The sequence below is a fragment of the Drosophila navojoa genome, chromosome X (assembly GCF_054131105.1).
Source record: "Drosophila navojoa isolate 15081-1374.11 chromosome X, UAZ_NAV_1.0, whole genome shotgun sequence".
NCBI classification, from domain to species: Eukaryota; Metazoa; Arthropoda; class Insecta; order Diptera; family Drosophilidae; genus Drosophila; species Drosophila navojoa.
In genome coordinates, this window is record NC_142895.1 from 29,892,624 (window position 1) to 29,960,000 (window position 67,377).

Here is a 67,377-nt window from a genome sequence, read left to right on the forward strand (position 1 = left end):
GCCCGATTTACGGACGTGTGCTCGCCAGGGTTGCCTCTAGACATTAATAATGTTTAGAGTCATCCAGGCTAACTGTGCTCGCAGTAGAGCTGCCGTTGTCGACTTGGGAGTACGGATGAGGGATTCAAGAACGATGTTCGCATTGCTGCAGGAGCCATACGTTGACCGTGGAGGAAGGATCACCGGATTGCCGGCAGGCATGCGAGTTTTCTCCGACAGCCGCAACAAAGCTACAATTGTCGTAGATGACCCGGAGGTCATCTGCATGCCTGTCTCCTCGCTCATCACTGAATTTGGCGTATGCGTGAGTGTGTCGGGAAACTTCGGCTCGATTTTCCTCACCTCCGTATACTGCCAATTCAACGCAGAACTGGAACCATACCTGCTGTACATAGATGCGGTGCTGCGTCTTGCCAGCCGCACACCTGTCATCTATGGCCTTGATGCGAACGCAGTACCCCCCTGTGGTTTAGTAATTTACCCGAGCGCTCTCGGGGCTACTTGAACAGGCAGCGGGGTGAGCTGCTGGCTGATTGGGTTCAGGGCAGTCGGGCCGGCGTGCTAAATGTCCGCAGCAGAGTGTACACATTCGACAATCGCAGAGCGAGGAGCGATATTGATGTGACTATCGTCAGTGATTCAGTATGACTGGAGTGTAAGCGAGTGGTATTTAAGCGACCACAATATCATCACTGTTGTGGTGACGCTTGATCCGGCGAGCACAGTTGAGAGCTTTGCTCCTGTGCCCTCGTGGCAACTCCAGAATGCTGACTGGCGGCGTTTCAGTGATGAGTTGAGGACTGCATCGATGGAAATCCCCCTTGAGGACTTTCGCCTGCTATCGCTGGATGCACAAGTGGCTGCATTGGGCTCCCTGGCGCATAAGGTGAGCGACACTTTGTTTGGGCGTCGACAACCTGGAGCTAGACGTCGTGTGGGTTGGTGCAATGCCGCCCTCACAGACGCACGCCGTGCGCTCAGGAGAGCCTGGCGAAGGCTCCAACATGCGCGCCGCACTCACAGTGCTAATGCTAGTGCCCTCGTCTCGTATTTCAGGATCACCCGAAAGGAATACGAGAGGATGATGCTTAAGGCGAAAGAGGAGGATTGGAGACGATATGTCGGCGAGCACCAGGACGACCCATGGGGATCTGTCTACAAGATCTGCCACGGCCGCAAGACGCGCACCGATTTCGGTTGCCTTCGCAACGACCAGCAGTTCGTAACCTGGCAGGAATCCCACCGTCAGATTTGCAGGAGCAAATCTACGGTATTTAAGGCAATACCGTTACCTTGGTATCACGGCTGGCGAGCGGTTGAGTTTTCTCCCGCATATCGCGTCGTTACGCGATCGGCTAGCCGGAGTCGTGGAAGCCCTGACCCGTGTGCTACGCGTTGACTGGGGACTCAGTCCGCGCGCACGGCGAAGGATATATGCCGGGCTCATGGTGCCTTGTGCACTATTTGGTGCTTCGGTGTGGTACACGGTGGTGATGAGACTCGTCGGCGCCAGGAGATCGCTCAAGTCCTGCCATCGCATCATCCTACTTGAATGCTTGCCTACGTGCCGAACAGTAACTACAGATGCTCTCGAAGTTTTATCTGAAGCTCTATCGCTGGACCTTGTTGCGACGCGCAACGCTATGCAGTTCAAGGTGAAGAGGAGCTACCCGATGGTAGAGGGCGATTGGCTCTACGACCAAGACGTTTCGACCCTTGATCGTACTATGAGGAGAGCCTTGCTGGACGAACGCTTATTGCGTGAATGGCAGATCCGATAGGATGACAGCGAACACGGCCGTGTTACGCATAGGTTCATCCCGGATGTCAGCTTCGTTTACAGCCACTCAGACTTCAGGTGCACGATGCTGACCAGTTTCCGCATAACTGGTCATGGCTCGTTGAAAGCCTTTCTGCATGCGCGTGGTCTGAGCGAGACTGCTGGATGCCTATGTGGCCAGTTATCGATTTTTAGTGATAAACTTGATAATCGCGTGATAGACACAGACCTAGGAAAAACATTTTAAGTCTCTATCACTTATATCTTCTGAAATCGACGCTTTCAAACATACGGACAGACAGATAGACGGGCAGGGCTTTATCGACTTAGCTAGTCACCCTGATAAAGAATATATATACTTTATGGGGCTGCCAAGCCTCCTTCTGCCTGTTACATACCTTTTACAAAACTATTATACCCCGATTTCCCATTTTCAATGAGATTTCAATTTTTTTTTTAAATGTCTATAAATAGCACGCGCATATTAGTTTATCACTAAAAATCGATAACGAATCCCGTCATTTTGTTATCAATAAAAAACCTTATCTAAAATCATTAAAAAAATTATATCTCCCACATCTTTAAAACTGGAGTCTCCAAATTAAATTATTTATAACTTAATTTAAATATATATTAAGACGCATTTTATATAATTTCGGATTTTGTTAAAATTAACCCCTACGCCTATATCCGTCCCCTCACCATCATCTTTTTAAATGTCGTATATCAAATACTAGAAATACTTGTGCTTCGGTAACACATACATTTAAACATTATGATTATGTTCTTCTGAAAGTTTCATTTCGATCGTACGTCTATAAATTAAATTATTCAACAAATAAGTTCTCATAATATTGCCAACACTGCAGCGCAGGCCAAGCGCATTCGCCTGTGTATGTGCGTATTTAAAATTATCATTTGCTCGAAGAGTTCTTTCTTACTTGTTTATTTATTTACAGTTTTCAAACATGAACATGTCATATATATAAAAATAGAGACAATACTCGATGACCTGCGCGTTATCCGATACAAAGTACTAAATATGACATCCCTTAGTTGTAGCGACCAATTTAGCGGCCAATATATGTAAATGTAACGTGAGCCTGGGCCCAGCGATCTAAAAAAGGGACACTTAAATAAACATCTGTGCACTTATTTGTATGGGAAAATGCACCCTTCCAGTGACTGGAAGTAGTTTAAGAGTCTCTGTTAGGTATATAAGAGCTAGGATTTTAAGCAATAAAAAGTTCAGTTTCAATCTTGAATTCGGCAAATGTGGAGCTCTTTTTATTTAATACTCTAACACGTTGGTCCTTCGGTGTTCGCTGTGTTTTCCCCACCCGTGGTAAGAGATACAGAAAAAAGAACCAGCGTCTTAATGTTGATAGTTTAGAAAAAAAAAAAAGCTCAGCTTAAGACAAAATATAATATATTGCTCTGTTTTCCCCCACCTGAGGTAAGAGACAGAGTATATATACATATATATACTGAAAAGTGGTGCTCAAATTAAAAAAAAAAAAAAAAAAAAAAAAAAAAAAAAACATTTTGTAGTGCTGTTGGGTCTGCATTCCCAAAAAGTGTATCAGACAGAAGAAAAATAACCGAAGCGTTTCGGTTCTCTCGCGCAAAGTGTGGAGAGACAGAGAAAAAAAAATCAACCGAAGTATTTCTGTGCTCTCTATCAAGAGGGAAAAATACTACCAAAGGGTTTCTGTTCTCTATCTCAAAAGAGAGACAGAGTAAAACTACAACAAACAGCAAACTACGACGAAAGAGAGCGACTCATCAAAACCGTCAGAGGCCAACGGGAAGACGAATCCCACCAAAATCTTCAGGCGCCCCCTTCAGAGAAGACTGGATCAACAGGAGGACAGCGCGGAAAATTCATGAGTCAATACATGTAATTAAAAGTAAGGCTTAACTTGCAGAAGCTGATCAAATTTTTGCACATATAATACTAAGGAAATTTAGTAAAAAGGTACTTCAACTATACGAAAGCCAAATAAAAAAGATAAAGGAGGTTCTATTACTGACTGACGTTAAAATTTTTTAATTTGACAAAAATTTGGCCAATTTCAGGGTGATTTGCGCAAGTACAACAAGAGTACGGCGACTTTAGTGTTTAGTGTTTTGTTTTTATATTTTTTAATATTAACGATGTGAATTAATTTAGCTTGACGACGGAATGGTTTCCCATGCCAAGAATATGCAACGTAAGTGTTGAATTTAGATATTTACGTTAATATATATATACACATAGTTTTTGCTGCCACCGCTGTTGCGGCTCCATCTATTGCAGTGACAGACTCTGAACCACCATAAAAGGCTCTACCGCGTCAGCGTGTAAGTTTTTGTTTTTGTATCAATACGCCAGCAATTGATTCTCTCGTCCACTCAAAAATCAGTCGGAACTGGTGGATAAAATTGAAGACAATGCCAGTAACACGAAAGTCATAGCAAAAGTATTGCGACCTTGTATGAAGCAACACAAGAAGATTGTCGCCACTGTCAATAATGGGTTTGAACATGGTTTCAAGCCATATTATATCTTAACCGCATTTCGTCAGGAATGTTTGCTGTGAAGTTCAAGAAACGTAAACTGCCAGAACTGATAACTGCGCAGGAATTGAAGCAGCGTGCCCCAAAACTATTTATTCAATATTACGCAGACATAATCTACATAATACATAATCTACATAATATTGTGAAAATTGGCTTTTCTTATTGACTGAAAAAGCGACGGCTAACAAGTTCATCGACTTCCTCTAACAGCCACCTCAGAGCTTGAGGGTGGACTATCTTCATGAACTTTTAGATAATGATAATATAGATTTGTATGTAGTACTTGAAATACGCCTTTTACAAAATTGTGGTTGAGGAGATGTGTGTGGGGGTGGGGGTGAAATTTTTACAAAATTCCATAAAATTCGAATATACATTTCAAATTTGGCGACTAGCTTTAAGATGTAGCAGATATAAATATATTATAGATTTTCGATGTTTTTAGTCGATAACAAAATAATGGGAAAAGTTATCAATTTTTAAAGCGGGTGTTGTAGAAGTCTCTAGTACGCAGGAGTTCTGTTAACCGCGCAGTAAGCAGCGATTGCGCTTAGGAGTCGCTTGGACTGCGCTACAGTGTGGGCAATATACAAAAAATTTAAACGGTTGTTTTCCAAGCGCCGACTAGCTCGGCGGGCGATCGTTTCAATTGGTTATTGCAAACTATGTTAGCTCGGCATTAAACAATCTAATAGTACGCTTGTTTGCTGACTTTTATCTTGATATAGATTTAAATGTATTGTAAAAATCATCAGTCTTACCATAATTGGTAAGTCTTTTTATACCTTTAGCCCATTAAAAAAGGGAAATCAGGCTATAATGATTTTGATGCAATGTATGTAACAGGCAGAAGGAAGCGTGGAAGACCCCACAGAGTATATATATTCTTGATTAGGGCGACGGGCTGAGTCGATTTGGACCTGTCCGTCAGTCTGTCCGAATGTATTAACGCGTCAATCTCAGAAGATATAAAAGCTAGAGACTTCAATTTTTTTTTATATATATGTCCGTATATACAGCACGCTCATCGAGTTTATCACTAAAAACTCTTAACTCAGTCCGATATTCTTATCAATAAAAAGCCTTATATTGAAGATCTGTTAAAAAATTATATCTCCCAGATCTTTAAAACTAGAAGGCTTTGAATAGCAAAGAACAACGAGCGCAGAGCGAGATCAAGAGCGAAAGCGTTGCCTAAACCAATGCAACGCTCTCTCTCGGCGCATAGATGCAGCGACGCCGCCGCCGACAGAAGCGAAAGCTCTAAGCAGCAAGGCTTAGCGCTAATTGCCGAAAATTAATGTGATCACTTATCTTTGGACTCTTGGAGCTGGCAGACGTACACGGACAAAACCAAAAAAAAAAAACATATTTAGATCATGGACAGTGACGCGGACAGGGCTCGCCGGTAAGCCGACGGGAATTACAATTTTGTGTGTTATTTTTTTTTTATGTGTGCGCTACTCTTTTTGTATTTCATAATGTTATAAAGTGCCTTATAGCGAGGAACAATAGCGAAATTAGAGTTAAGTTTGTTAATGAAAGGAAAAAATGAAATAAATCGCGAAATCGACAGAAAAAAATAGACAAATTCGTAATTACTTGAAGTGATTAATTAGTGGACTTTGTGAAACGAATCGTCGCGTTTGAGAGACCGTGGCCGACGGCGGCTGCAAGAAGGACTTTGAGCGTTATACGCCAAGGACTGGAATGCGAGCCGCCGGCTTACTGCCTTCCCTGACGCGGTGACTCGTGCCTCACCGCAGCCTGCCGGGACGGCACAGTCTGGTTACGGCTGCACCCAGTGATCTCCACGTAGTCTGGCGAGAGTTGTAGCAACCGGCTCTGAACGTTATACGCCAGGGCCGGGTTGCGGCAATAGCCAGCCGGATTATTCGAAAGGTAGCCTTTATTGTGAGAAGCCGCGTGCACCCAAATCTCACCGTAGCCTGGCGAGAGTTGCACAGTCCGGCTCTGGGCGTCATACGCCAGAGCCCGACGTGCGAAACCACTGGCTTCCAGGTACCGTACCGCAGCCCAGTGGGGGATGGCACCGCTCGGCCCGGAGTGTTATACACCCAAGCTGAGTTGCGGCCACCGCTGACTTGGCTGCGCGTCGGGAGGCAGGTGAACAGGGTGGCTGGCCAACTCCGGGAGTCCGGGCGCAGCGGGCACACATGAAAGATCCTGGGCGTTATACGCCAGAATCTGGATTGGGGAAGCCACTAGCGTCCTGCCCTCTGGAGTTGGCCACACGTGTTTCGCCGCCACTCACGGCATTGGGCACACGACTCCACGCCGAGTGTCGTACACCGGCGCGGGATCGTGGAGAGATTCCGTGTGACTGGAGGCGAGGCAAGCTGGAGTTGCGAGGACGGGCCATGGATCCACGGGAGTGCCCTGCGCGGCACACCGGCACAGAGCGGGTGCAAGGTGACGCGGCGCGGAGCGTTATACGCGCGCGCGCCACGTCGAGGTGGCGATCCGCGCAGGCATTCCCGCGGCTGGGCCACCGCCCTCTAGGCACACGATCGCGGCATGCGCCGGGCATCGCACGTTTCTCCCAGCACTGGGTGTTATACACCAGGGCTGGGTCGTAGTGGTGGTCGGCGTGACCGCGAGAGGGCATGTGTGCCATAGTCACCCCGCTTCTGAGAGTTATACGCTAGAGCGAGACTGTATTCGCCCCCGTTCTCAGTTTTACGTGATCAAGTTGTCGAGTTCTTTTCTTTTCGCTAACCAATTTCAAATTTTCTCGCGCCGCCAATCGCGGATAGTTCAGCCATGGTGGCCCACTATCCATCCTCAACTCTCCAGTCTCGGCAGATTACAAATATTCTTGTAAATGACTCTGGGGAAGACTGAGAGTTGTACCCCGGCCGTAGAAATAACTTCTTTACAGTCTTCAAATTATAAATATATATTAGGACTAGGAGATACCCTGAACCCTCCATTCTGCACTGCTTTTATGCACAAACATACACATACAGTTTGGCAAGAAAGTGTTTTCACACAGGGAAAAAATTTTAAATTTTTGTTTTGAGCGATTTTTCGATAGACAGCGATGACAACTAACATTTTTTGTGTGGTTTCGTTATTAGTTGAAGCATTTACTCCGGTAATAACATTATTTTCACTAAATAAAAATGCCAGGCAAACGTGTATCATTTGATATGGCCCAGTTGGTGTATTATAACCACACATTGGGTAATACTGTCACAGAAATTGCCCAAATGTTTTTGATCTCTCGGAAAACGGTATATAATATACTAAACCGTGCAAAAAACGAGAATAGGCTCGAGTCAAAGCCCGCAACAGGTCGGCCTCGTCTATTAACACCAAGGGCAGAGCGGATTATGTTGAGAAAAATCGACGAGAAACCAACTATTTCGACTAGGAAGCTTGCCAGTGAGCTGCAGGAGGAATGTGGCATAACCATTTCTCGGGAAAGTGTCAGAAGTGCACTAAAACGTAACGATCTATCGTCCCGAGCAGCGCGGAAAAAACCACTGTTGTCGGCAGATCACGTTCAAAGGCGTCTAACATTTGCTAGAATACATGGAAATCAGCCAGATTCATATTGGAATGATGTTATATTTTGCGATGAATCCAAAATTATGTTATACTATAACGATGGTCCAACTAGAGTGTGGCGCAAGTCCCTAAAAGGCCTCGAGAATAAAAATATTATACCGACTATAAATTTTGGAAAACTTTCGATAATGGTCTGGGGGTGCATCTCAAGCAAAGTAGTGGGAGTTTGCGCACACATTTAGTAGCCAGTGCCAACAAATTTGGGTTCTTTGCCAATGGTAAACCAACTTATAGGTTTTATCAGGACAATGATCCCAAACATAAGGCAAATATTGTTAGGTGCTGGCTACTTTATAATTGTAAGAATGTATTGGATACGCCAGCTCAAAGCCCGGATTTAAACCCCATTGAGAATTTGTGGGCTTATTTGAAAAAAAGAACCGCCAAGAGGCATCCAATGAATAAAACAGAGTTGAAAACCATTGTTTTGGAGGAGTGGCAAAATATTCCACTGGAATATGTAAGAAACCTGGTCCACTCAATGAATAGACGCTTGGGATCAGTTATAGATGCTAACGGTGGCCACACAAAATACTAGCTTTATCTACAAAGTAGTTAAAACACTATAATGAATAAATAGTTTTAGTTGTGTAAACACTTTCTTGTCAGCTGATTTTTGTTACTTCTTTTGTTTTTTGTTATTTTCTTTTGTTAATGGAAACATTTTGTTAATTTTTTTTACTTACCAATACAGTATATAGATTAATTTACCCATTTGCATTAAAAATTTTTTGAAAATGAATATTCTTACTGTTTTTATTTCGCTTCAAAACAAAAATTCAAAATTTTTTCCCTGTGTGAAAACACTTTCTTGCCAAACTGTAGATAAGCTCGCGCTCTGCTAACTGCGCAGCAAGCAGCGACTGTTCTTGGTGTGCGCTGCAGTTTTGGCAATATGAGAATTTATTTGTTGAATAATTTAATTTCTAGACGTACAATCGTAACGAAACTTTCAGAACGTAATCATAATGTTCAAATGTATGTACATTCCTAGCACAAGTCTCTAGTACTTAAAATGCGTTTTTTACGAATTGCGTATGGTATACATGAGTATGCATGCCAAATTCAGCTATACTCCTCACATGTGGCAAGGAAGAAGTCGTTTCTGTCTGCTGTAAATAGTGAGAAACGTCTGACCTGCGCAAGACTTCATATTGAGTATACTCCTAACTATTGAAGTAACGCAATCTTTTGCAACGAGACGACGATAATGTTGTTCTATAATGATGGCCCTGGAAAAGTTTGGTGGAAACCAAAAACAGGCCTCCACGCCAAAACCATTGTGCCTACAGTTGAGTTTGGCAAGCTATCAGTAATGGTGTGGGGGGTCTGCCACGCCCCTTTCTGCCTGTTACATACTTTGAACAGAAACCATTATAAAGAGCGCTGAATATAATCCATTTGCCTTGTTAATTCAGAAATTTTGAGAATCCATATCATCAACCTAATAAAAAGACAGAATTCAAAAACTTCATCGTGGCATAGAACGAATATTTTTTCTCCTCAAGCGATTGACCTGTTTGGCTTTCCTGGATATTTTTCAAGGGAGTTCTATAGCCAAAACGAAGTGCGTTTCATTTGTGAATTGCCTCGATTTTTGGCACCCCAATAGCGGTGGCGATCACATCCCATGATTTACGTGTTGCACCACTTCACTGGTTGATTGATAAATTTACAGACTACTTAAAAAATTACAGATTACTTAAATAAATAGAAACAAGTAACTAAGCTCGAAACGGCTAGACTACAAAAACCCTGTTAATTTCTGTTATACGACGTTAATGTTTTTGCTATCTAAAAAGTGGGCTTAATTTTAATTTAGAAACGGTTGCCATTTTATCCTTTAAGTCATAACTAATATAAGCATCATATATATATTATATAAGCGGTATATCGATATTATAAATATTGTTCTCAGAAATTATAGTAAATATCGACACTTTGGGCTGTGAATGAGTCTTGTGCAATCGTTAACCAGCTGGCAAACAGTATACATAGGATTCAGCGACTTGTAGTACTGCTTCAGGATTGTTGACCAAGTCGGCAGCAATCGGAGATAAGGTGGCCTGTTCAGCTATTAAATAAATATTTTCGAAAATAAAGAGGTAAAGAGATACATTCAGGTCTAGGTGATTCGCCAATAAAATATGAATGAAATTTAATCTTATAAATCTGCATAAGTATGTAGCTCCAGAGTCTATGAAACCCACATATAACCATATGTGATATAACAACGTTAGGCGTTCGTGCAGATATCTACATAATTATGCGTGTGGCGATGATATACGACGAGTATGTTAAACATGAAAACTGTCGAAATGCGGAAATTTGGCTCGCGTATCAGCTGCCGCTCTAGCCCACATACATATGTATGTTTGTATGTATAAAGTAATGGGCGAACATAAGAAATAACTTTTTTTTATATTAATTACCATGCCCGAATCGCCAAGAGACTACGACGCTGCTTAATAAAATTCAGCATTTAATAATCTCAAAATCAGGAAGCTTACACATACATATGTAAGAACTCTTTGTAGAATAAAACTGATTTAAAATGTCGAGCAAAAAATTGTTGCGTTACTTGTTAAATCAATAATTAGTAAGAAATGTTCAATATAATTCTCTTCACCATTTGCCTTTCTGATTTATTTTAAGCTAGATTTATCATACTTTAAGATTGAAATTTAGCGTATTTCAAATTTCAGTGTCATAAAACTACTTTTGAAAAATCCGGGTATAATGGTTTTGTGAAAAGTCTCTGACAGGCAGATGGAATCATCGCAGACCCCATAAAGTATATATATTCTTGATCAGGACGAGGAGATAGGTCGATCGATAGGTCCATCTGTCTGTATGAACGCTCAGATTACAGATGATATATAGCTGAAATTTTGTATGCATACTCATGTATACCATACGGAATACAAGATTATATATATTATTTTTTCGATAAATCATCCGATAAATTTTTGATTGAGAAGAATCGAAAAATTGATTTTGTTCTTTCAGCCTCATTTGAACACTTTTCAAATGAGGCTGGAGACTTCAGACTTACTGTGTATATACATGCATGTATGGTGAACATTTTGTTACTCACAGATTTTGGATACAACGTCCCTTCGCTCCGGCACGTATTTCAAAAACTAGAGACTTGTATTTTGGAATGTACATACATCTTAGCAGTTAGCAGAGCGCGGGTTTATGCGTGCATTAAAGAAGTGCGTAAATCGACATCTGATCCATTAATGTCAAGCTACCACATCAAAAGTTTTATTATTAGACATATGCCGCCAAAATCGACAAACCGCCCATTATGCATTGGGAAAAATATGTATTGAATGGAATATCTGCAATAAGACGGTATGCATTGTAACAGATAATGTCAGCTTCATGCTTAAGTGAACAATCTGCCATGCTTTGCACATTCGATCAATCCCGTGGTACAAGATGTTTTAAATTTACTAAGTGCAAATCAATAGTTCAATTTTTTAAGCAATGCAGCGAATGAAAAATTAAAACTAGCTCAAGAAGGTTAAGCGTATACTTCATTGCAGGAAACACCCACCAGATGGAATAGTTTCTACTTCATGATTGAACGTATTTTAAAAACGAACGATGCCGTTTCATTATTATTAACTACAAATACACCGCATCTGCTGCTGAGGAAATACTTGCGCTAAGAGATATGGAAAAAAAAATTGGCTTTCTTTTGACAAGAAAAAAATTTCTAGCGGGAAATACGTTACCATATCGCTAAATACACCCATGGCATATGGACTTTTACGCAAGATCGAAAGTGGTCCACCTCTGCTACAAACTTTGCAAGGAGAAACTATTAAGAAGATATTAATGGAATAATAAACAAGCACATTTATATATATAAGCGAAAGAATGTATAAAGAGCATTTAACAAGATGGCCCAAGTTATTCCAGAGAGGCGAAACGACCCAACGACCTTAACTATTGGATAAAATTAACCCCATTCTTTTTATATTAGATTGAAAGAAATGTATTTGTCGTGCACTGTCAAAATAAACAATATCTATGACGTCTATTATCCATAATTCTCCACCTATAATTCCTATTCTTTAAATAGGTACAAAGAGAAGTATGAAACTAAAAGAGCTTTACTTAAATTTCCACCTATTTGAACTACCTTTTTATATACATTGAAAATGGGAAATCTGGGTGTAATGGTTTAGTGAAAGGTATGAAACTGGAAAACTAAGCTTTTTTGTAGGCCTTTAGGTTTAACTATGTATTTGGCATTATATACCATGGTAAACACCATTAGTTAGTACCAAAATACAAATACTGCTAAATTTTGGTCAGAACAAATCTTTCCATGAAATTGCATTTATTGCAATAGAAATTTTATTACTTCTGTGGTCAAGTTGACATTTTAGTCATTAATTGTAATTTTGCATATATGATTTTTTTAATTGCTTGATGTGCATAAACAATCTTCCGTCATGGCAAATATTGCCATAATTACGAGCTTGTCAGAAAAATATATTAGTCTTATAAGTTCCAACGATAAATATTCAGCAACTTTAGATTGCGAATTAGACAAAATAATTGCACAATTATACATTTAAATTAAAAGAAAATACTGAATAAGGCTTTTAAACCTATTAGAAACGACAAGATTAAATTTAAGAATAGCCAGAAAAAGCCATTTTAGCATATTGAAAGTGGGAAATCAGGGTATAAAATACATACTTATATTGTAGCGATGTAGTCAGCATAAAGTTGAAAAGAACGAAATGCACAAAAGTTATTAACGTTTTAGCGCTACATTTTAATGAGGATCTGATCGCCGAAATTGGTTCAATCAAATTTAGCCCAACAGTGAATGCGTCCAAGGATATGCCAATCACACTGCGAAAATCGTTAAGAAGTGGGTCGACAGTCAAAAATTTTTGAGAATGGAGTGGCCTGCTCAAAGTCCAGATCTAAATCCAGTAGAAAATTTATGGGTTTAAAAAAGGGCTCTCAAAGTATAATACACCCCCGACTGGGATGGATGAACTTAGACGCACAGGGAATTTTAGTATACATTGCACTATGGGTAAAAAGTCGATTTTTTGGCATCAATTGTAAATGAAGAGCTAGGAACTTGAAATTTTAGGAATATATTATTAATATTAAAAAGAAAATTCGGATTTTTTTTTTTTACAATTGGGCGTGGCATTCAAATTTTCCGCCCCTTTTACATATTATATTAAATTAAAAATCATTACATGTGGGCTCAAATTATTTTTAATAACTTTTTTGTACACTTTTAGCAACTTTAAATTATATTTTTATTATATTTCATTCAACTGCAAGCAAATATTAATATTTGAAGAAACTTAGGGATATATAAAATATATGCGATATATTTTTAAACTGAATGGTCTTCATATTCTTCATCTAATTCAAAATTTAACTCTAAATTTTTATCATCTATGTTTTGGTCTTCACTTTCATTGTCTTCATTTTCTTCTTCAACTAAGGTTGGCTCCATTAAGCCTTCAAATGTTGCTGGTAATTGAAAATCGGGATCTTCCAAAAGTTCAATAACTTATTTTGGGAATTTTTTTTTTCTTGTTTTTCTTTTCGCGTTCTTTTAAACTGAGTGAAGAGAGAAGTGGATCAGATGAGTCTAAAGCCCTATTAAATATATCAGTTAAATTCTCTAATCGGCTACATTTCCTGGCGTGAGATTTCCTATCATTTCTATACAGCTTGTTCCGGGATTCAGACGCGTTTTCTCCTAATATGCCAACAGGAATTATGCAAGTGCCCATAATTTGGTATCCTTGCACCAAAATTTTGTGAACATCATTGATATTTCCACTTCCATTAGGCCTGGGTTTATCCACATGAAGACCCATTTCATCCCACAGCCTCCGCTTAATTTCTTGTTTACGCAATGATACCTTTTGTTTGTCGACATCCTTAACACGCCATTTTTTAATTTGGATTCTGTACGATATTTTCAATACAAACTCAAGGAATCGAATCCAAGCATGCAGAGGGCTAACTCCATATTGCAAATTCGTAGAAGTTCTAAAAATTTCCGAAGTACTTTCCAAAGTACCTTCACAATCAATTATCACCCTGCCTTCAAGCCACCTAGCATGATGCATTTTAAACCTTTCCAAATTCCGGTTGCACTTTGGCAGATGCTTCTTTATACACTCTACAAATTGCTTTACTCTTTTATCAATTAGATTATTAATATTTTCGCTAATATTATTGTTAATTTTTTCAATAATAAAGTTTTTTACCGCGCCTTCTTGGCGGTTGTTGTTGGTCCATACCTCCACAAGCTCTGCACGACAAAGCTCGTTTTTAACTGCAAAAACTAATTTTTTTCCAAAAGGAACAAAAAGGAGCAAACGAGGTTAATAGATTCCGAACCTGGACCATAATACACAACAATTGTTATATAAAACCTCTGTGAAGTGGTGTGCTGCACAAAAGTAATACTCCATGGAACACAAGTATATTTGTTAATTTTTAGCTAAATATACACATAGACAACACACTGGACAATAACACAATTACAATCAAAAAGTAATAGCAATAACTTATTGAACATACCATTAGGTACGTTTTCCATTATACACTTTCTTTGTTTATGTTTACACAAAAGCTTTAATTTAATTGCAAGTTAAACAAAATTCCCCGCGCTTTTTATATATCAAATGCAACTATGCAACAGCTGACTTTGAGGAGTATGTGTAAAATTTTAATGGTAGTCCCTAAATTAAAAAAAAAATACTTTTCAATATAGTTGAAGTATATATATTCAATAAATAAAAGAAAATTTTAAATTGTAAATAAAATTTGTTTTGAATAAAAAAAATCGACTTTTTACCCATAGTGCATTGTTTTGGATTACTTTAGATAATATTGTAAACTAGAGATTTTAGGAACCTTCAATTGTATATATATATATATATATATATGGTCAGGGCTTCGGTGTTTTAATAGACGCTGCCAGGTTTCAGATGTATAAAACCAAAGAGGTGAAGGTTGTAAATAAAACAGGATACGAAGACATTATAAGTTCAAGTAGCCATATTAACGAACATGATAAGATGACACTGATAAATATTTTGAAATTGTATAGTGACTCCTTTATTGACGGAATTCCTAAGACACGGGTTACCACAGGGCAATTGGAGATTAGATTGATTGACCCGCAAAAGACAGTACAACGGCGCCCGTACAGACTAAGTGAAGATGAGAAAGACCGAGTGCGACAAAAAATTGATGAATTACTAAAAGCAAATGTCATACAGCCAAGTTGTTCTCCTTTCGCTAGTCCGATGATGTTGATTAAAAAGAAAAACGGTACTGATCGTCTTTGTGTGGACTATCGTATGCTAAATGATAACACCGTGGCAGACAAATATCCGTTGCCCCTTATTTCAGACCAGATTGCTAGACTTCGTGGTGCAAGATATTTCTCATGTGTTGATATGGCAAGTGGCTTTTATCAAATCCCTGTACATGTGGACTCAATAGAGCGAACAGCCTTTGTAACGCCTGAAGGGCAATATGAATTTTTGACAATGCCTTTCGGTCTTAAAAATGCACCGTCAGTGTTTCAGCGGGCTATAATCAAGGCTTTGGGAACATTAGCAAATACTATTGCTATTGTTTACATTGATGATGTTTTGATTGCAGCCGAAACTAAGGAAGAAGCATTGAGTCGTTTGCAGATCGTGTTGGAAGCTTTAACTAAAGCCGGTTTCTCGTTTAACATAAACAAATGCTCCTTTCTCAGAACAAGTATTGAGTATCTTGGGTTTGAAATTAGTGATGGAAAAATCAGGCCGAATGTGCGTAAAGTCCAAGCTTTGGTAGGGTTACCACCGCCACAATCCGTGACACAGTTAAGACAATTTATTGGGTTATCTTCATATTTCCGACAATTCGTCCCCAAATTCTCAGAAATGTTAAAGCCTTTGTACCAACTCACGTCAAAGAATAATACGGAGTTCATTTGGAAATCAGAACATGAACAAATTCGGTTAAGAGTAATAAATATCCTAACGCAAGAACCAGTATTAATCATATTTGACCCAAAGCATGCACTAGAATTGCATACAGACGCAAGTGCAATAGGCTATGGAGCGATATTGTTACATAAGATAGATAATAACCCTCATGTTGTTGAGTATTACAGTAAATGCACTTCTCCTGCTGAATCTAGATATCATTCGTATGAATTAGAAACTCTAGCAGTAGTTAACGGTATTAAACATTTCCGTCATTATTTGCAGGGACGCAAATTCATCGTTTATACAGACTGTAATTCTCTGAAATCTAGCCGTACTAAGTTGGATTTAACTCCCAGAGTACATAGATGGTGGGCATTTCTGCAATCCTTTGATTTTGATTTAGAGTACAGAAAAGGCGATCGAATGGCGCATGTTGATTGTTTGTCACGGAATCCAGTATCAGAGAAAATTAAAAATGCCATCAAAATACCAGAAATGCAAGTAAATTTGACAGAGGTGACTGATAATTGGTTGTTATCTGAACAACAGCGTGACCCGGAGATATGTGACCTAATAACAAAATATAAAAACAATGAATTGCCAGATAGTCTAGGGAGGACTTATGAATTGCGAAAGGGAATATTGCATAGGAAGATTCATATATATATATATATATATATATATATATATATGTATATATATATATATATATATATATATATATATGTACATATATATATATATATATGTATATATATATGACAAGATTATCTGAACAGTAAAAGGCCAAGTTAGCAGCTCTGAATAATTTATAATACTTATTATTTTAATTTTAAACCCTATTTCATAACTTATCCTATAGTTTGCTGCATATTTCAAATTGCCAGCGAAATCCCAGTCGTTCAGTCTCGAAAGTGCACACTTACCAGTTTTTTACAGTAAAAAACAAGAAGTATAATGCCAAAAACCTTCGATAAACTGTATAATTGGTTTCTCCCAGTCATTCAGTCTCGAAAGTGCACACTTACCAGTTTTTTACAGAAAAAAAACAAGAAGTTTAATGCCAAAAACCTTCGATAAACTGTATAATTGGTTTCTCCCAACGACGGTTCCCCAACCCTGCTGCAGTTGTGTTATGCGCGTTTGTACCACTCAAGCCATGCTTGAACCATTTGAGAATTATATAGTCGCTGCTTCTGTAAATAGCACAAAATCGAGTGAAGTAGCACTTACCTTTTGAGTGGCTGCTAATGTTATGCTTACATATGTATGTACATACATACATGTACATACATATATACAATGACAACCAAAACTGTAACACAAATTCAATGTTGCAACTCAGGGGTCTGTATTTTTGCTTCTACGCTATGGATGTTTAAGATCTTAATATTATTTTGTTAGTACGATATTTGGCTGTCTTATATGAAAATATGAAATCATTCGGTTATCTGGAAAAACTATAAGAACAACATACATATGTAAAGAAAGTCAAATGTTACAGTTTTGCACTCCGGTCATTTTTCGACAAATATACATACATACATATGTATTTATTAATAAGTGTGTATAATGAACACATGGCATATTTGGTTTTTTTGAGACAGCCACTGCGTTTAACAGTTTGCCTTGCTGAGCTGTTACAGTGAACAGACTTTGGGCCTATGCCGGGATTGTCCATATGATTTGAAATGGGTAATACGCTCCGATGAAACAAAATACAAGAATGTGCTGCGGAAAGCAATGTGCAAAGCATATAAATACATACATACATACATACGTGTGAATGTAATGACAAAACAAAAATAATAGATGATATGACGCGCTCTTACTAGTTGCAATCGGGAAGATTATATGTACATGCATATGTACATATGTATGTATGTATGTATGTATGTATGTATTTTGAAATTTATTTCTGATTTGATGAACATGCATATGCTGTACAGTTGCAAATTGAATGAACCAAATTTCGCTTATTATTAAAAATATGCTCTTCTTGGCCCACATGAACTCCATCATTTTAACCATTAGACAACTGATTAAATTATTCACTATTCAATGGCCATAACAATTCCATGAATGCAATATATAAGAAATGAATAAGTAATTTGCATAAGCGTTGCCCATTTTTCAAGCGTTTGATTTAATTACTGGAAAGACATTTCATATCTACCAATTCAGTAAAAATCTTTCACAAATTGACATTACATTTCAATGAATTTGTTCATTTGGCCGCTATCCAAAATTTGCCACTAAAAGTGGCATTAAGTCAATGACTTAAACCGAAAAATCTTCCACTAACAATTACCTCGATCACCTTTAACACAACCACCTCATTGCTTGAAAATACAAAGTTGAATCAATATACGCTGAGCCGTTGGACTCGAACCCAAAAAACTGCTGAGAATTCTAGCACACTTTAATCGCAATATGATTCCAAGGACATGACAACACTTATCTATGTTTAAAATCTTGAGACAATAGCTCTAAAGATAAAGGTGATATGTTTTTGTAGTTGATGTTCACCAAGGCTTTTAATCGATAATAAAAATAGCCAAATAAGGAACTTAATATCCGGGCTGCATATACGCACATTTAACTCGTATATCTTATGAGATCGATACGTTCAAGCATACGAACAAACGGACAGGCACACAGACGGACTCGACTCAGTTCATCGCCCTAATCAAGAATATATAGACATACATTTCAACAAAACCATTATACCTAGATTTTTTATTTGCTGTGGGTTTAAGTTATCAAACTATAAAACGATTATGAAATAATGGTTTAATTTCTTTGTTTATATTAGTTAAGTTCCCGTCATTGTATAACTGATTGAACGTTAATCGAACTCTGATGAATCTATAAAATAGAAATGAGTCAACAACAATATGCCGTGTTTCCTTCTTTTTTTGCCCACGCGCCTAGCAGGAAACTGGGCAAGTGTTAAAACGAAATGCTGGTCATTGATTAACCACATACCTAACCATACCATACCATACCGTACCATACATACATACGTTTGTATGTATATGCTAACAATTAGCTGTTTGTAATGGAGTGGAATGGAATCCTCCTCAGCGGCTGCATAATCACCTGAAGCTCCAACTCTATGTAGTTGGATGTTTTGACACTGTTTCCAAGTGATAAAATGCCATTCGCATTTGGTTTCAACAAAATGCAAGACAATAATAATATTAAATGCGCAACGATGCGCATTAAATAATTTATACAAAAATGCACACAAAACTAAACAAAATTTGAAATCGCTTGCATGATATAAGCGAGCTGCGACGCCGACTGCGACGCTGACGTCGATAGCCTTAGTAACAGCGACAGTGAAGTTGTTCATGGCTCGAAGCTAACAACAGATTGACTCAATCGACAAGCGGCCAAGTTGTTGCAACAACACGAAAGACACAAGAGGAACAGCCAGAGAAACAAATCTCGAATCGATAATCATATGCAAAAAGCCGGTCAATTTTTGATACACGTGGGATCTGTGCCCCAGGTGGGGTGGAGAGCGGGGTGTGGGGCTGCGCTAATGCTTGTGTTATTGTTGCATATTTTTGTTATTCCAATAAACAAATAACACAGATACAGGGTGTCTTCTGCCGCTCTTGTTACGTATTATGATATTTATGCATAGATTTGTATAATACAAGTCTGACAGTCGACCCGATACCTCTACTGTAAGTGGTTAAAATTGTCACAACTTTTATAATAATATATAAAATACTGCATTAGTTTTGCAATTTGCAAAACTATTTATTTTTCGCTATTTCGATACATATGTACATATATATGTTGTATATTTACCTGCTTCTTTTATTTATTATGTGAGATATGTAATATATAATGTTTGACCTATTTTTCAACTGAAATATACTCACTTAACATTTAAAACACCCTGTATAATGAAATTCGTAGGAGCGGGAGAAAAGTCGGCCAACACAAAAAACAAAACTATGTTGCTCTTCTTCATTTCAATATACCCTATATTTGTTCGTTGACTTATGACATGCGTACGTTTCCATAGCCATTTCCATAGTCAGTATACATTGCTATATAATGCATATTTTGATAGATAGAGCTACGATATACATACATACATATATAGCATAAAAGATCTACATATATATACAGGGTACATGGAAGAGATTCTTTTATTCCAGAAGCTCTTCCAGGGTCTCTTTGAGTATTTAAAAATTTGCTAAGTGCTTAAAGTGCCTGTGTTTGGCACCAAAAATGCTGCCTTATACAGATATGTATTGGGTATCTCCTTGGATATTATCTAAGATCGGGTTGACAGTCTATAAATTGTGAATAGAAACAAACTTATCTAAATTATTTTCGAATACAACTTTCAAATTAACAACTAGCTGTATATACTACATGGTATTTAAATGCTGTATATTATGGCCAGGGTATTATCAAGCTAGTCAATTTCCTATTCATTTGTTGTCTTTGCTTCGTAGCTTTTTTCAAATATCTTAAGTGAATTATGAGAGCTCAGATGAGTAGTGGACTAAGCAAAATGTTTTGAGTTTGGCTTTGAAGCCGAGCGTCGCGTCGCATCGGTTTGTCTCGGCTTGCGTCGCATTACGCGTATCTTCCAATTACCATTTGCATTCCCCTTCGAATGCGTATCGTCTATCGGCTCTACATCGACGACGTCATCGCTGAGCTTACAAATCTTAGCAGCGCACAACAAGCAACGGGCAGCGGGCAGCGGGCAGCGAACAGCGGGTAGTGAGCAGCGTGTTGCTGCAACCGATTCCGGACACCGGACGATAGACTGTGGACGGCCCTATAACGGGAACTATGTAGCTGCGGAACCCGTATAAAAGCTCAACGGCAGCGCGAAAGTAGCATCATTCGCTAACCGGGAACAGCTCGACGCGCACAGGTGCTCGAGCATATCAGCCATTTAAGTCAAGAGAGAGAGAGAGAGGAAGATTCAGAGAAAGCCGACATGAAGGTAAGTTAGCAGCCGCTCTTTGGATAACGAATGCGGCGATGACTGACGCATCGCTCTGCTCTCGTCCCAGGTCTTCGTTTGTCTACTGGCCACGTTCGCCGTCTGTAACGCCACATTCTTGTCACTCCTGGGCGGTGGCGGAGGAGGTGGCGCTGGTGGAGGCACTAAGACCACCTACAATGTCATAGCGCATCCAAGCACTGGAGCTGCTCACGGAAACGGACATGCCTATGCACATGGCGGAGGCGGCAGTGGCGGCCATGGGCATGGCTATTCATACGCTGGGGGCAACGGCGTCGGCGGTGGCTCCACTCAGCTGATCAAGGTCATTCTGGAAAATGGCAACGGCTATGGAAATGGAGGCGGCGCTGTTGGCGGTCAAGGCTATGGACATGGCTATGCCAGTGCACACAATCAGGGTTCCTATGGCGAGCAGGTGTACAAGGTGATTGAGCACGCGACACCCGTTGCCCCGGTAGCTTATCATGCCAACAGCGGCGGCAGCAGCTATGGCCAATCCTATGCAGCCGGCCATAGCTATGGCGGCGGCAGTGCCTCCTATAATAGCCAGCAGCTGAACTCGATTCTGCCACAGATCATTCAGCTCGTGCTGCAGGAGGATGCACTCTATGGAAGCGGTGGAGGCGGCGGCGGCTATGGCAACGTGGATGCCATCAATAGCCAGCTGATCGACACCTTCGGGCACAGGGGAAAGGCCATTATCATGCGCGCGGATCAAGCGCAGGGTGCCTTCTTCAAGAGCGGGCATGTCGTGCAGCGAGGCACGCTCAAGGTGATGCGCGTCCAAGAGCAGCAGCCGCAGCAGCATTTTCGAGCTGGCGGCGGCGGTGGCGGCTGGAGCAACGGAGGTGCCTCACTGGGCGGCAGCAGCGGCGGTGGTGGCTGGAGCAGCGCTCAGCCCGCCGGCTGGTAGACACTGCACTCATCTCGCTTAGTTAGACCAAATGAATTGTTTTTTTTTTATTTTTTTTACTAGGCTAACTCATCGCGCAGTCATTAATTGCATATTTGTGTGCTCACATTTATACATATACATATAGTGAAATGTGTATGTGTGTGTGCATGTATACCCGTCATTGTTAAATTATTTGTTAATAATTAAATAAATATATATAAATATATATACATAAAAAGAAATATTTTGTAACTTGTTATATCATAATGGCACGACTTTCGTTGCCTGCCCTTGGCAGTGGGCAGCTAACGATGTCGGCCTAAAGCGCTGGCAAAGGGGGCGTTCGCAGGAGAGACAAGAGCTCCCACCTCTCTTGTGCCACTTGAATTGATTTCCAGTCAAGCTAGTTGCCAAATGCGTAGATCCGAGCTACGCCGTGTGCCGAGCATCAAAGCCAAAGGTGAAACTCGTCTGCGGGTCGCTGCAGCAGCAGCACCATCGGCAGCAACAGCAGCTGGCGTAACTCCAAATTGATTTTAGATAGCGTCGTTATGGTGTTGCTGCCGCTGCGGCTGCTGGTGCTGGTGCTGGTGCTGGAGCACCTACGAATCTCGTACAAAATCTTAAACGATCTTCAAAATTCAATTGTCTCGGCGACGAATGTGAAATCTAATTTCTTATATAACCCACAGACCAACAAAGCGCAAGCCAAAGTTAAAAATTTATAGCGATTTGAATATGATAACAGAGACATTTATGTCTATTTTTATACCCTGAACCCATTGAAAATGGGAAATCAGGGTATAATGTTTTTGTGTAAAAGTATTTACCAGGCAGAAGGAATCATCGCAGACCCCATAAAGTATATATATTCTTGATCAGCACAACAAGCTGAGTCGATATAGCCCTGTCCGTCTGTCCGTTCGTCCGTCCGTCTGTCTGTCCGTATGAACGCCGAGATCTCAGAAGATATAAGAGCTAGAGAGCTGAAATGTGTGCATACTCGTGTATACCATACGCAGTACGAGTTTGCTTTATTTTTTCGATAACTCATCCGATAACTTTTTTATCGAGAATAATCGAAAAATGGATTTTGTTTTTTGAGCCTCATTGGAGTACTATTAAACGTGAAGACTTCAGATTTACTGTGTATATACGTATGATGAATACAAAAATTTTGTTTTCAACAGATTTTGGATACCACGCCCCCTTCGTCCCCAATTTGTAAAAAACGTATTTGAAATACTAGAGACTTGTTCTTTGAAATGTACACACATTTTGACCATATAATTACGCCCAGAAAATTTCATTAAGATCGTGTGTTTACAAAAGAAGTTATTCACCAAGTAAATTCTCATACTATTGCCCACACTGCAGCGCAGCCCAAGCGCAGTCGCTGCTTACTGCGCAGTTAGCAGAGCGCGGGCGCGTGAGGGTGGATGCATGTTTATGTATGTGTGCGTGCATAAAGTAGTGCAGAATAATGAGAATATCAGCTTGGAGGGTTCAGGGTATCTCCTAGTCGAGCAGTCTCGACTAGAGTCTTCTTACTTGTTATTTATTAAATATCATTTTATTATTATGTTGGTACACGTTAAATAAATGGCAAGAGAGTACACTATTATTCTACAACTTAGTAAAATACATATATTGACCTCATAAATTTGGAAGCTGGCGAGCCTTTCGGCAACTCTGATTCATCCCACTTCATTATGTTAATTTATTATCAGATTAAATGACGCACGCAAAAGTCTATTTTCGCTGCGGGCTTGAAAACTATTACATCAATATGTAAATACATATACATACATATACATATACATATACATATACAGGAGGCAACTCCCGCCTTTTAAAGACCTAAATGTTCATTAAACTCTAATGAGCTGCTTAGAAACGACTTTAATATACTAGGCCTATGAGTTTGAATTGGCTTCGTGACCCTACATTTAGATTCGGTAAATTTGGCACGCTATTGATCATGTATTTCTGTATTATTTCTAATCAATAGAAACAGATTTTTCAACTACCTTTTGGGCGTATCTCTTTTTAAAATTTAAACCTGTATTCACAGAAATGTTAGCAATGTATTTGAATAGAAATATTGTTCATTTTTAACCAAGGCCATAGGCCTTAAAAAGCTCACATTTCCTAGTTGAGAAGAATTGACACCATTTTTGATATTATAAAAACTACCCAGCCAGATCACAAATCAACAGTCTAAGCAAATGGTAACCTTAAGATAGGATATATCTAGTCCAATATGTCCAATAACTTTGCCCATGGGACCAATAATCTTTTCATGTGACAGTCAATAGGCCTAGCGATTTTACTTTTGAATTATCCCAGATGGATGCTTCGATCTCAGTTTTTGTTTTGTTTTTTAATTTCTTTATTTATAATCTCTTCTCTGGTGAACAAATAGTACACATTCAGGGCGCTACTTGATTAGTTATGTAAATAACATGATCTATTCTAAAGGGCAGGTCAAGTGGGTGTAGTCTCCTCAAGCGACGCAAATATTGACTGTTGTCGAAGGGGTTAATGGCGAGTGGATTGGCGTGGTATCTGTTCCTCATGTAGAACGGAGCCTTGGTGATTATTCTTAGTGCTCTGTTTTGGATTATTCTCACGTTGGAATTGCTGGCCGTCTCCCAAATTTGTAGACCATATGTCCATATTGGTGTCAGCATAGTCTTGTAAATTAGAATTTTGTTTTCAAGGGAAAGCTTAGACTTAATCCCTAAAAGCCAGTACAGTCGTCCAAGCCTGTGGTTTAGCTGCTTGCGTTATTATCCAGTATTAGTTCCTTTTCAGCCAGTATAGGGAGCACTCTACGTAAAACTACTCTTTCAAGTAGCTTAGAGAGTATCAGCAACAGGATAATTGGCCTATAGGAACTCAATTGTTGTTCTGGCTTACCGGGCTTTGGGATAAGCACAACTACAGCACATTTCCATCGGGTAGGAAATTGGCCAAGTTGCAAGATTTTTGCTATTGAAGATTTTTGCTAGGGTTAGCCAGACAGTTTCTGGTAACGCTTTGAAAGATGCAGATCCAATGTCTGGCATACCCTGCTGCTTTCGTTATTTTAACCTCCGCTGCTATTTCTATAAGGTCCTCCGGTTCAACCTCAGGAATAGGCCAGTCAACTTTGCATGGGGAGTCTATAAAGACTTCAGTCTCAGCTATCAGAAGATAAAAAGCAAAAGAATTGAAATTTTGTTTTAAATATATATACAGCGCGGATGTCGAGTTTATCTTTAAAAATCGATAACTATTCCCGATATTTTTTTATCGATCAAAAACATTATCAATCAAGGCAGACGCCACTGTAGCTAATTCTGAATGATTTTTAATTTTTTCAAATTTGTCAATTATTCAATAGAATACATATGTAGATCATATGCTGAAATCGACGTTCAAAAATAACAAAATGTTTGGCCAATTAACAAACGCACGTGCTGCAGCAACAGCAGTTTTCCTATACGTGTGCACACATACATTCAAACATCTTCTAGCACATTCTTAGAATCACATCAGCAGTTAGTTTCGTTTAGTTCTGCTAGATGGCGTTGCATCAGTGAATCTACAGTGTGCCACTAAAGTCACCGTACTCTTGTTGTATTTTCGCGAATCACCCTGAAACTTGGCCAAAAATTTTTTAAATTAAAAAAATTTAATGCAGGATTATAAACTAATATATTTTCTTCTAAACTAAAAAAGAAAAACAGTGAAATTTCAAACTTAACATAATAATATTAATTAAAAACAATAGGAACTCCAATGTCTGCGTCAACAAAAGTCTACGTACTCTTACAAACTAATAGAAACTTACTAACTATAAGGAACAATCTTTTCAATTAAACTTCAAATTTAGTATCTAGTGGGATAACCCTTCATCTTAATCACCTCTCTGAGGCGATTTGGCATTGAAAGCACCAATTTTTCGATATATTTGGGATCTAACGCGCACCACTCCTGGTGTAATGCCTCTCGCAGGCGGTTTTTGCTGCTTATTTGGTGCTTCCTTATTTTTTTTTCGAGCATATTCCAAACATGCTCGATTGGATTGATATCCGGGCTCTGTGGCGGCGTCTCTAAAAGATGTGGAGTGTTGTACGCTAGATACAACCTAGTATTAATTGCTTTATGTTTAGGGTCATTGTCCTGTTGAAACCAGAAATCAGACCCAATTCCAAGTTTCTCGGCGCTGCTCTTTAAATTTTTTTTTTAAATATCAATGTACACATATTGGTCCATCACTCCGTCGATGAATTCCAAATTTCCGACTCCTGCTGCAGCTATGCAACCCCAAACCATATTACCTCCGCCGCAGTGTTTTACGGTTTTTATTGTATTTTTGGGGTTCAGTGCTTCTCCTGGTCTCCTCCAGACGCGGAGACGCCCATCTGAACCAAAAATGTTATATTTAGACTCATCTGAGAAGATAACCTTCCGCCAGAAGTCCATTGGTTTGTCCACATAGGCTTTGGCAAACTCTAAGCGCTTTCTCCTGTTTGTTAAATTTATAAGAGGCTTCTTGCGAGGCGTGTTGGACCTAAAGTTATAGGTTTTAATGGCTCTACGGACTGTTTCCGGGTGAACTTCCTTGTCAATTGTTCGACCCAGCTCTGACGCATTCTGCACTGCGCTACAAAAAGGATCCTTGTCCACCAGATGCTTTATTGTGCGCTTGTCACGATCGGATAGTACAGGTGGCCGACCAGATCTCTTGTTGTTTTTGATGCGCCCTTCATATTTGAATCTACCAATGACAGTCTGTATAGTAGACTTGCTTCTGGACATGATTTCTGCTATCTCTGCATACGACTTTTGCTCCTTTGTGTGGAGATGCAAAATCTTTCCACGATCTTCAAGCGATAACTCTTTTCGTGGCATTTTTACTGCAAAACTCAAATATTTTGTCCAGCTCAAGTAAAACACGCCAACTATTAAGAATTTACTCATTATTGCATACATATTTCGAAAACCCCCGTTATTTCTAAGAAGAACGCTGGCGCCAGACAGTGCAAGAAAATAAGAGTACGTAGACTTTTGTTGACGCAAATATTTGGGTATGTTTACATTCGCTGTAATATTATGGAACTAAAATTAAAAGTAAATGTTTTTCTTTTATAATCTAGAAGAAAATATATTAGTTTATAATCCTGCATTAAATTTTTTTAATTTAAAAAAATTTTGGCCAAGTTTCAGGGTGATTCGCGAAAATACAACAAGAGTACGGTGACTTTAGTGGCACACTGTATTTCAGTTTTGACATTGCAAATTCCAATAGAGGTAGTGGGTAGAGGGCGCGGCGCTCGATCGCGAGGTCTCGGGCTCAAAACCAGAGCGTAGTTATTTTTTTTTAATTGTTTCAAAATTTTTATATATTTAATTAAATGAGTTTTCTATTTCATTTATATTTATAAATACATCGAAATTGAAATTTGAACCATACCAAATGTGCTTTTCTATTAGTTTGGTTCAGGGTAGTATCTAATCGAGCCCTCTCGACTAGAGCTTTCTTACTTGTTTTTTTATACCCTGAACCCATTGAAAATGGGAAATCAGGGTATAATGGTTTTGTTGAAATGTATGTAACAGGCAGAAGGAGGCGTGGCAGACCCCACAAAGTATATATATTCTTGATCAGGGCGACGAGCTGAGTCGATTTAGCCCTGTCCGTTTGTCTGTCCGTCCGTCCGTCCGTCCGTCCGTCCGTATGTTTGAACGCGTCGATTTCAGAAGATATAAGAGCTAGAGACTTCAACTTTTTTTAAAATGTCCGTATATATCACGCGCATATCGAGTTTATCACTAAAAAACGATAACTCATTCCGATATTTTTTATCGATAAAAAAACTTATCGCAGATCACTTAAATAATTATATCTCCTACATCTTCCAAGCTAGAGTCTCCAAATTTAAAATGTATATTAAGATGAATTTTATACAATTTCGCTTTTGTTACCACCACCCCTAAGTCCACCCCCTCACCCTCATCTTTGTAAAAGTCGTATATCAAATACTAGAGACTTGTGCTTCAGTATACACATACATTTAAACATTATGATTACGTTCTGAAAGTTTCATTACGATCGTACGTCTAGAAATTAAATTATTCAACAAATAAGTTCTCATTATGTTGCCAACACTGCAGCGCACACCAAGCACAATCGCCTGTACAAGTGAGCGTGTGTGTATGCGTGTGTTTGTTTGTATGTGTATGTGTGTGCGTGTATTTATTTATATGCGTGTGTGTGTGTGCGTGGGATCTCGTAGTCGAGCAGTCTCGACTAGAGCTTTCTTACTTGTTTTTAATTTATTTTGTTAATCTTAGCAATCAAACTTGATTAAGCAAGCTCCATACTTCTACACAAAATCTTTTGAAAAATTTACTTATTTTCAAACCAGGTCCATTAAAGCAATTGGAAATATTTCTTACTAATGCAAGATACATGCATACATACATACAAGAAACTTGTTTCAGTTCACGCATCTATTTCGAATACAAATTGAGTCGATATTTCTTATTTCTAATTTATGTTTATGCATTATAGAACAGATCTTTTGTCAACACACATGTGAAGTAAAAACCACTTGCTGTGGCTATGCTTTCATTCATGTCATTAGAAAACAAATATGAGATTGTCTAAATGGAAAAACCCGACTAAGAGCCACCCTGAACTTTATTTATTAAATTTGGCTGAAAAGGGGTATAAACAGAGGCGATTGCTTTAGGATAATTAATATATTACATAGTTGATATATACTCAAAAAGTTTAATCGACTTATGACGACTCGACTATGGATTATCAAACATATCAGAATGTATAGGGGTTTGGTCCAAGCCACGTCCCCTTCTATCCGTTACATGCATGGAAACAAAATCATTATGCCCAGAATTCTCGATTCACAATGGCTTCAATGGGTACACAAAAAGCAATCAACTAGAGAAATTCCGCCCAAAAATGGCAAACGATAAGCGACTTCCCGTACGAGCTCGATCGAAAGTATGCAATACTTGCAACCAACCTAAATGTTTAGTGTATACGTTGTATTTGTGTTTTATCTGAAATTCCATTTAATATAAACAAATAAGATTGCTTAATCTGGCAGTTGCACGACTAGCAGATACCCTAGTTGAACTCTTTTAAGAGGCGAAATTTTAAACTATTTCAATATTTTCATCGCACGAATTTCGAAATCATGCCAGTCATTAAAAATAGAGTCTTGATTATTGTAAGAAGATGTAAACATTGAATTTTGTAGAATAACTATCTGGTTACAGGCTAACTTTTAGGCAACACTGCCGAAGACTCGGGGCTGAGAGACTTCAATGAAAACGGAGCATAAAGACGTCAGACAATGAAGCGCCAAAAGCAAAAGTAACAAAAAGATAAAAATAAAAATGTTGTTATTGAGTGTTTTGGAAACGCAGCATGAAACCATATGGGGAAGCTAAACTAATGCTGAGGGCATTGATTAGCATTTGAGTTGTCTGAGCGAACTATTGTTTATTGCCATAAACTACGATCGATAAATTTACACAATGAAAAGAATTAATCAAGGCGCCCGAGCCGGAGACAGAGACGGAGCCGAAGCCGGAGCCGGAGCCAGATTGTGATTGTACTAAGCTGTGTGCAGGAACAAGTTCTCATTGTTCTGCCAAATTGAATGGGGCGTTCATCAAGCCGATTGGGGCAGATGGACGTCATTCGGCGCGATATTTAACAAGTATCAACAATTTCAATAAAAATGCCAAACATCTAAATCCCTTCCTTTATATGAGCGAAAATTTACATAACGCCATTCGATTCGATTGGGTTTTTTTTACGTCCGCCGTTCTATTTACGTCTCCGGCCAGTTTTTGCTGATCTACTTTTCACAAGGTTCTCTGGCAGTTGCTGATGCTGCGGTGGCTGCTTCTGCCGCTATATAAAGCCACCAATCGGTGGAGCACTTCAATACAAATCAGTCGGTAATCCAATCAACATGAAGGTAAGCCAACCATCATCGATTGATGGCCAAGTGGATACATACAGTATTCATTGGACGTCTTTTTGCAGTTCTTCCTCGCCTGTCTGCTGCTCGCCGCCTGCCTAGCTCTTGGCCAGAGCAGCGCCATCTATGGCACAAGCTACGCCCAAGTGCCCGTCGTCCGTCATGTGCCCGTGGTCCGCAATGTGCCCGTGGTTCGTCATGTGCCCGTCGTCGACTCTGTTTCCGTGCCCGTCGTCCACTCGGTGTTGCCCGTGCACCGCGCCGCCTACGTTGCATCTCCATCTTTGCTGCGCGTTGGACACGCCTACGATGTTCCTCTCGCCTACGGTGGAATTCTGAAGCACAAGAAATAAGCCTACTCCAATTAACCGAACAACTTGGCGAATACGCTTCAAGATTCTTGCAAAAGTTTTACGAACAATTTTTTTTTTTTATTTTTTGTGTTAATGTAATACGTCAATAAATTCGAAATCTGTAAAGTCAAAGATAATGAGTGCTTAAAAATTTTGGATGGACTACGACAGACTGGTGCCAAGTCAATGGTAATGTGATAGTAGTGTGTTCAAACATATCTCATCATGAGTATGCTCTTAAGGAGCGTATAACCCAACAGCTAACAAATAACAACTGATAGCTAAGATCGAGAGAGATTCGTCCCAAAGAGGTTGCTCTCGCCAGCAATCTTCTTCCGGAGCATGCAATGTATCTACGATATATTTATTGCCTTTGTTTATCTCTGTTCGCAATGTCCCTTGTTGTAAAAAAGTTCTTCACTATCGCCAAAATATTCTTCACTATCGAGCTCTAAAAATTAGAATATCATATTTAATCACGTATTTCGCTTAACGAAAATGTCCTCTAGGAAGATGTACATTCTTGAAATTAAATGCAAAAAACCCAGTTTTAAACGAAAACATAGGATTCGCTCTAGACATTTACATATATCGTTATACATTAAAAGTGAAGAAGACAAAAAATTCTTTGTGTTTCAACACATGCGAATTGCTTACTAAATTATTGATAACTGAACAAGGTGGGTGACATTCTGTTTTCGATATTTTACTGGAACTTAACAAGTTTTTCGATTAATGATTTACATATATATATTTATATTTATTAGAAACACACGAAGACCACCTTGAATGTACAAATCTTGACAAAACAAATATGAAATAGATAGTATTGAACTCGAGTGAGGAAGGAAATCTTCACTTTTACTAATCCCAATAATGATGTCGTCGTAACCACTGCTTTTGGAGTTCTTGTTCAAGGTAGCTAGTCTTCCAAAACAATTTCGGAGGCTTTTGACAGTATTTGTCTAGGAAAATAGTAAGGTTACTTACTTCAAGCTCGAGGGATCACATTACATCCTCAATGGAAGGGTTTAAAAAAAAAAAAAAGGTCCCTACAGTTGCCCACAATCTAGCATGATTTCGCAGAGCAGATCAATAATACCAATTATAATAAAGTTTAGAGATTAAGTAGACATGGATATTTTATTCTACATACATTTATTTATTTTTTATTTTTTTTTTTGTATATATAACTAAAAGCAGCCGAAAATTGCCAGGCATACCTCAAATGTTTGATGTAATCTATGTTTCTCACACTAATTGGGACGCATTTAACATACTCGCGCTCACACATGCACACACGCAAACACACGCACACAGACACAGACAGGCATACATTAGCGATTACTGATGTTGTTTGCCGGTTTATGACCATTAAACAATAGTTGTGTGTATTAGATGACTGGCTTGTCGATTTGGAATTTTACATAACCAGCTGTTCGCTGGGGAACTGAGATGTCGGCTTTGGGTTGACAAACACAAACGATTCACCTTGAAATGCTGGCTTGAAATTGAGACTAGATTTAGAGTGTTCGATTGGCTCGTGGGCCGCGTTAGACAGCGAGCCGCCGCTTGAGGCACTGCAGCACCAACAATACGCATATGCAAATCCATTCATAGAGAAACGAAGTATGAAAGAGTGGCAAAGAGAGAGAGAGAGAGAGAGAGAGAGAGAGAGAGAGATATGTAGACAAAGTGGAAGTGTGAGACACATACTTGAGGCATCGTCTTATCAGTTGCCGTCAACGGCAACGGCAACAGCCTCCACGGTCGCTTCATTTTCATGCTAATTAGGAGGAGGTCGCTTTCGGAATTTCGGAAATGCATAGAGTAGACCGAAAGACGTTGCAACGTTACGTTAAGGTTAAGGCTTTACGAAACTGGAAACTGGAAATCGGACAACGTTATGAAAATTTAAATTGATATTGAGCTGGAAATGGAAATGAAGAACCAACTGGGTGCGGTGCGACCTTATGAAAATGAAAGCGGCGACGACGGCGATGGCGGCGCCCGCTTCTTTATAAACAGACTTTGCATCATTTTCGATCATCACGATCTGAATCATGATGATGTTAGCTATGATGAGCGCAAAGATGATGATGGTGATAATGAAGACCATTTATGAGATGCGGCCCTGGCCATTGCAAATGTTAATGAAATGCTTTTGTTTAACTCTGGCTCAGCCCTCAAGATATTGCCTCTGCTTGGACCTGGGCTGGGCCAGCTCAAAAGCTTGGGATGCGTCGTTGCGTCGCTCTGAAATTGCTTTGCTAATTTCGTAGCATCAAGCTCATCATGAGCATTGGTTACAGCAGCTGCTGATGCTGCTGCCGTGCTGGTGCGTTACAACGTCTTGGAATCGTATAAAAGCGAGCGATGGCCAATGGATTGACATCAGTCGTGTTTGAAGAGCACACATAGCGTAGAATTTGGCATTAGAGTCGTCAATCCCAAGCAGGAATAGTCGTCAGTATGAAGGTAAGCATCCCACATACTCAACCAGCCCTACCAAGTGTACTCAATCTGATCTGCTTTAGGTCTTTGTGTGTCTGAGTGCGCTTTTTGCCGTGGCAAACGCCGGGTTTCTGGGACTGCTCGGAGGTGGCGGTGGCGGCGGCGGTGGTGGTGGCGGCAGCATCAAGTCGGGCCTCAGCCTGGGAGGCGGTAACGGCGGTTACGGTGGTGGCTATGGCGGTGGCTACGGTGGCTACGGTGGCGGCCACGGTGGCGGTCACGGTGGCGGTCACGGTGGCTTGCACGGGCATGGACCCGTACAAGTGGTTAAAGTCATTCATCAGCAAGGTGGTATCTCCGGCGGTGCTGGCTATGCTGGCGGCTATGGCTACGGACCCGCACCACAGGTGTACAAGGTAAAGGTGATCTCTGGCGGCGGCTTGGGCCCAGCTCCCATCTACCATGGCGGTGGTGGACCCGCCTCTGTCAAAGTGATCAAGGTTTTACATCAGGAGTCTGGCCCTCTGATCGGTGGAGCCATCGTTGAGAGTGGCCCACAGATCATTAAGGTTTTGCATGAGAACCACGATAATGGCCACCACATCCATGTCGGCCCATCTGTGCAGGCGCCTGCCAGGGTGGTGCGTGTCATTCACGAGCATTCTTCGCTGTCTGCTCCCGCTCCCATTTACACTGCACCCGCACCAGCTCCAATCTACAGTGCACCTGCACCAGCTCCAGTTTACAGTGTACCTGCTCCAGTTCCAGCTCCAATCTACGGTCCACCTGCACCAGCTCCAGCTCCAATCTACAGTGCACCGGCGCCAGCTCCCATCTACAGTGCACCCATCTCAGTTCCAGCACCCGCACCCGCCCCTCTTCCCATTTACAATGCCCCAGCACCTGCACCCATTCAGTACAGCGCTCCCGTTCAGGTTCAGACTCAATACACTGCTCCTGCCCCGATTCAGTACAGCGCTCCGCTCCCGGCCCCATCACCCGTGCTGAGCGTGCCAGAGCCCGCACCCGGTCCAACCTTTAACCAAGGCTCAGTCTTGAGCATCCCCGCGCCGGTCGAGGAGGCACCATTGCCCATCGGCCATGCACCCGCCCCGAGCTATGGCCCGCCTCAGCTTTAAATAGTTATCAATTTCCAACACCTAAGAGCACAGCTGCACCGCAGCACCACGGGAGGCATCCACCATCACAAGCACCAGCACCAACACCACATGTTTCAGAATGTGGGGATACATCAAAGACCTCCAATTCTATGACTTCTATCGACCTATCGACCTAGCTTCTTTATGCCCTCAAAACTCTTCTGATCGACGCCATAAATTATTTTAATTTTTTTTTATATAATAGATATATTTTTTGTTTGTTAAAAAGAGAAAATAGAAAATAAACCGACTGTTAAATACATTCGTAACTCTTTGAAGATTGACCAAAGCTAAATCTGATAACTGAAATTTGCATATTCAGCGAAAATACTACATATATATGTAGTTGATATATATATATATATATATATATATATATATATATATATATATATATATATATATATATATATATATATATATATATATATATATATATATATTTCAATACAAATCCAATTCCATATTGGGCTGCCTGATGACTGCAGCTATAAAGTTTTATGAGCATCAGAATGAAATCGTTGCTAGGTACTCAAGCAACTAGAACGAATCTTGAATATGTATTGCAATTCTGTAAATATCAACGCACTCGCACTCCACACCTGCCGCCCCGCACACACATACAACGCGCGGGAAGTGGGCTAACTAAAGAAAAAATAAATCAGTTATATCACTGGAGCCCACTCTAAACTTGACCTTCGCGTTATCGCCAATGGCTTAGTTGCAACGCCAGCTGTTGCGCCTGCGCGAATAACAATAGATAATAATCTGACGCATTTGCATAAATAAACTGTTAAATTTCACATTTTCTTTTATCTTTGGCGGGGCTTTACAAATGTTTGAGCACGCGAACAAAAACAAAAAACAAAAAAAAAAAAACAAACAAACAAACAAAAAAATGTGGTTTATGTTGGGCTGTGCTGTTGTTGTTGCTGGTCAGCTTTTGCTTTACGATTATATTATACGTATTCGCTTATTTTATTGTTTCATAACAAATTTGTTGGGGCATGCGAACGACGCTAACGACGACAAATTTGTTTTGCTTTAATTATTTTAAACACAATTGTAAGCTGTTGATGTTGATGTTGTTGTTGTTGTTGTTGTTGCGGATTCCGTTGTTTAATGTTATTAAAGTTGTTTAAAGATTTTTTAGAGTTATTCGGCAGCTTTGACTAGCGCTTCAGCAACTTCCACGGCAATGGCAGCTTCTGCCTTGGCCTGCAATGCGAATTAAAGAGTTAGTTGTCGACGTTTCTTATTTACTCATTTTCAAGTGCAATGAAGAACCCCTCACCTTGTCGCTTCCAGCAGAGCTCAGCTCAGACTGGTATTTGGAAAGCAACTGCCTGGCCTCGCTGACATCGATGTCCTCAATGTTGTGTGCCTCCTCGGCGAGCACCTGCACGGAGGAGTCCTCATTGACGGTCACTGAGCCACTGGAGACAAAGTACTTTGTGACTTTGCCGTCGTTGTCGGTCACCTGGACAACACCGGGTTTCAGCACAGCTATGGGCAGAACGGCCAGGAGATTGATGATTGATTTACGTTGGATTGATGAATAGCAACAACGAATCATGCTTACCCAATGTGGGCACATGCTTGGCCAGAATGCCGAAGGAGCCGCTGAAAGAGGGCACATCGATTTGTCGCACAACTGCGGCGTCGAAGAAGGTCTTGTTAGCAGCAGCGAATGTCAGCTTCATGTCGTCTGAGTAGGAGCGATTCTGGCCGAGACGAGCGCCGCGCATGGCCAACAAACGAGCGTTTCTCACGAACGACATTTTGTTCTGAAAAAGTAAAATAAAGGGTATTAGAGTCAATTGGTAAGTTAACTCACTCAGCCTAACAAAACAGTTAACTGCTTACAAAATAAAATATATACAAATTATGTAACTTTGTAGGTTAGGCCACAGGCGACAAGTGACAAGCATTTAGTTAACTAAACACTGTGAGAGCACCACGGAATGCAGCCTGCATGCTGTTCTATTTTCTCATTGAAAACATCCTTTTTGCAGCAATTTGATTACCTTTTTTATTTGGAGTGTGGCGAAAATAAAGATTGTGGAATCGTCGCTTAGCTCTTAACCAGTGCCGCTGCTTAGAGATGTGAATCAAGTCGACAATCACTTATTTTCTTCATATCGATTGCCCGAATTCTGAATTAATATCGATATTAGTTCCTCTCTCTCTATCGACTTGCCGCCATAAACTATCGACAATCACACACGAGGCTGGTATGCAGTACTATAAACATTAGATAATAATACAAATATAAATGTATTTATGAATGTAAATACATACAATAATTATAAAAAAAAAAAAGAATATATTGCGTCATATTTCGCATAGTATACAAACGAAATAAACATGAGTCCTTAGTGAAGAATTTTGTCATATTTATTATCAAAATGTACAGCTTGTTTCAAACCACAGTAGTACAGCTCGTTTATCGCTTTGAGAAAGCTGCCTCAGTATAAATTATTATTTATTTGTTTTTGGTGTGTGTACGTAAATGAACTCTGAAAAAATTCAGAGCGAATCGGAATATATAAAGCTGCGATTTCTCAGTCTAAACAACTATGAGTTACTTACAATTAATAGGACTCTTAGTTCTATTATCTTTCAAGCCGGCATCTGCCGGTCGGCTTATAACTGATACCGTGTATCTCGCTGTCGGCACTTCAAATGAAATAACTGCAAACAGCTATGGAAACAATGTGCTGCGAACATTCTGTTATCCGGGTAAACCTCGCTCACTTTTAAGCCTATTTGAGACTGTGGAACTGGTGCTCTCTATAGCCAGCGATGACTACTCCGAATATGGCGGGCGGACGCCCGAAGAAGTCCTTGACCATTACACTGAAAAGCGTTCGCTGTTCAGCTTCACGCTTTTCTCACAGAAGCGGCAAAATATCCAACTATCGCCATTCGAACAGCAATGCATCGGCATATCCTCCAAGCAGCCGTACAATATAATCGTCAAACACGCACAACTGGATATATGGCGCCTCCTACAATTGTGTCTCGGCATGGCTCTGTTCTGGAGTGCGGGCCGCTTGGCGAAGAACAGTCTCTTTTATTATATGGCGGGTATGGTGCTTGGGATTTGCGCCTCGCTATTGGTCATCATCGCCGTAACGTCGAAGTTCTTTCCTCGCCGTCCAATGATGTACGGCGTACTAATCGGAGGGTGGACCATCGGCTTTTACATTCTCAAACAACTATCGGACAACATACGTGTCATATTAATCACCTATCGCGAATATGTGCTTTGGTATCTGGTGATTACTGGCCTAATATCGTTTCTCGTCTGCTATCGCATCGGACCGCCCAGGAATCCGCGCTCACAAAACATTATTATGTGGGTTCTACAGGCAGTTGGCTCTGCCATCGTCTACTTCAGCAGCTGGCATACTAGTGCGTGCGTTGTCCTCCTGGTGCTCGTCTGCTCAGCCCATTATTGTCCAAATTCGGTGCTGCAGTACGTGCGCAGTTTTTACAAGCGACGCTTTCCGCCCAAACGCCGCCTACTCACCCAGGAGGAGTACTATGAGCAGGCCGTGAGTGAGACAGCCCGTTCGCTGGCCGAGCTGCGCGACTACGTGAACAGCCCGAATTGCCGCCAATGGAGTGTTATCAGCGCCCTACGTGATCCGATGCGCTTTGCCTCCTTTGCCAACGGCGCCCCGCATTTGTTTGACGAAGAAATCGAGGACTACTCCCGAACCATTGAGGACTCTCTGGAAGGTGCTGACGAGGACGAGGCATTTGACTTTCTTCAATCCAGCATGTACTATCGGCCCACCGGCAGGCTTCGCAATGCGCACCGCACTGCGTCCAGTCCGGCCTCATATCCGAGACGTACCCCGTCCCGTGGCAGGCAGCTAGGCAACAACAATGTGAACGCACGTAACGATGATGAGGACGACGACGACGAAGATGAATTTATGGACTAGGAGTAAACGAACATCATAAGATAAGGCTTTATATGATATAATTTTAGACATTTTTTTTGTCAAATCGATGCCAAAAAATAAATTGTTTTAAGCCCTTCCTGATTTTAGCTATAGCTCGTAAACGGACTGTATATACATATGTATTTGTTTGACCCCTGTAAATTTATATGTATATGTTTATTTTCTAAAAGCCTAGTTGATCAGGCATATTTTCGTTCAAGTCCTCAATGCAGACATAATTACTTGAGACTCGATAGCTATTAATTATTTATGTATGTAAGTGTACGAGCTCTAGGTCTGATATCATTTGTCCCGAAAATTTTACATTTAATCCATTTGTAGAACAAAAATTGCATTTATATTTTATATTTAAATTAACTTAATCTTAAATAAACATTAGGGTGAACATGTCTCTATACAATAAGGTAAGATTAACCAGCCATTTGTATAACTCTCGAAAACAAAATCATTTCCTGCCGAAAAAATAAAAACTACTTTTATACATACATTTATAACACATGCATAAATTGTGTGAATGTGACAGCGGCTCTCGCTCTGTCCCGCTCATTGCTGTGTGTGCGCAATGAGCATCGTTGCATCCGTTTCATTTTGGCACACACTGGCTCTATGCTGCAAATGCCATGAGCGCAGTAAACTAAGCTATACATGTATGTACATACATACATATGTATGTATATCCATATAGTATGTGTGCACAGGTGCGAAAAATAAAGCAGCACCTCTCTGCAGCCCATTTCGCGGATATTTTAAGCTACTCATATGTGTGGACTAAAGAAACTTTTGACTATATTTTTGGAATACAAATACAATAAACTACCTCGAGAAGGTATAAAATTAACCAAGTATATTTTGTATCACTTGTACTTTAGGGTCTTTGGTAAAGCTAGAATCAATTTCAATCTTTAGACTATGTTAAAACGGCGTACTGCTAACGTACATACATACATACTATGTATGTATGGATCTAAGGACACCTGTATCCTGCAATTCAATAAACTTCGCAGCTACAGCTCTAAGGCACAACTTTGGTTTCCCGTCTCTCACTTGCATCGTGGTCAAAACTATTTGAGCAGCACAACTGATAAGCCGTCGACTGAGTCACATGCGAGAATGGAGGAGGGGTGAGGTCACTGTTTCAGCTCAATTTTGATACGCTTTCGTGGGCAGTTGAGCAGGTGCCCAGGGGATCCTGTGGCTAGTTCGATGGGACGTTTCTCACTGGCCACGCAGACCACTGGACCATTGGAGCGCTTCATCAGCTGTTCAAATTCCTCAGGCGCGCATCGATTGGCGGGCTTTGGCTGCGTCTCAGTCTGCGTGCGCCGTCGCTCACGCCGCTCCCGTTGCGGATGCGGTATGATGAAAGAGTTGTAGATATGCAGCAGCTGTTCCATTGCCAAGCACTCCGCATTCGGCACGTACAATTCGCGCTGCAACAGCAAAATAACAAACAAAAGCGATGTGATAACACTAAAAGCAATTGGCAATTCCAATACCTTTCGGAGCTGGTCCAAGATGTCGTCACGCGTCGGTTCTACATGCTGCTTGAGTTCCATGAAATCCGTCAAATCTGTCAACTGTTTTGTACAAGAGCGTACGCATTGCACTGTTTTCGAGTGCACAAAATGGCACACATATTTATTTTAATTTAACTAAAGTGCCTTGTACAATGTACAAAACGGAACAGCTGATTTCCCCTGCAGAGCTGCCAACTTGCTTAAATTCAATTTTAAATTCGAATTGCAGTTTTGCTGATCTTTTAGCCGCAAAGTAAAGATGAGTCATCAGCTCTATACCAATCACTCAACAATGGTGTTAATATTTAAATATTTTAATTGATTTTAACATTTTCTAAATCATATTTTCTTCACATCTTTGTGCTGATTGAACTGCCAACTATTAAGAGTGTAGCCTACGCTTCAGCGCAGCAATATTATTTAATGTGCAGCATACTCTCGAGCTGTAGCATGAGGCAGTTGGCACGGCTAGGGTGGAATGGATCTAGAGCGGAAATGCAAATGTTTCAGGTTCTGCTCAACATTTACGCATTAAGATGTAACATATTGGCGTATGAAGGCAATAATAAACTCAAATAGTGCGGCACATCGAGGCTCTCTGCAGATGCGCTCAGCATGTCTGATGATAGTCCATGCAATGAAGCACATTTTAAAGTGCCTCATCCGCTGATGTGTTGCGGTAGTGCTTGTATGCAGGGAGCGTAGACTCTGGCTACTCCCGTCTTCTCAGCTCGTCTCTGGTCGCCTTCTGGTCTCTTCTTTCTCTCCCTCAGCTCGTCTCGCACTCTGACATTGACGCTGACAGCGCTGTTGACGTCGCGTCGGCGGCTCCAATTTCCTCTTGCCATAATTTTTGGCACTTTATGTGCCAGCAGATAAGAATAATACTTGACTTTTGTGTATTTCGTTTTTTTTTTTTATTTTTTTTTTTTTTCATTACTATTATTATTACTAATATATATATATTTTTTTTTTTTTTTTTTTTTTTTTTTTTTTTTTGAATGTGCTGGGAAGGCGTTTTTAAGTGTTTAAGGCTAAACGTTTCCTTCGCACAGCAATTGATATGCGCTGAACGAACTCCTGTTGCGTTATCCTTTAGAACCGTAGAGACTCGAACATTTGAAAAACGCTTCACGTGCACCAAGTCAGGCAACCAGAGTGCCGCACTCCGTTCAATTTGTCACTTCACTTGGCTGCAATCTGTACACATTTTACTCGAATATCATTTCGTCGTGATCGCTCGCCTGTGTCTGTCTGTCTCTGTCTATGTGTGTGTGTGTGTGTGTGTGCGAAGGCTTTACTGTTGCTTAGAGAAACGAAACGGAACCGCTCTCATCGGTAGGGGGTCACACAATTGCCTAACTGTTGCTTTGGCTGCTGATTGAAAATGTTCGGTAAGTGCATTCAAGAATTAACTATGCCCATTTTAGAGTGTTGCCCCGGCTCGCTTAATGAAAGATAGTAGCCCTTCCGAGGGCCTTTTTATTCTTGGGCGCACACACGCACGCACACTGGGCAACATTTTAATACTTCATTGATTATGTTAATATGGAAATGGAGTCGATGCAGTCGCTCCCCTTGATTAACCTTATCTTTTGTCAGACACACAGCGGAAAAAACAGAAATCGAATTCGAACCGAAATCGAAACTGAAACCGAACTGAAAATCCGTTTCATAATCTAATACATACATACATATATAGAGGTGTACATATGTATGTACATATATGTGCATGCAAGCATATATGCATGTGTGTATATGGTTGCATTTGATGTGTGGACAGTTTTCCACACTCTCTGTCCCTCTCTCATTCGCTGTCGCCATCTCTCGCTAGTTGTTATTGTTATTCTGAGACATGTATTTGCTTTGGGTTCTTTACCTTCGTGGGTTTTCCTGTTCACACGTTGCCCATGGAAAATTTTGTAGCTTGTAATTAAATATGTATGTATGCTTGTATACTGATCAATTTTATATCGTTTGCATGTAAATCAAAACAATTTCAGCTAAATGAAAGAAGCTAAAAAGGCAGCATAGAGAGAGAGAGTGGGTATTATTATATTATTATAAAGGTTACATTAATGTCAACGATCTTTTATTTTCAGACCCTTGACATATGTATGTATGTCTCCAATTTTGCATTTTGTACTTCATTTATTATGATTACTTAGGCTTTGCATAGCATTGACAGAAGACATACGCACATGTAAGTATGTGTATAGTTTTAGGAATTTGGAATACTACTAAGGTTAAAAAAAGATCTATAATGTTTTGACTTGCGAAACTACTCACTTATTAACCAAACTTCTATTTTTTAAGGCTCGAGACTTTAATAATAAAATATTAAGTTTTATGATTTACTCATTATATTATCGAACATAAGTATTAAGTGTCTAAATTTCTTATTGAATACGACGACTACATGCACAACAAATAGAAACAAAAAGGTGTATACATTTTAAAGCTAAAAAATGGTACTTAATATTTTATTCATTATGTAATAATAATATAAATTTGTTTAATTAAGAGCTCAAATTCAACACCATGATTTATGGCTATGATGTATACTCGAGCTTAAGCCTTATAAAGAATATGATATGTTGTGAATATGTTGCCTATTGATCGCTGTATTATAATTAGTATTTTATTATATGTACTTCAACCAAATCGTGTATATTTAGTTTTTACCTTGGTACAGGCAAATAGAGGAAATTCGTAGCAAATGTGCCATATATTTATAGATTTTGTTATTGACATTTATTAAAGCCAAACTCCAATATTCTAAGATATGATCTGCCTAAAAAATTGCACCATGTAAAACCGCAAGCTAAGCGCCAATATGCTTGAGAAGATTTTGTTAAATGTTGACCCCAGGCATGGGCACACTCACACACACAGACACACACAAAGAAGAAATGATCTGTGACTGGCTGAATTTCAAGTGTGTGCGTGTGTGTGTGTGTGTTTTTTTTTTTTTTTTTTTTTTTGTTTTTTTTTTTTCAAAAGCAGAGCGAGAGGCATAGACTGACGGATGGGAGAGATGTGCAAGCGCTGTGTAAGTGGATACTTGGACAGGCACTTATGGCTGTCATTTGTTCGTAATAAATATTGGAAAAAAGAGAAAAAAGTATCAATAAAGGATCGTTCCGCTCAGTTCGTTGTATTGAACATGTGTGCCATGCCGTGCCATGTCGTGCCGAAATGAAGCAATTAAATAGTTAAATTTAAGAAGCATAGATTATGCACAGGAATAGGAATAGGAATGGGAATGGGCATCGGCATGGGCATGGCCAACGGCATGTGTAGGCGTGCCTGTCCAACGGTTAGCCCAAGAGACGCAAACAACAAGAGAATGGGAGGAAAAAGTCAAATATTAAGAGAAGCAAAATTATTGTCAACACATGGAAAATGTCGCCGCGTTGGCATTTGCCATGGCTCAGGAATCTCAAATTTGAGACTATGCACAATGAATACAGCAGCAAAATATCTGAATATCTGTCTACGCAGGGGCATCTTGGTCTTCGTCTGCGACGGCGACGGTGACTTCGTCTTCATCTTTTGGCAGAGGTCAATAACATTTTGGAAACAATTTGCATCCTTTGACTTCATGTACTCCAGTGTGGCAGCTCTTTGTCCGATGCATTGAAATCGAAGACGCTAAGCCTGGAACCGGCGCAACTTCCTTCCTGACTGGCTGTCGGAGCTGTGTTTTAGCTTGTCTCTCTCTCTCTCTCTCTCTCTCTTACTCTCTCGCTTAAAGGACCACTTCCTTCCTATCATAAAGCAAAAGAAAACAAAGCGCTCGAAATCTGCTTTCATACGCAGATGAGATCGTTTGCCAAGCTTTTGCTTAAAGGAAGCGGCCTCATCAGCATCATAATCATCATCATCATCATCATCATCATTATAAAGATCAACATCATTAACAGCTGCCATCCACAATCAGCTCCGTTTCGCTCTTCCCTGGACGTGCCTCGAGAGTCGAGCTCACATAAAACATGTTAATGTTGCAAGCTGCAATTTTAGCGACGCCGTCGACGCCGACGTCGTCGTCCTCTTCGCCTGTGTTGTCGTCTTCCTTTCGTTTTGCTCCGCCTTGTTGAATACCCTCACCAAAAAACCAACCAGGCCAGTTTCCCAATACAGCTTTTCGTCCACTTCGACCCCCTCTCTCGCCTTTGAGTCACCTTTGTTTAGCCACTTAGTTGAGGAATTAGCATAAAATTAAATTTCTTTTCTTTTCCTTTCAATAAGAAATCGAATACAAAATAAAAGCCAGCCTATAAAATTTTAATACAAACAAAAAATCAAATGTTTTAGTTATCTTCTTTATAATTTTTTTATTTTTGAGTCTGGCATTTTACTTATGCAAAGAAAGTTGAGTTTATAAAATCAACGAATTAATAAGTATTATTATTATTGAAGACCTACAAACTCTTGAATAAATCTTATTAAAAAATCTTTATTATGTTAAATTAGAAATATTTAACTATTTATTAAATTTAACATTTCAAATCGAAATACGAATTTGAATATACTCTTGCACAAAAAATTACAACAAGCTCATAATATTGTTAAGCGAAGCTCCAAGTTTAATCTATAATTTAATGTTTAATTTATATGCATATAAATTGACTATCTATATTTGTCAATAATTTATGTTATTTTAAAATAGAAACTCAATTTTTATTTGAAATGGGCAGAAGTACATCAATTTCAGAGTATCGACATCAAAGAGCATTCGAGCTTCGTTAGGTGGATAAGTTGAAGGTTGTGTTTTGGAACTGAGCCTCAGTTTGCAGCTTCGGCGTCTGCTCCTTGTGAGTGAGTGTGTGTATGTGTATGCAGGCATATGTGTGTGTGTGTTTGTGTGTGAGTTGGCAAGCACCTTGGCATGCTTACAACATAATTTTAATTTATAGCGGCAGCGGCAAGTACAGTTGAGGTTGAGGTTGAAGCAACAGGCGGCAGGCAACAGGCAACAAGCTACAGGCGTCTGTTTGGATTGCGTCTGACCCTGCCAGTTGGCTCACGGATGACTCAGTCGGGCCGTGCTGTGCAAGAGCAAAAGCAAGAAGCATAAGTAAATAACACGAGCAAAAAACAAAAAGCAATAAAACCACGATCTCCATAGAACAGAGAACCAAAACAAAAGCACAAAAATACCCTAACCAGTGGCAATGGCCCTAACCAGACAGAGGAGTAGCAAACGAATGGGAAGACGTCGCGTCTGCCCTGTGTTCGTTTTTTGCTTTCCTGCTCTATTGCCTGCTCTAGGGCTCGGGCGAAGACAGCGCCGCAGCGCAGAGCTGGTCGCTTTTACAGTTACAGTTGGTGCGCCCAGAGGTGGTTAAAGTAGATCAACAGCTGTCACTTGGAGAGCCGGCGTCGGGCACAAACAAGTTTCTGTGTATCCTTTGCGCTTTGGCAAACGTCTGCGTCTGCGTCTGCGTCTGCGTCTGCGCCAGCGTCTGCGTCTGCGTGGCTGCGATTGTCGCTTATTAGTTTCGTGCATCGCCATTGCATCCACACAATTATGATGGCTGGCAAATTGCTTCTGACTCGGACAATGCAGTTGCGTGTCCCCCGGCCATGCAACATATGGCTGCTGTTGCTGCTGCTGTTGCAGATACAACCCGCCTCTGTATGCACAGTCGAGTGATGCGCTCTACTTCAAAAGTCGGCGCCCAAGCGCTGCCTAGTGCTTCCAATCCAATCATAATTTGTATTACAAAACCGTTAATGAAGCTGTAAGGGAATGGATGAGACACTGCCCCGGCCGACTTTGCACTAAGTATCTTAAGTGGGGGCTCAAGTGAGGCGCAAGCGCCAGCACGCAATCTAAATCTCTGCTGCACTTGATCCAATTCCTTCTCTATTTAGAAATTCAACTCAACTTATCTGAAATTGAACTCTTCAGAGAATTAACTATAATAATTTTTATTCAGGTTATTTTCAATTTTAAATTGTCTGCAATCCATACTTCTTTAAAAAACGTTTCTTAACTGTCATAGAGCTTTCAAAATACTTTTTTGTACTTTCTGGTTTGGTATAATTAATTTAGCTAAGCTTTCTCTTTCCTTTAACCTATATACATTTACCCAAAATCTAATATTTAAGGCATATTATATGTACGGTAACATTTATAATGTAAAAAACTCCAAATGCAATAAAAATTTATATTTTAATAACACATTTTTTTAGATTTTCAAAAGATGAAAATGAAATGAAAATGTTGCTCATAAATTTTATAAAATTACCATACTTATCACATATAACAGAAATAAAAGACATTTAAAAAAGCTCTAGTCGAGACTGCTCAACTACGAGATGCCCTGAACCCTTTCTAGAAAATGATATTTCAATGATTTTTCGCTTCTTTTTTTGCATACACAGGGATCATATTTAAAAAATTTCTTGTAGAAAGATTATTTACGACGAAGGCAATCGGGGTCTTTTTTCGAAAACTATGGACAACTTGTAATGCGTATATAATATATATGTATATGTCTATAGATCTTGTGGCTTACGAGATCCCGACGCTCGTACAGAAGAACGGACGGACAGAACGACAGACGGACGTAGTTGGACAATTTCGACTCAGCTCGTCGCCCTAATCAAGAGTATATATACTTCTGCCTGTTACCTAAATATAAACAAGTAAGAAGACTCTAGTCGAGACTGCTCGACTAGGAGATACCCTGAACCCTCCAAGCTGATATGCTTATCATTCTGCACTTCTTTTATGCACGCACACATACATACACATGCATCCACCCTCACGCACCCGCGCTCTGCTAACTGCGCAGTAAGCAGCGACTGCGCTTGGGCTGCGCTGCAGTGTGGGCAATAGTATGAGAAATTACTTGGTGAATAACTTCTTTTGTAAACATACGATCTTAATGAAATTTTCAGGGCGTAATTATATGGTCAAAATGTGTGTACATTTCAAAGCACAAGTCTCTAGCAATTGAAAGTCTCCACGTCTAATAGTACTCCGATAAGGCTCAAAAAACAAAATCAATTTTTCGATTATTCTCGATAAAAAAGTTATCGGATGAGTTATCGAAAAAATAAAGCAAACTCGTACTGCGTATGGTATACACGAGTATGCACACAAAATTTCAGCTCTCTAGCTCTTAAATCTTCTGAGATCTCGGCGTTCATACGGACAGACGGACGGACGGACGGACAGACGGACAGACGGACGGACGGACAGACGGACAGACGGCTATATCGACTCAGCTCGTTGTGCTGATCAAGAATATATATACTTTATGGGGTCTGCGATGATTCCTTCTGCCTGTTACATACTTTTACACAAAAACATTATACCCTGATTTCAAAATTTCAATGGATTCAGGGTATAAAAAAAAACCCTATACCCAGATTTCGCATTTTTAATGGGTTATTAACAAGAAAACAAAAATTCCCTTGCAATAAAGCACTATATATATTTTTCAATAAAAAGCAATCATAATTCTGATAAAGTATATTTATATAACAAGCAAAGTATAAATCATTTTATATTTTAATAATGGTTAATAAAAATACTATATTTTTATTTAGCGCTCAGTTATTCACATTGAAGGATTTTGGGTATAATTGTTTCGTATGAAGCGAATTCCACATTATGTGGGTTGAGATGTTTGAATAAATTAGCTGAAAACCCACAATTTGCACCTTGTTGGTCTACTGCATATGTACTCTGTAAGGAATCTGGACATGAATGTTAATCTGGTAATCTTAAGGAATGCATAGCATTATTATCTGTGCGCACTCGAGTGCTAATCCAATGCTAACTTTGGCAGCTGTTGCCGGTGGGGCAGCGCGCGTTAAGAACTGTTCGAAACTGGACAAAGGATTCTCTAGAGAAAATGCGAGACACGAGACACGAGGCACGAGCAGTAGGTGAACAGATAAAACGAAATCGAAAACAAAAAACAGAAACCAATACAAAACTACTCGAAAAGCAACTGCCATCAATCAAGCCATAAAGCCGCAAAGACAACCTGCGGTGCGAGCTGACTGATCAATCATGCAACAGCAACACATACGAAGCTAAGCCACTTTAGCATGCGGTCTCTCCATCACACTCTCGCACATACACACATACATATGTGCATGTACTTGCATGAAGTGCTCTAACAAGGACAACCCCGAAACGGAGTCTGTTTACCTGGCCGCTTGGCTTAATACTTAAGTTGTCAACGCAACGGCAAGAGAAAAGCACTGAAAGGTGTTACCCAAACTGCGGTCAGGGAGGCCGAGATTCGAGTGTGTCATGTAATTAGCCCGGGTCCCAAGACAATTCCAGTGGCCCTCAGCTGGCGGGGGGCCCTGCTCGCATTACTTCTGCTCGGCTAGACACCGGCTCAGCTAAGCGACCTATAACCAAGTGATTACACATTTACATGTGGCTTAAATCTCGGTGCTCGGGGCTAGGTGACAGCTGCTGCAGAATGTTGCAACAGCCGCTCATTAACACAGATCTTCGAGGCCAACCATGATCTAACGACCCCGCCCCCCTTTTCACAAAAAACTAAAAGGAGGCCTAGCACACATAATGTCTGCCCATAATGCTCTTGCTGTTGCTGTTCCTGTTGCTGGGCTGAAGTTCAACAATGGTTCAGACTTTCTTTTTAGGGCCGCGCGCGTCGCGTTGGTAAGTTCTTTTCACTTTATCGCCCTGCCGTTTGGCTGCGTTGGGCCAACGCTTTAATGGATGACATTTATACTTAGAACATATCACAAATGTATCTCGCTTGGCATTCGTATGTGTATCTATGTATCTGCGAGCATCTGCGCTGCTGGCAATAACAATGGGCAAAAAAAGTCAAAAAAGAAAACAAGAAGCCTCAGAAAAAGCAACAACTCGAGCCTAGCCAAATGTCGTGTGATATCTTTTTCTTTTTAGGTGTTGCTTTTGTTGTGGCAAGTGATAATGATGATTGAATTCACCATCGAGTGCCGACAAGTGTGTGTCGCCCACGAAATGTCATTGAACCCCAAGAAAATAGTTCGCCCAGAATAACTAAAAGCCAAACCAAATTATTGAAAACTAACAACTTATAATGTGAATGCCTTTTTATCACAAGAAGCGCGCCGTGCCATCCGTCCGTCTGCTCTTTCCACTTTCCACTTTCCCTCTCACTCGCACTCGCGCTCAGTGCTTCGGTTTTTCTTTTCTTTTTTTTTTTTTTTTTTACACAAACTGATTGTCAGTTGACGGTTTTGAGACAAAGCCAACAGGAGCAACAAATGAAGGCGAATGACAAAGAAATAAAGCAAAATATACCAAAAAGAAATATGTGTCAATCAGCCAACAGCTGCCTCCGATGCCCAGCACCCTCGCAATAAATACCTCAGGCAGCAGCGATGCTAGGGTATCAACGCCATCAAGTGTTTCATTTTTAGAATTTCATTCCGAATCGAGCCAGTGACATCTACTTGTTGGGACTTATATTGAATATGTATTTCAATCCTAAAATAACTCGTCTATTCGAAAAATCTTAAAGCGACTATATTGCATTTAAAAACGGAAATATTTCCTATCTGTACCAGAACGCGATACAACTATGTATGCCCTGTAAATAATTTGGTAAATATGTTTTAAAATAATTTACAAACAAACCCAGAAACTGGAAATAGCTTACAGCCAACAGCTGAATGTAGCCTTAACACTTTTAAAGGGTATCTATTAGTCAGTATAATTCTGTTCATTTTTCCCATTGACGCCCAAAAGCAAAAGAACTTGTTGCATCTTTTGTTTATTCGACAAATATAAATTTTCATTGGCAATTATTGTCTCATGCAAACTTCTCGAAATGTGAGACATTTTGTTGATATGTCAGTCTTTCCCACTCTTTCTCTCCCTCTCTCTCTCTCTTTGTCGATGTATGTATATATTTAGATACTGAATTCCATGTGAAATGCTGTTGAAAATCAATTAGACAGACGCACGCCTCTCTGCACATAGCCCAACTGAGGCAAGTATTGAACGTTCTGCCCACCCAGAGTCGTGACCGAACTGCACATAGATAGATAGATAGAGAGTAGTAGGGGTAGTCGGCCGTGGCGTAGCTCTTACCTCTCATAAGTAATTAAGTAGTCAAGAGTTGCGCTATCGCACTATTTTCAAGAATGCCGGCCCATTTCATTTAAGTTTATTTTGCTCTTCTTCTTATCATTGCTCTGTTGTATTTGTGTCTTTTTGTTGTCGCTGGTGTTTTGTCTTTCCTGAGTTTGAGCCAATATATGAGGCGCGCACTTGAGGTTCCTCCTATATGATAAATTACTTAATGAGCAGAGTTTTGCAGGGGTGCGAGTCAAGTGAGCCAGGCGAGCGGGTAATGTGCTCAGCACAGCAAATATTGTACAAGTATAAATATATACATCTATCTATATATATATTTTACATGTTATACTTACTTATATTTATGGCATTTAAAAGTCTTTGGCCTGTGGGCGTGCGTGTGACTTTTAGTTTCACTGGGCCCGACTATTTCTGTTAGTTGTCTGGGTTGTCGCGACAAATGTTTCTTTGCTTTTGGCTTGTCAATCCATTTGGTGTCAGGCGCGCATTTTCCAATGGAAAATTTGACTAATTTTCTGCCCTGGGGGTCGAAGACCTCTTGACGACCAACTAGATACAAACATGAATACAATATTAGTTTTTGCCGCCAAAGTGCACAAAGAAAAAAGTCATAATATTGAATGTTTTATATGCTATATACATATGAGACGAAAATATACCCTAGATGCCACAGACATTTCATAAATTTTCCATTGCATTTATTTCACCATATACACCATACATACACCATAGATAGTAATATGCAGTTGTCATATGTCACTGTTAGAGAATCAATTGGATACACAAAGAGCAAATCCGTTAATTTTATTGTTAATCACAGCTCTGTTTCTGACGTCGGCTTGTGCTGTGTTATCTGTTCTCAAGTTTGATCCGCATTTAAATTGAAATCCCGCAAATGCTGCAAAGCAATCGAGATGAAGTATTTTGTAGCGAATTCTAATAGTAGGTATCCCAAAAGGGACCACACAAAGACTCATGTAGATACTTAAAATGTTCAAGACATACACAATAAAGTTCAAGTTATTTAAAACTAATGTTATTGTATAGAAAACGGATTAGGGAAAAAGAGATATGATAGGGTAAATAGATAACAGATAACAATAAAGTGCTTCATTAACTTAACCGGCCGAAAAGGAAAACCCCATGTATATATGTATGTATCATCAATCAGTAACGAATGAATATGTAGCAGATGCAAATACGATGAAAACTTTAGCTATAGCCAAAGGCGGACAAGCAAGCCGTAATTGAAATCGTGGTTTGACTCTCTATAAGTCAAGTTTAAGAGAACCTTTTTATGCTCTCTGTCAAAGTCTAATACTATTACAATGCACCTCTTTGACCAACATCCAAGAAATAATGATATATGCTACAATGATGATTCCATCCGGGAATACTCGACCTTGAAGAAAGAGAGAGTAAGCGAAAAAGATGGGCTTTTAGGTCAGTAAGCTGCAATATAACATAAGTGAAAAGAATGACTTTCTAGCAGAAAATGCATGTGACATTGCATTTTCATCATGAGTCTCAGTATTATCGTAATCAGGTTTATCACCCTCTTCATTATCACTACTATGGCCATTCTGATCATCCTGAGAAAATCGAAAAATAGTTACCTACTCGAACCTGATGTGGTTCGCTCAGATATTGACATGGTGCATTCAGTGCGTCAACTGTGTCAAGCCCTCTTTACATAGTTTATTATGTACAGCGTATAGCTATGAAAATCACTTAAAACAATCAACGGGTCTGCAATGCTCGTAATTGTGAGCGCATAATTAGCCAAAAAAAAAAAAAAAAATTATGTGTCTGGCCCCTGACGATGGTTACATTTTCGCCAATTAAGCGGCAATCAACGAGCCCATATTTTGGCTGGCTTTGAGCAGAGTGTCGGAGTGGGCGCGGCCCTACGGTTGTTTGGGAGGTTTGTTAGGGCTCGTCAGTGAAGTCTGCTCGGCCTGATGTGTTAAAATTAAACACTCGTAAAATAGTAACAAACATAAATTAAAGCGTAACAAGCATTTAATGGCTCATAAAACATGCAGCCAATTGCAAAGCCCACTGAAGGCACAGACACACTCACACACATTTGCATAATACAAGAGATCTACGTATAGGGGCTAACTAGCTACGGAGCGTAAATAGCAACAAATACATCAGCCCAAAAGTGTGCTAAGCATTTGTTTAAACAAATTAAAGAAACACATTTTTAATTTTGTTATACATATGTTTAATAAGACATATCCAATAAGAGAATTATTAATCGATTTGTATACTCGAGTTCCACAGTCCAACTTTAATCAATTTATTTTACTTTTTCAAGTCGAGCAACAAATATGAAATCCATTAAAAAATAAAATGTTTTGGAATTATTATTTAATAACTACGTTATATATTACGATTTTTATATTATATTCAAATTGATGACGATCATCATCAATTTTCTCTGTTTGAAGAACCCCTAAGGACTTGTCACAAATTGAAGATCAGGGAGCAGCCACACACCCCACAAATATGCAGGGTATCATAGTAATAGCCACGACGATGCGGACCGTGATGATGGTCCATTCAATGATCGATCGACTAGGCTAGCAAATTTGTTAAGAATTTTCACAGCGTCAGGAAAGTCTGAAACGTTACGACAGGCCGTGCAATGCGGGCTCAGGGGATGAGGACTGTGGGAGAGAGTGAGTTTTATGATAGATGTTTGTCGTTTATTGACTTTCTCCAGCCACATATGACATAGGGGCAAATCCTGCATGCTCCATATGATGCGCCTTCCCTAAAGTCTTGTTCGCCCTGTCTCTCTCTCTCTCTCTCTCGCTCTCTTTCGCTCTCTTTTTGTGTGCATTTGGCAATTTTTGTCATTTGGTTGACTTTCTTTTTCAGTCCATCGCATTGCCTGCATGTTTGCGGTTGTTGTTGTTTGTTGGTTGTTATTGCCTTTCAGCCTGTTTTGACTCTCTGACTTTGCTTTCGGGTTAAGCATTTCGTGACCTGCATTTTGTTTAAAATAAATTGGTCTCTGAGCCGGGCCAGACATATGGCATGCATGTGGCGCACGTACAAACCACTTCACTCCTTTCAATTATGTGCGAACGCACAACTACACACAAACTCACACACACACACACACACACACACACACGCACACACACGCCAACACATTGAGAGAAACATATACACTGTCATATGCCATGGCAACTGCTCAGGATCTGAACTGCAAGTCGCACGTCTTCCTCCCCTTTTCCCTTCCCCTGCTTCGAGTTTTGCGCTTGTTTTTAATTTCAGCTGCAAATTTGCGCGAATTCACATAAAAACAAAAAAAAAACAAAAACAAAAGAGCAAATATTAAAAGTGCTAGCAGATACCCAGTACTTAGTGCCACGCCACATACACAACAGATAGAAATAGACACTAGTGTATATAGATACACATATTTAGATATGTATTATAATATTATATATTTATTTAGATACGAAGGATACTATATAATTAGATACTATATAGTTATAAATACTATATAGTATCGAGATGGAATAGCTACTATATACCTATAGATACCACCGATTCTAAAGATACTACAAATACTATTTATACTGTAGATAATCAAAACAGATCCTATTGATGCTACAGATATAAAAAACTATTTGATTGCCCGAACGACTCATTTGGTATTGGAACAGTAGCACAGGGTATACAATACAGGAGACACTGAAAATGCTTATGACACGATCGGGGGATCGTGAGTGTCACTTGTTTTTCGTGGGATCCAAATTTGCAAAACAAATCGATGCCGAGTTGGAGCTGAAGTTGGAATTGTAGTTGGAGCTGGAGTTGGAGTTGGAGTTGGAGTTGGAGCTCATTGTGCATAGCACATATCAACACCCAGCTGAATGAGATGTTAGGATCTCTCTCAGCTTGTACCCGACCCATCTCAATCTGCTGTACGGTTAGCTGATTAGGTCGACCGACCTTGTGCAGAGGTTAGTTGATAAAGCAAAGGAACATGTAAAATACTTACTCGCACGCTGACTCTTCCTCTTCCTCCTGTTTCTGCCCCCTTCCATGTTCCAAGACCCCACTCGGAGATAAAAGGGGGCTGTTAAACGCGTCACTGATAATGCCAGATGATGATAATGGATAGCGGAAGAGCCAAATGGACCGTGACGCCAGCTTGTCGAGTTCCCATGGATCTTGCGCCTATACTTACTTGACTGCAAAGGATCTCTTTCACTGATGACGATCGGTGATTGTGGTCATTCAATTACTTTCGACTACTTAGTAGACAGTAAATTAAATAATATAAATTGAAATAATATTAATAATATTATTAATAATATAAATTAAATTAATTTGAACGAGAATCCAAAAGCTAGATAGCTTTCAAGTTGATACTCTTCTCAGATGAATTGGATATCATTGATTCCACAAAATTCTAGATAAATCGTTGATATTATCATATGTTGAAAAAGCTGAATACCTCAATAGATGACTTTAGGAAGCACTCCCTATGTTCAAAAGGTTCCATGGATTCCACATTACGAAATTAATGGAAAAGAAGAAATCTGGAAAGGAAGGAAAAGAGAGAGGCACACCCAGTGACAAATACAAAAAAAAATTGAAATAAATAAATTAGTTGTCTGTGCATCAACTTGTACTACGTAATACGTATATATGTATCTAGCTACATCTTCATATATATACATGATACGACTTAAGTTCTATAACTTTCAAAGAAAGAAATTTTGCAAAGCATGACAAAATGCGGCGGTTGGATGAAAAGACAGTGGGGTGGAGGCATGCTGGTCTCTGATCTACAAGCGCTCTTTGTGCTCGCGATTAATTTATGCTGCTTTTTTGATTGATGATTAATCCAGACTTTGACTTTTGGCATTAACAGACCCAGCTCCAGCCAAGCCCCAGCCCCAGCCCGTCAGAGTCCCAGTTCCAGTCGCAGTCGCAGTCGAAGCCCCAACCACAGTGAGCAACAGCAAAAACTCAAAGCACAAGCAAATTTGGGTCTCATGCGGATATGCTCAACGAACGGATCACGAACGCAAATATCTAGGGCAGATGGCATATATATCATGTCTGATATAAAGCAAAAAAAAAAAAAACAATTGATTTGCATTAGGTTAAGGCTTGATTCAGTTCATCCATAGATCTTGAAAATCGGCAGAGAGTATTTGTCATTCGTTACGAGCTCCAATTCTATTTACAGAGTATTCGATGGTCGCTACGATAGTTGAGGGACTTATCTTTTTAATTGTAATTGCAAATATGGGCGGAAGCAAGCGCTTTTGAATGGATAGTTGTGACCGCGATGAAGGAAATCGGGGTTACTTATAAGGGCAGCCCAGCTCGAGATCGTGCCAGTGGCGCGGAGTGGGCGGGGTGGTGCGGCTGGTACGGCGGGTAGCAAAATATCCAAGTTGTAGCCGCAGACCCCACATAAATTCACACGGGCACGCATTGGCGCCTTGATATCGCTTGGAGAAATACTTTTGCGCATTTGTATTTTGTATTTCCTTAATTGCGCACTTTCAAAGTACTTAGAAAACATTTTTGGATATATGTACATATGTATGTATGTATGTATGTATGTATGTGCTACATGCTACATACGCTGACGAAATCAGCTTAGCTCTGATAAGCCCTGCACTGCCTGCTCGATCCAAGCCCGCCATCCCTTTACAAGCAAGGCCATGTGGGGCTCAACTTTGGCTAAACACATTGAATTTTTCCCAATTAAGCATTGCTTATCAACAAAACTTACGAATGGAATATCTCAGCAAGCCATTTGTGCATGTTCAATGGCGAATTGTATATTGTATAGCATTATGAAAGCTATCAGCGAAATACATAGAACGATAGGCATTTTAACACGGCTTTTCATATTCAATTGATAAATTTGAGCTCTACTTTCTGAAGTTGAGACTCAGCACAAACTGCTCAACATAGCGCATGAAGCCAGTAGGCGGTATGCATGTGCATATAAATAACATATAAAAATACCTATTTTAATGTTTCTGCGAAGTTGGATAAAGAACTCCATAAATACGTAAAAGCAATTGACGTATCAAAAAACAGTAACCAAAAACATCGGCGTCGAAATCGACCCGCATATTACGCTATCGTCTTCAAGATCAGCTAAATTTTAGCTACGTCGAAAAATATTGTACGCACTTCTATTAAAACATTATGCATACGATAAAAAACATATAATTTATGATTATGTGGAAAGTATGTGTACAGGTTTTGCCAAAAACAAATGAAAAATAACTCGTAGTCACTTTAGCAATGAATGCTATCGGCCTATCATATAAATGCCAAAACTCCATATAATATTCATCCAAAATACCAATGCAATGCTTCCATTGTAATGGATATATTTTTTAATGTGTGAAAATATCTACAATTTTCCCACCGAGGTCGAGAGTCGAATCAATCGCAAATTTTTGTATTATTCCTATCAATAATGGCACTTATAGGATCGCTATAAACTGATATTTTAACATGTAGGCGAATGAACAGAAGTCTTTATCTTACTATGTATACAAATGTAATCCATTTGAATGGATATATTGTTATGGCTTTTAGTAAACTTTCAACATTCCAAAGCAATACTAAAGCAGCTTTTTCGGTTAGTATTACTATTATCGATCAGATACATTACCTCCATTGCTTTCGAGCAAATCATTGGTTACCAGGGCGATGTAAATCTTTGAAAAACTTCCAATATTTTCCAAAGCTTCTTTTTAAACATTTTGAAGCATGCCTAGCTGTATAGCCTAAATTGAAACATTAAAGATATAAATTGAATATACTTTTTGAATCTAGTATAGTATATTATATCTAGGAATCATTTCATTAATCAAATACCCAAGCCAAAACCATTGGGCCCAAATTGAAAACGGCCGAAGCCTTCAAAGATGGGCCATAAAAGCGAGTTGTATGCGAGGCATTTTGCATACATTTTGTTTGAGGGCAAACATTTGCTCAATAAACTTGAAATGCTTTATAATTAGTTGGTGTTAAATGGCCTACGACTCGACTTCAGCTTCAGCTACGGCGGTTCGTCGATGACTTGTCAAATATTGGATGCCATTGGGCGTAAGATCAATATTGCGATCGAAGCATTGGGAGCATTGACATAACACATACTTGTCTGTTTCTCTCTCTCTCTCTCTCTCTCTCTCTCTCTTTCTCTCTCTCTCTCTCTCTCTGTCTCTCTCTTTCTGTCTCTCTCTGATTTTTTATGAGCAAATGATAAGAGCACCCAGTTGGCAACAGCAACTAAATGAAGTTACTAACTAGGCTAAAGTGATACGTAAATAAACAAAGTATATACATATATAAACATATAATATCAATACAAGTTTCGTCTTCTATATCTGAGATAGTGAGCAATACGCAATGATCGTATATGGGGAGCTGTTCAAGACCTGCAAACTCTATTATTCTTTTCTATTATAACATTCATATATGAATATAGATATATGTATATAAGAATATTGAATATGAAAATATGAATTGTAATACACAATCCCCAATAGTTGATCTTATGGAACTCTTTTAACAGACAGCTACTCAGTTGTGAACTAGCTTAGATCTGTTGTTCTTGAGCCGTTCTGATTGTAGACATGGATTTAGTAGTTGAAACATTTGATCGGACTTGAGTACATGTAGTCATAGGTAGTCTCCCGAATTAATGTTCATGATTTATGTAATAATTCATCGCCATGAATGTGCGTTATCTATGCTGTGCGTGCTTGTGAGCACCAAGAATGATTGTGTGAGCACCAAGATTATTATTGATATTTTCTGTGAATAGTTTGCCAAAAAAAAAAAAGAAAAGAAAAGAAGAAGAAGAGGAAAGAGGAAAGATGTACAAACCTACGAAGCATGAGATAGAGTCAGAGATGGAGATGGTGATGAAGACGAAGACGGGCAGAAAAAGCTATGAATGGTCACGCGAGCGCAGTTGTATCTATGTATCTTAAGGTATGCGCAAACTCAGCTTTGTTAGTATGGCCATAAAACGCATAACGAAACCTGCGCCTGGCCAACAGAGCGCGTAGCCAGCCAAGCGAGCCGAAATATCAAATCCCAAGCTCAGCGCCGTATTAATTGTCGGCTAAATTCTGTTTGAACACCCGAAACCTGCAAAGGGACAGCTAGGACTGGCGGACGGACCGAATGGCTAGAACAGGTACCAAGAAGCGGCAATTAAATAGGTTGACCAAGAAAACACTCACACACACACACACACGAGCATAAGGAGCAACAGCGCGTGAGAGACTGCGAGAGAGGGAGGGAGAGGGAGCTTAAGCTAGAGGAAGCATTTCCATAAGATACAGATACACATGTAAGCCATATTGAGCTATGCACAGATATTGTTCAGGTTTTTGTTTTGGTTTTTGTTTTTAGCTCAGCCTAACCTGGCTAACAGGTACATTTCGGCCCTCCTGTTGATGATGCTGCTGCTGTTGTTGTTTTTGTTTTTGTTGTCGAACCCTATTTAAATAAATCGTAGATTAGTGTCGTTTAGCAATTCGGAATTTTCAATGCGATAAATTTCTTACTATTATTTGTGGAATGTTTCGTGCTGTTGTCGCTGCTGCTGGCGAAGCCTCTAGAGATCACATTGATTAAGACCTTCGACAAAAAAAGCATTAAGTGAACCACCTAAAAATACCCTCTAAATAGTTTAAAGTTCACGTAAGTTGTAAAAACTGTAAAAAGAGTAAATCTATAAAATAAGATTTTATACCCGGAGCCCTTTGATAGTGGCCTATAAATCAGAGTTCAATGATTCTTTCAGAATGTATGTAAGAGACACACCCCATAAAGTTGATATACTTGATCATGGCGACGAGCCCTGTCCGCTAATTTCTCCATCCCTCCGTCTGTCCGTAGCTAGAGTCTTGACTTATTTGTAGGTTATATTTCGTACGTTGTGTGATGCCGAACCTAGTCGGAATAATATTCTTTGCAATGACAGAAAGCCAAATCGATATTTATCGATCTCCAGTTTCTGCATATTATGTAATTCATATTTGTAAATCCGTTAGTTTTTCACTCTTCTGTTTGCCTGCTCGCTCTTCACCCAACCCTTTCACCCATTTATATGCCATTTATATTACATGGGTATAAATTACGTTTGCTTAACTAAAATAATTATAGAAACCGAAGTAGCAAAAATGAAATGCTAAGTGCTGACGACCCACCGAGTGGTAAGTCTTATCAAAATATGCCAAGTTGGGTGAGCTAAGAGTTCTATGAATTACAGCTTATAATGGATTTCTTTCACATAAAAACGATATTTATTTATGATTCATAATAATGTTCGACTCTTGCCAAGTAAAATGTAGGCGAATTTGCAATCAAAAAAAATTATCTAAATATGTATAAAAAAAAGAAATAGAGGGGTACATCTGTATAAGCGTGTGTAATAGGAGAGGGAAGTTTCTAGCACACAGTTTTTCTAGTGTTAAAGCCGGAATTCTCTATTTAAATTCATAGCTATGACTAATCGACTCTAAAAATTAAACCAGAAGAAATTTCAAATTTCAATCAGCGGATCTCTTGGGAGCAGTTGATTATCTAGGAATACGCTCCATAATTAAAAGTTGATAATTAACAATTCACAGAGAACTAAATTATTGGCCATTTGAATATTTGTTTAATTAGCCACTTTTTCAAAATTTTCCAATGTATGCGTGTACATAATTATTGATAAGCAATGGCGCGTGCGTTTGTATGTGATTGCGTCTAACTTTTATAGATATATAACAAGCATTTGGACAGGCGAGGTCACGCACGATCATTGAAATGAAAGTTTTCAAATGGACTATTAGCAGTGCGATAAGATTAGATTGGAACTGTGGAGCAGAGCCCTATTTTGTGAACCAGACTCGATTTGTGATCTTTGACAACGGTTCATCCCAGGCAGCGGACGCAAAAAGCCGATAGTCACAAGAAAGCGATTAGAATGAATTTATCAAACGGAGTCAAATTCTATACATATATGTATATAAATAGATTTAGGTAAGGCATAACTTTCCGATAGGCCCGGCGACACCTGCTCGTCCAACCACCCTCCACGTATGTATGCCCAGTGCCCTCTACTCTCAGCCGAGCTCAGCCCTGCCGCGGTATCGTTGCCACCCCGATATGCAATCTTAATAATACGCACAAATCAATCATCAAATAAATAATTCCCAATCGGCTAGGCCTGTGTGCGCTGCCGTGTATCGGTCCCCAGCAACACGCACGGTCTTTGGACGGCCCCAACTCCAACTGCTCAACGCAACCATGTTGCGTTCCACTTTATAGGCAGAATCCGAAGCCAACATGAAGTCAATTGGGCCTTCGAGGGCTTTACGTGGGGCTTAATACCCTACAGTATGAAACGGGTAACATCATTTCACAAAGTCTTACACTTTCCGACCCGCAACTATACAAAAGTATATCAGAAATATTGCTCCTTGAATTAGAATTTTACTATTGCTATAATTATTGCTTTCACTACATACATATTAGTATTATCATTACTATCTAAATTTGTGTATAATTCCAGACCCTTACGTTAGATTGTTGTGCCTTATCTTTGATCGTATGATCACTCATATTAGCCTGAAGCATAGTCAGCAATTTTTATAATGATTTTATCTGAAGTATATATTTAAACATACTTTAAACTGCTTACTATTTATAGTAAAACTCTTGTAAGCAAGAGTAAGTTCAATGTTTGGCAAGAATTCAATTTCAAAGAGCTGTTCTCACATTGCACTACTGAGGTATTTCCATGTGGTAGATAGAGAAAGAGCCTTTGAATTTTCAATATCTTATGTAAGTACTAAGAGTGTAAGCATTTGAGAGGCATTTGCATAGATAGTTCGTCTTATGCTTAGAATATGAGTAGCACAGCTTAAGAATCGATCTATCAATCTAATGCATATGCAAATAGCATATAAGTTACACATAATCCATCTGAAATAACTCAGAAATGCTTCAAAAACTGAACTATATTTTATAAGCTCTGTGTCCACAAGGGCATAAAATGTTCAGTATGCCGTACTTTCCAGCCTTCTGTTGGCGTACACACGTCACACACACTCACATGGGCCAAGATGGAGCTAATATTTATTGTATTTAACTACAATTTAGTTTTATTTTCCATTTCATCCACCCCTTTCCAATTTGTGGCTTTGTACTTTTCCACTCCAGGCAGCACTTCAGCGCTCACTTCTAATATTTCTCGAATTGTATTTATTTACTTATTTTTTCTTTTTAGCTTCTTTCTTCCTCTTCTCTTTTTATCAATTTTTGTTTACACACTTTGCGCTGTTTGCATTTTCTTCAAAATTTTTGATATGCTGCCATCGCATGGCACTTGTGTAATCATCATTCCCGGCACACTGTGTACATAGGTTTGTATTGTACACACACACGTCCATATAGATATATAAACACACATACATACATACATACATATGTATTTGGGTGTGCATTTGGAGGTAGCAATTGGCAATTAGCTAGCTGGTATATTTCACTGATCTGGAAATGCATTTGGATGCACTTTGTTCGCATCCGATGCGAGAGTCAATCTCTTGAGTAAACTTCATTTCGAGTTCCATTTGTGATCTGTGTCAGGTTTTTAACAGATTTCCAGGGTGCGCAATGTAATCAAAAAATTAGAGCGCACACGCACACGCACACACACACACACGCACATTTTGTGAACGTCAAGTGCTTCAATCGCTGTCCCGCTCTCCCGCTCTCTTTCTCTCTCTTTCGTTCATTGATAAGACCAAGCCATTTGTTTTATTTCTTAGCTGACTTCTTCTAGCTCAACTTCAAACTTTATTGTTCATCTCTTTCTATCTTTGTGCTCTTATTACGTCTTCTGTTTCTTTCTCAAAAATGAAGCAAATCAAGTGAGCATTCCCACAAAACTATGTGTGATATCAGCTGTTAAGAAGAGCAACAAAAAACGAGAAAACCAAACATTTTTCCATTACTCTTCAGTGTGCGTTGAGATCTGCTCTGTTATCTGTGGTGCATGTAAGTGTATCTGTACCAGTATCTGTATTTGTATCTGTATCTGTATCTATATATCTGTATATTTGTCTATTTGACCGTTTTGTTTGCCTACAAAATTCTCACGTCCCTCCTGTTGTCTAAGAGGCAGCAGTAGGAATTATCATCCAAAACCCATCTGTCGGCGAGCTATAGATTACGTTAGATTATAATGCAGAGCATTGCACTGCCAAAAACACTCTGACAGATCATTCACATTTCATTTCGGATTGCCAAGGTAAAATTAGAGGCCCCAGACACATTTGAGCCTTACATTTCAAAATGAGGCAACTATGGTAGTTTTTTATAAAGCCAGCACATTCTGTGACGCAAGTGAATGATTGCTGCGCAATGGCTAGTCCAATACACTTGCCGAAATGAAAATGATATGCAAATGTTGACAGCAACAGAAATTTAAACAGCACGAGACCAAAGCATACATGTATCTGTCTGTACGATATGTGTGTGTTTGTGTGCGTGTGTATTTAGGTGTAGGAATCGCTTTTCATTTTGAGCTGCGCGCATCTAATGCTCAATGGTGATTGGTCTGACTCGGGCTCGGTGGATCAGGTCATATGTATATTTTCGAAATAGATCAATTTAGAATTGTCAAATCTGTGCGCTTTTCTGGGACGCATGCCTCGAATCAGATGCTCCATTGTTTTCTGAAGTGGAAGAAATGTGTTCGCAGCAGATTGCGAGGCAAAATATCATCCTCGATTTGAAAGAGTTCAGTTTCTCTCTAGATTAGATGTGGCTTCCTGGTGTAGCTGACGCCTGCTCGTAGCTATTAGCTGTTGACTCTATTTTTGGATGGCGTCGCCGTCAACTGATTCCATCAAAATCGCATAAATCCAAACATCCAAACAAACGCTTCAGTCGAGCAGCCGTTGACTCCAACCGGAAAATATATCAAAAATAGTTTATGTACGAATTTTTGATTTGATGCCAAAATGTCGCTTGAGAGCAGAAAAAGTATAAAATAAATAAATAGCTTTTAAACGGCAAACGGCTGTGCACGATTCGCGATGGAAATGCTGCATGCCGCATTGGACCTGCCTTGCCATTTCACGTGGGCGTGGCACCGGCGCATCCACAGCCAGCCAGATAGAGAGATAGAGACGGACACTTTCACAACTGCAGATACAGTTTTTGCTGTGGCAAACTTTGAGAACCTCAATCGACGTGTCTCACAACGAAAGTGCACAATCTGAGATCTAATAGCCAACAATCGGGTCTCAAGGCTGACCTGCCTCGGAGCACTGATGCTGAGGAAGGCAACCAGAGATAGCCAAAGACCGGTTAGGGCTGAAAGTGAACAATAGAAGCACCAGATATTCAAATTTTAAAGAGAAGGAGGAAAAGACACACACACACACACACACACACACGCTGGGCTCGAGCTAGCGGCACACAAAACTGAAGTTGTCCTAGTCAGCAGTCGCAAAAGAGTGGAAACTGCCAATATAAAGATCGGCAGCGTCACCATTGCGTCAAAGAGGGCGATAAAGTATCTTGGTGTCATGATAGACACAAGATTAACTTTCCGCGAGCACTTAGAATATGTGCAAAAAAAGGCAGCTTATTCTTGTAGAGCTCTCTCGAGAATTATGCTTAACACGCGGGGACCTAAACAGCAACGACGTCTCCTTCTAATGAGCGTCATTAGGTCCGTCATCCTCTATGCGATGGCAACGCCGAGCTACAGCCGGGGCATTTGCGCGATCTACAGACTGAGCGCAATCAGAGTCAGCTGCGCTTTCAGGACTATCTCCGATGACGCGGCGCTCCTCATAGCTGGTATGGTATCACTGGAGTACTTGGTCGCCGAAGCCGTGGAGCGAAATTCGCACGCGCCTGCGCGACTCAACGCTAACAGCATTGTACGATGGCAAAGGAAGTGGAATAGCTCAGCTAAAGGGCGGTGGACGCACAAGCTCATCCCGGAGCTTGAACCATGGGTCAACCGCAAGCACGGCGAGGTAAACTTCTACCTTACGCAGATCCTCTCGGGACATGGATGCTTTCGAAGCTATTTGAAGCGCTTTGGCCGCGAGGAATCTGACAAGTGCCCCTGGTGCGAGCGAGGGCATGTGGAAGACGCCAACCACATTCTTTTTGAATGTGGACGGTTCCTGGAGGATAGGCGTCGTCTGAAAGAGGCAGTGGGCCACTCCATTAGAGCAGACACCATGGTCAGCACCATGCTGGAATCGGAGGAAGCTTGGGAACTAACAAGCACCTTCGCGGCCACAGTGATGATGGAGCTCCGCAGAGTCGAGCGAATGAGAAGTCGAGCTGTCCCAGGCTAAGGTAGCGCACAGTGCTTGCGAAGCAATGCTTTACGGCCGTCCCGCAAGCATCGCGCACTATCCTAGCCACCACGCAAGTTGCACCTTGTATTATTAAAACTGTTAATAAACGAATATAAAACAAGTAAGAAAGCCCTACAAGGAACTGATATTTCAATAATAATTAGCACACACACACGCACACACACACACACACATACACGCATACAAACAAACACACGCACACACATACACATACAAACAAACACACGCACACACAAACGCATATATAGGCGATTGCGCTTGGGTTGCGCTGCAGTGTTGGCAATAAATGAAAACTTATTTGTTGAATAATTTAATTTCTAGACATACGATCGTAAAGAAACTTTCAGAACGTAATCATGATGTTTAAATGTATGTGTATACCGAAGCACAAGTCTCTAGTATTTGATATACGACTTTTACAAAGATGATGGTGAGGGGGTGGATTTAGGGGTGGGGGGTAAATTTTAACAAAAACCGAAATTGTATAAAATACATCTTTATATACATTTTAAATTTGGAGACTCTAGCTTGAAAGATGTAGGAGATATAATTTATTAAGTGATCTTCGATAAGGTTTTTTATCGATAAAAAAGTATCGGAATGAGTTATCGTTTTTTAGTGATAAACTCGATATGCGCGTGATATATACGGACATTTTAAAAAAAAGTTGAAGTCTCTAGCTCTTATATCTTCTGAAATCGACGCGTTCATACATACGGACGGACGGACGGACGGACGGACGGACGGACGGACGGACAGACAAACGGACAGGGCTAAATCGACTCAGCTCGTCGCCCTGATCAAGAATATATATACTTTGTGGGGTCTGCCACGCCTCCTTCTGCCTGTTACATACTTTTAACAAAACCATTATACCCTGATTTCCCATTTTCAATGGGTTCAGGGTATAAACACACACACACACACACACACACACATTATACCCTACACAAAATGAAAATGTTGATGTTCAGTTGGCAACAACAACAACAAAAGAAAAGAAAATAAAATAAAATAAAAGACAAGAAAGAAAGCTCTAGTCGAGACTGCTCGACTACGAGATCCCCTGAACCCTACAAGAAACTGATATTTCAATAATAATTAGCAAACACACACGCACACACACACACACGCACACACGCATACAAACAAACACACGCATACAAACAAACACACGCACACACACACGCATACAAACAAACACACACACACATACACATACAAACAAACACACGCACACACACTCACATATACAGGCGATTGCGCTTGGGTTGCGCTGCAGTGTTGGCAATATAATGAAAACTTATTTGTTGAATAATTTAATTTCTAGACGTACGATCGTAATGAAACTTTCAGAACGTAATCATAATGTTAAAATGTATGTGTATGCCGAAGCACAAGTCTCTAGTATTTGATATATGACTTTTAAAAATATGAAGGTGAGGGGGTGAATTTGGGGGTGGGGGGTAAATTTTAACAAAAACCGAAATTGTATAAAATACATCTTTATATACATTTTAAATTTGGAGACTCTAGCTTGAAAGATGTAGGAGATATAATTTATTAAGTGATCTTCGATAAGGTTTTTTATCGATAAAAAAGTATCGGAATGAGTTATCGTTTTTTAGTGATAAACTCGATATCCGCGTGATATATACGGACATTTTAAAAAAAAGTTGAAGTCTCTAGCTCTTATATCTTCTGAGATCGACGCGTTCATACATACGGACGGACGGACGGACAGACAGACGGACAGGGCCAAATCGACTCAGCTTGTCGCCCTGATCAAGAATATATATACTTTGTGGGGTCTGCCACGCCTCCTTCTGCCTGTTACATACTTTTAACAAAACCATTATACCCTGATTTCCCATTTTCAATGGGTTCAGGGTATAAAAAGGAATTCAAACATTTTCCAGCTTTGACACCAAATTGCGTAGCAGCAGTCAGAAAATTAAAGATGCCAAAATATTTAAAATTCAAGGTATTAATCATAGCCTCATACCCATCAGATGCTTGACAAACAGGTTTCATAAGACGGAACGCAGATTTGTAACCGACTGAATGAATGTTAATTGCCGAAACACCGCGAATTCGAGAGCTCATCAGGAATCCCCCCGAAAACCCGGCTTAACTTCTGCCCCAGACAGCTTTGGTGATTAGTTGAGATTTCTTTGATCTTTCGAGAGAGTGTAATTCACGTTTGCACAAAACTACTGACTCAAATGACAGAAGCAGCCAATTAATCATATAATAATATAGTGCTCATATAGAACCTGTCGTATATACGTACCTTAATCTGGGTTTCATCCACCAGTCTCTAATGGGAGCAAGACGTATTATATTGAACCACATTGAATAACAATATATTTGACATATATCTTAAATAATCGCCTGTTTATGATTTTCTAATACTAATACTATTTTTCTGTTCTTTATCATCTCTCTTGCTATTCATTGGTTCTTTTCATTACCTATCATCGTCCACATTTCCCTCCATCCCACTCCACAGTTCCAAGTGAGAAATCCTTCCTAATCCCATTCCTGAATTTTGCATCATTGGTGAGTGTACGCGGTATCATCTAGTCGAATCTCGTCAAGCAAAGAACTTGTCGTTTACCTCTTATTTAGATTCTGTACAATTTTTATTGCTTTTGCTGCTGTGGCTGCTGTGGCTGCTGCTGATGCTGCTGATGCTGCTGTTCACACAACTTGAATTTATTATTTCATGCTAATTTTGACTTTTTAATTTTTGACATTTTGTGCGTTATTTCGCTCACTTTAGTTGGTACGAACACCCCACGAGCACACACACCCACACACCCATTATTCTAATTGTTGTCTTTATAAATAGAACTTGGCATTTGTCTCGGCGTCTAATGCGAAACGTGCCGCCATTTACTTAATTTACATTTTCTCTTACAAAACATTTATATATCTTAAATTATGTTTTCATTTCCGACAGGGAAGAACATTCGCAGAAGAGCTTTTATGACATAAAGGATTAGCTGAGACCAAAGATCAACATCAATTTTCACAATAATTAGGATACAAAAGCAAAGACTGTATGTCCAAAGAGGCTTTAAAGTTTCTAATGAAATTACACTGAAATTATATGGCAAAAGTCTTATGAATTCAATTTCGATATTGGACAAATTTTCCATGGAAGCGGGAAAACAAGTTCGCCTCGAAACGCGATCTCTTAATGTATAAGCCGAAGCCGAAAAATAGTTTCCAAGTGTCTGTAATTATGTTTTAATACCCGATCATAAAAAGCTTCATAAAACTAAAACCAAATGCGCAAAAGAAAAAAATAAGAAAAAAAAAACACACAAAAATAAACCAAAAACGAAATAAATAAATAAATTAAAAAGTTGAAAATCGACAAAATGAAAAATGCTTCCAAATTCGCTTTGTTTTTCTTTGCTTTTGTTGTTGTGTTGGTGGTGGTGGTGGTGGTGGTGGTGTGTGCCGTGCATCGTCATCATTTTGACTCTGCCTACAGGGTATAAGGTGACATTTCCTGCGGCCCCTGAGCGAAATGGCCTTCGA

The 67,377-nt window shown here is 39.8% G+C and overlaps 6 protein-coding genes and 1 long non-coding RNA gene across 7 annotated transcripts; 4 read left to right on the forward strand and 3 right to left on the reverse strand.

Moving 5' to 3' along the window:
* Positions 1–20,395: 20,395 nt before the first annotated feature.
* LOC115565408 (uncharacterized) lies at positions 20,396–22,081 on the forward strand. The gene is made up of 2 exons (XM_030390557.2): positions 20,396–20,923; positions 20,994–22,081. The coding sequence occupies exons 1-2, from the start codon at positions 20,918–20,920 to the stop codon at positions 21,855–21,857; spliced, it is 870 nt and encodes a 289-aa protein (XP_030246417.1). The 5' UTR covers positions 20,396–20,917; the 3' UTR covers positions 21,858–22,081.
* Positions 22,082–25,870: 3,789 nt separating this feature from the next.
* LOC149090810 (uncharacterized) lies at positions 25,871–27,104 on the reverse strand. The gene is made up of 2 exons (XR_016197499.1): positions 26,401–27,104; positions 25,871–26,355 (listed from the first exon to the last, which is right to left on the reverse strand). It is a non-coding gene; the product is annotated as an uncharacterized LOC149090810 (long non-coding RNA).
* Positions 27,105–29,685: 2,581 nt separating this feature from the next.
* LOC108655457 (uncharacterized) lies at positions 29,686–30,339 on the forward strand. Its single transcript, XM_018107172.3, has 2 exons — positions 29,686–29,845; positions 29,914–30,339. Exons 1-2 carry the CDS (start codon positions 29,840–29,842, stop codon positions 30,199–30,201), a joined length of 294 nt encoding a protein of 97 aa, XP_017962661.1. The 5' UTR covers positions 29,686–29,839; the 3' UTR covers positions 30,202–30,339.
* Positions 30,340–31,425: 1,086 nt separating this feature from the next.
* Positions 31,426–34,077, forward strand: LOC108655348 (uncharacterized). The gene is made up of 2 exons (XM_030390551.2): positions 31,426–32,679; positions 32,739–34,077. Exons 1-2 carry the CDS (start codon positions 32,674–32,676, stop codon positions 33,792–33,794), a joined length of 1,062 nt encoding a protein of 353 aa, XP_030246411.1. The 5' UTR covers positions 31,426–32,673; the 3' UTR covers positions 33,795–34,077.
* A 711-nt stretch (positions 34,078–34,788) lies between these two features.
* ATPsyndelta (ATP synthase, delta subunit) lies at positions 34,789–35,978 on the reverse strand. Its single transcript, XM_018107167.3, has 4 exons — positions 35,843–35,978; positions 35,398–35,602; positions 35,110–35,321; positions 34,789–35,033 (listed from the first exon to the last, which is right to left on the reverse strand). The coding sequence occupies exons 2-4, from the start codon at positions 35,594–35,596 to the stop codon at positions 34,971–34,973; spliced, it is 474 nt and encodes a 157-aa protein (XP_017962656.1). The 5' UTR covers positions 35,597–35,602; positions 35,843–35,978; the 3' UTR covers positions 34,789–34,970.
* Positions 35,979–36,192: 214 nt separating this feature from the next.
* Nemp (Nuclear envelope integral membrane protein) lies at positions 36,193–38,277 on the forward strand. Its single transcript, XM_018107147.3, has one exon. It carries the CDS (start codon positions 36,395–36,397, stop codon positions 37,769–37,771), a length of 1,377 nt encoding a protein of 458 aa, XP_017962636.1. The 5' UTR covers positions 36,193–36,394; the 3' UTR covers positions 37,772–38,277.
* LOC108655455 (uncharacterized) lies at positions 36,976–39,484 on the reverse strand. Its single transcript, XM_018107170.3, has 2 exons — positions 39,289–39,484; positions 36,976–39,222 (listed from the first exon to the last, which is right to left on the reverse strand). Exons 1-2 carry the CDS (start codon positions 39,346–39,348, stop codon positions 38,920–38,922), a joined length of 363 nt encoding a protein of 120 aa, XP_017962659.1. The 5' UTR covers positions 39,349–39,484; the 3' UTR covers positions 36,976–38,919.
* Positions 39,485–67,377: the final 27,893 nt, after the last annotated feature.

Excerpts from the sequence above, each read along its gene's own strand:
- ATPsyndelta (XM_018107167.3), bottom strand. The coding sequence starts at position 35,596 with ATGTCGTTCGTGAGAAACGCTCGTTTGTTGGCCATGCGCGGCGCTCGT. Across the intron at positions 35,322-35,397 it reads CAAGCATGTGCCCACATTGG|CTGTGCTGAAACCCGGTGTT; the intron begins GTAAGCATGATT and ends TTCTGCCCATAG. Across the intron at positions 35,034-35,109 it reads GCTCTGCTGGAAGCGACAAG|GCCAAGGCAGAAGCTGCCAT; the intron begins GTGAGGGGTTCT and ends TTCGCATTGCAG.
- LOC108655455 (XM_018107170.3), bottom strand. The coding sequence starts at position 39,348 with ATGGAACTCAAGCAGCATGTAGAACCGACGCGTGACGACATCTTGGAC. Across the intron at positions 39,223-39,288 it reads TCTTGGACCAGCTCCGAAAG|CGCGAATTGTACGTGCCGAA; the intron begins GTATTGGAATTG and ends TTGCTGTTGCAG.
- Nemp (XM_018107147.3), top strand. The coding sequence starts at position 36,395 with ATGAGTTACTTACAATTAATAGGACTCTTAGTTCTATTATCTTTCAAG.